Source organism: Oryza sativa, chromosome 5 (assembly GCF_034140825.1).
Source record: "Oryza sativa Japonica Group chromosome 5, ASM3414082v1".
Taxonomy (NCBI): Eukaryota; Viridiplantae; Streptophyta; class Magnoliopsida; order Poales; family Poaceae; genus Oryza; species Oryza sativa.
In genome coordinates, this window is record NC_089039.1 from 12,824,527 (window position 1) to 12,896,615 (window position 72,089).

General features: G+C 46.4%; 2 protein-coding genes and 2 non-coding genes across 4 annotated transcripts; 2 read left to right on the top strand and 2 right to left on the bottom strand.

Annotated features, from left to right (window-relative positions):
- Positions 1 to 19,898: 19,898 nt before the first annotated feature.
- On the bottom strand, positions 19,899 to 22,196 carry LOC136356633 (uncharacterized). The gene is made up of 4 exons (XM_066310880.1): positions 21,624 to 22,196; positions 21,314 to 21,545; positions 20,819 to 21,088; positions 19,899 to 20,725 (listed from the first exon to the last, which is right to left on the bottom strand). Exons 1-4 carry the CDS (start codon positions 22,194 to 22,196, stop codon positions 19,899 to 19,901), a joined length of 1,902 nt encoding a protein of 633 aa, XP_066166977.1.
- Positions 21,724 to 21,830, top strand: LOC112939129 (small nucleolar RNA R71). The gene has a single exon (XR_003242671.1). It is a non-coding gene; the product is annotated as a small nucleolar RNA R71 (small nucleolar RNA).
- Positions 22,197 to 35,571: 13,375 nt separating the features above from the next.
- LOC112937219 (small nucleolar RNA R71) lies at positions 35,572 to 35,678 on the bottom strand. Its single transcript, XR_003239734.2, has one exon. It is a non-coding gene; the product is annotated as a small nucleolar RNA R71 (small nucleolar RNA).
- A 916-nt stretch (positions 35,679 to 36,594) lies between these two features.
- LOC136356634 (uncharacterized) lies at positions 36,595 to 37,344 on the top strand. The gene has a single exon (XM_066310881.1). It carries the CDS (start codon positions 36,595 to 36,597, stop codon positions 37,342 to 37,344), a length of 750 nt encoding a protein of 249 aa, XP_066166978.1.
- The last annotated feature ends 34,745 nt before the right edge of the window (positions 37,345 to 72,089 follow it).

Consider the following 72,089-nt stretch of genomic DNA (forward strand, 5'->3'; position numbering starts at 1 on the left):
TTGCATTTATTCTGCACTTGTGGGTGTGTCTTGTTGAGTACGGTGGTTGTACTCAGTCTTGCTCAATTTTTCCCAACCCCAGAAGAGGAGTTCCAGGAGGATGAAGGCTTTGGTGTCTAGCTCGTGCCTGCCGTCAAGTGCCTGTGGTCGTCGCCCTAGTCTTCCGCTGTTTCTCGTTTGTCTCTGTGTGTGCTGGGCCTCCGCTGCCCATGTAATAAATTAACTATTTACGCTTCCGCTTGTTATACTCTGAATTGTATCAACTTTTGGTGTACCTTGCCTCCTGGGACAAGGATTAATGCACGCACGTAAGGAACGCCCGTTGGGTTATTTCCGGTCGTGACAATCGCCATCTCGCGCCCCGCGCCGCGCCACTGCCGCTTGCCGCGCCCCGCGCCGCGCCGCTGCCGCCTGCCGCGCTGCGCGCCGTCGCCATCGCCGTCGCATCGCCGCGCGCCGTCGCCATCGCACACGCGTCGCCGTCGCTATCGCGTCGCCATGCGCCCCGCGCCGCGCCGCGCGCCGCCGCTGCCGCTCGCCCGTCGCGTCGCTCGCGCCACGCAGCCGTCGCATCGCCTCGCGCCGCGCGCCCCCACCTCGCGCCCCGCGCCGCCGTCGCGTCTCCCCTCTCCCCTCTCCCCCTTATCTCTTCCCCTCTCCTATATAAACCCCACTATTCCCACTCTTTCCCTCCATCCTCACCTCCTCTCCTCTACCCACTCCACCACGCCGCCGCCTCCACGCCGCCGCGTCGTCGCATAGAGCCGCCGCGCCGCCGCCACGCCTTGGCCGTGCCGCGTTCCCCGCCGCCGTCACAGTCGCCGTGCTGCATCCTGCATCGCGGTCTTTGGCAGGTCTCGGTGGTGACGTGTCTGAAAGCTGTAGTCCAACTCGGAAGGGACTCGGGGGCGAACCTCGACCCGAGCCTCCCAAACTGAGCCACACTGTCTCACTCGGTATGACGGGAACCCAGAGTATCGCAGACGCCTCAACATCCGATGCAGCTCAATGACATACCCCTCTGATTGAGGTAAGCTCAACTCCCAGGTAGCGGGTGAATCCGGATCTGCCATCTAATTTTAGGAAAAACCCAAAGTCAGTTGAGAGTAAAACTTGTTTTGTAAAGAAAATAGTTAAGAGTAAGATGAAAATTGTACCGAGTTTTGTAAACATAGCGTTTTTATTTTTGAAAGTATTACTAAATGGGAATTTCTCCCTTGGCCAACTTAGAAAAGGGGTGGGTGCCTTTTGGTCTTTTCCTACAGTCGTATGGCTCTGATACCAGCTCTGTGGACCCCCGTTTTTATAATAGGAATCAATCGTGTAAACAGTACCATTTCCCTGGATCAAGTAGTCTGGTACACACGAATTCATAGCTGAAATACCAAGTGCACATACACGAGTGTCTAATACGAATTATTACATCATAAGCCCGCAGGCATAGTCTTAAATCATCGGACCGAGCGGTCCGGAATACATCCAAAAGCAGAAATAGATAAGGCAGCGGAATTCAGGCAACGGCATGCCATTGCCACAGGCAACGACCGTACTAAGACCTACTGAGCGCCATCGTCTTCATCTCCCTCCTGGTAGTAGGCATAGGGATCCTCCGAGGCTTCATCTTCCGCTTCTGATTAATTTTATATTTGCAAGGGTGAGTACCAACCGTACTCAGCAAGCCACCACAACAACAATGCATATGATAGAGGGTATTTCAAGGAATGGCTTCAGGTTCTTCTGCATAAAGCTAATTTTACAATTCTTTTCACAAGCCTAAAACCTAGCATAGACTGATCAAATTTTAGTACCAGTGTTCACTTTAAACAACGACGGTTCTGTCCACCATCCATTGTGATCCCAAGGATAGCTTCCCGCTATTGAATCGTCATGGTTTTCTAAGGATGTCCACCTTCCCTCCTCTCGGGAAGTGGCTCCATCAGCATAAAATTCATCATGCAATATCCCATCCCACACCAGTTAAAGAATTTAGAGTCTAGCCAAGTGTAATACATGTCCTGATGTTCAATAACCGCGAGCACGGCCATTCGAATAGATTTGGTTTACTCACACTACAGTGGATGTACACTTTACCCGCACTCCGCGACTGCCCAACACATGAGCCTTGTCCCAACACATGAGACGCGTCACGACAAAGCTTTTCGATAACCTCGCATTGGCAGTACCCGCTCCATGAACTTAAATCCTCTTGCACTCTAGGCATCCATGTTTCTAGCAGTGAGAGGAGTTCTGGCACTCCCGGGAAAGAGAAGTCTCACACACATATTAAATTATGGTTCAAGTTAAGTTCTCTCTCTCACATACTCATGGCAGTCCTACCAATGGCGACACCGATGTAGGGCACGCTTCTCGGCCCTACCTCAACGGCTGTCCCATCGTAGCGCACCTGCCTCACTCAGGGGTGAACCATCTATGCAGGGATACTGCCTCCGCTCGGCTATCTAATCCGCTAGGTCTATACCCATTCGAGAAGTACGGTTGTACGGGGGTCGTTTCATGCTTAACTTCATGGCTCGGTCCTTAATTGACTGGGGACGGTACTAGCCTTTTCCAGATACCACCCAAATCATCCGTCCGCCCCAGTCGAAAACAGTTGTTTTTGCTTTATTTTCCTTTCACAAATCATGTTATCAATTTCATGGCAATGTGGCGCTCATGTCTCCACATGCCGCATCTCAATTACCTTCCCAAAGGTAATTGCCCAAGCATTTAGCATTTGATAAATACGAGTACACATGATCCTAGAGTAGCATTTCTAAGCAATTGTCATAATTGACTAGGGACTCATACGTAAACATGGTTACGAAGGAATAAGGGATAAACAATAATCAAGGCATGGCATAATCACAAGTAGGATGTTCATCATTGCATGCAATTTTATTTGTAAACAAAATAATTTCGCAATTGGGATCAACATGTTCAAGGAATAGTGATGACTTGCCTCGCTCAATGTCTTGCGGGTCTTGATCTTCGCATGGATCCGCAACTCTCTCGGGCTCTATAGTTACGTGCAAAAATTGATTTGAATTCGGTTAGAATTCAAATAAAAATCCAAATAAATCCAAATGAAAGTCGAATGCGAAAGTCGATTCCTTTTTATTTACTATCTGCGAACTACGGCAAACCCAATTTCGATTTAAACTATTTTGCGGGTATAATTATTTTGTTGTCATAAGTTTTTAATTTACTCTCCCCGAGCATTATATCCATATAATAGGTTAGAAATTTCTATTACGAGCTAAATATCGGACGAAATCCTAGAAATATTATACAATTTAATTTAGTCTATGACTAAACGATTAAATATAATACATGGCTAAGATTCCTAGTAATTAAATCCGAATTTCTACCGTGAACCGATGACTTATAGAGATTACCAAAAATAATCTATAATAATCTATAAGAATTCATCTAATTGTTTAGTTATTAATTATATCTAAATTACTACCAATTTTAATCTAATCTGATCAAGAAACATATTTTTATAATTAACTCGGAATTTCGACCGAAATACTATTACGCTCGAGGAATTTCCAAAAATAATCTATGATTAACCCCGACCATTTTTATTTCCTAAATCCTCCTAATTTCTCCCCCAATTTCCCTTCTATTTTCTCCTTTTCTTCTTTTCTATTTTCCCTCTTTTTCTCTCCTCTTTTTCTTTTTCTCTCTTTTCTCTCCCTCTCTTTCTTTTTCTCCCCTTTTTCTCTCCCTCTCTTTGTCTTCTCTGCCGGCCTCTCTTTTCTTTTTCTTTTTTTTTTCTTCTCTTCTCTCCTCCCGGCTCCTTTCTTTCTTCCTTTCTCTTCCTCTATTCTCTTTCGGCTCCTTCTCCTCCTCTCTCTCGTCCTGCCTACCGCGACCGGCTGAGGAAAGGAAAAAAGGCGGCGGCGGCACGGCTTACCGGCGGCAACGGCAATGGCGGCGGCGCACGGTGGCTGCGACGGCGGCGGCGCACGGCGACTGCGACGGCGGCGGGGAACGCGGCACGGCCAAGGCGCGGCGCGGCGCGGCGGTGTCGTGCCGGCGGCGCGGCGGCTCTATGCGACGACGCGGCGGCGTGGAGGCGGCGGCGTGGTGGAGTGGGTAGAGGAGAGGAGGTGAGGATGGAGGGAAAGAGTGGGAATAGTGGGGTTTATATAGGAGAGGGGAAGAGATAAGGGGGAGAGGGGAGAGGGGAGACGCGGCGGCGGCGCAGGGCACGAGGTGGGGGCGCGCGGCGCGAGGCGACGCGACGGCTGCGTGGCGCGAGCGACGCGACGGGCGAGCGGCAGCGGCGGCGCGCGGCGCGGTGCGGGGCGCATGGCGACGCGATAGCGACGGCGACGCGCGTGCGATGGCGACGACGCGCGGCGCGGCAGGCGGTAGCGGCGCGGCGCGGGGCGCGAGGCGCGGCAAGCGGCAGTGGCGCGGCGCGGGGCGCGAGATGGCGATGGGACGCACGCGCGGCGCGAGGCGGAACGCGACGGCGACGGCGCGGCAGCGGCGATGAGATGGCGATGGCGACAGGCGGCGAGGCGATGGAACGGGCGGCGCGGCACGGTAGCAGCGGCGGCACGGGGCTCGGGGGAGCGGCGCGGCACGGGGCGCGAGGCGATGACGGCGACGGCTCGGCAGCACGCGCGGCCTAGGGGTGGTGATGTCGGCGCGGGCTCGGGGCGGCTCGGCGACGTCGGCGCGGCGGCAGGCGGCGGCGGCACGCGCGGTGATGGCGACGGCAGAGGGGAGGCGGAGCGGCGCGCGCCGCGCGGGGCGCGAGGGCACGCGGCAGAGGAGGGGCTAGGGCTAGGGAACGCGATCGAACACCTAGGGGGCAATGAATAGTGCCATTTTCTAATTAACCCGATTTTAGTGTATTTTCCATATAAATTTGATTCCACAATTCCTAATTTTGCATATATGCATTTTACTCAATATTTGTGTTATCTTAACTAATGAATTCACCCTAGATTAATATTACTCATATTTTATTTTTATATAATTTATTTGAGTTTTAATTAGGGTTAATTCTTATTCCATCGTATTTAAATTTAATTGATCCAAATATGGTCGCGATAATATTTTATTTATTTCTATCCCCACCTAATCTTTATTTTAATTTGTATTTATTTTACCAATTTGTTTTTAAGGTTTATTCCTAATTAACTATTCTTTACTCACGATTAATAATCTTCGAGATCAAATCCAGATAAAATAGACGAATAAGATCGGCATGATGCAGTTAGTTTAAAAAGTTTTTGAAAATCCGTATTTTTAGAGTTTTGATTTTGTCGGTCGAATTTTCAGGGTGTTACACTGGTGGAGCCGATTTAACAATTGTTGCTGCTATTTTTTTCTTCACAGCAGTTTTCTTCTTCTGGAACCATAAAGTCTATGGGTAATTAGCCGAAGAGTGAGGTAATTTCAGAAGAAGTCAGAGAGAGGTACTTACTCTTGTAAAATGAACGGGGGCAGAAGGAGTTGGAGGCGTTTGCGTGGGTGAAGCCGATGGTGTTCTTTCTGTGTCACTCATTTCAGCTACAGCTTGGTCAACATCTTCACCAATTTCCTCTTCATCTAAAGCTTGTTCAATAGATGGATCCAAGGCGGGCAGATCATCAGTCGACATATTAGTTGGTTGTGGTTGAGTTTTCTTGAATTTGATCTTTTTCTTTGGATCCAAGGCTAAGGTACTCATGGCTAATGATCTGGTTTTCCTTTTCTTGCCTGCATCGGCTGGTTCCCTAGTTAGGCCGTGAAGGAGAGTTGAAGTCTTGGGGGCATGGTAGCCGATGAAATGGGGAGATAATCCACCTCCATTCAGAATTAGACCTGAAGCATATTCAATGTTCTTGCCACTGTTACTTTGATGAGGAGGGGAGGACTCTGTTGTCTGCAAAACAGGAGCAAGAAGTTAGTCAAGTAATGAATCGGCTAACTGGTTATGCAATTTAGTAATGACAAAGTTTACCTGGGGCATGACGTCAGGGAATAGATCTGTCATATACATTGAAGCTGATTGGTGCAATAGATGCAGCTTCCATTCATCCCACCATCTGTCAAAGCTTTTGCTTCTAAATCCTGCCAACTCAATATTATCAATGTTGCCCAGAGGGGGTCCTTGTAGGTTAAGTAGCCGATCCATCATTAGAGTGGAAGTGATTTGTCCTCGGCACTGAAATTTGTCGGCAAAGAATAAGCCGATTGGGAGCTGGCCCAATCCAAGTTGTCTAGCCAAGTTCATTGGGAGATAAAACTCGTAGGAGATTTGGATGTTTCTTCCTTGGTGAATGCCGACAGGGAGGATGCATGGGCTGATTGCAGCTATAAGAATTTCTCTAGATTTTTGGAATTTTTCATGGTTAATGTCTTGAAATCTAAAGTCTGATGGAAGTTCAAGGTCTGCGGAGTCTTCGTAGGGAAACCAAATTCGTGCATCTTTCTTAAAACCTTCGTAGAAACTGCAGAACCAGTCCTTGAGTAGCTTAGCCGATAGCTTCGCTCCAACATCGGTTGGTGTGGATGCATATTCTCCATATGACATGCATCTGCGATGGGTGCGCTCTTCTCCGTCATCTTCCACAATTGGCTCTGGCAATGGGAATTCAGCTTTTGTCACAGAGGGCCGATTGACAACCTTCATGACTATCAGGTTTAACCAAGTTTGAAGCAGCCACCATGGTCCACCTGCTCCAACTATTGAGCCGACAGCTATTTTAGCCGATGCATTGTTCAACATCTGGTACAGATAGCCGAGAAGGATTTTGCCCAAAGGAAATTCTTTCTTTGATTCTAAGGCTTTGGCTACAAATTGCCAGTTGGTTGTAGGGCCACAACTGGATCCATAGAAGAGGAACTTTTCCAGCCACATGAGCAAGAAAGCTACATGCTCTCGAGGGGTAACAGACCCTTGGCCCATATATGCTGCCACATAGCCAGACCTGCCACCTATGCTTTTGGTCTTGAAGTCGAATTGGTTCTTGGTGTTCATGCTCATAGGGTTAGCCGATGAAGTTACATCTAATCCAGTAATCATGGTGATGTCGATTAAAGTTGGAGTCATTGGCCCTTGGTTGAATAAGAAAGCATTGATGGTGTTGGACCAAAAGTAGGTGGCGGCAGCCATCAGAGGTTCATCCTTAGCAGAATTGGCTATGGTGAGAGCGAGTGCTTGGCCGATACCAATTTCATCCCAGTGAACTTTCTTACTAGCCGATACGCGTTGGTACCAGGTGGTCCAGCTCTTATCAGCAGTAGGTTTTATGAGAGATGGCCAAGACTTGAAGGTATTCGTCCAGTGACCCAGGTTAGGGTTGGCTAGTCTAAAGGGGATCCGGTTAGTTTCACCGATAATGAAATCAGTGGGGTCGAGATTGCCGATTGGGCCAAGAAAATAGTGGTTTGTGTGTGAAAGGCTGGGAATCGCGACTAGGTTGGAAAGGTGCTGCAAATCCAAAGGAATTGAGAAGCAGAAAACATGAGGAGAAAAGGAGAAGTTGATTTCATGCGAGGAAAAGGGATCTAGCTTGTGATGACTTACTTCAGCGTACTCGGCCGATGGCGCAGTAGAAGGGCTGGTGGAAGACGACATCGCCGCGGGTGGAGATTTGGTCGGGAACGAAATCGCTTGGGGATCGCCTTGTGCGTCGGGGAGATCGCCGGAGAGAGAGAGAGAGAGGGCAAAGTTGGTTTCAGTGGCGAAAACGAAGGAGGACGGTGTGAGATTTCTTGAGGGTAACGGTTAGTATTTAAAGTACAGCAGTAACGGTCGGAAAACGGCAAAGTGCGAAACTTGCTCGGAGTCGATTTACAGCAAATCCTTAATATTATCAAATATTCCGGACTTGGGGGGCATGTGTTAACAACCAAATTTGGTAATATCGGCATCGGGAAAGAAGATTAGATCGAAGCAAAGTCGGAGGTGGAGATCGAGTTCGGAAACAGAGAAGGAATCGGCTGGAGTCCAGATCGGCTACGATTAGGATCGGCTGGGTCTGAGTCGGGCTAGGTAAGCCGATGCAACCGATTCCGACAATGCAACTTGATGTATGACATCGGGTTGAATTGAGGTGCTTCAAGGTGATTGCCGCACATGGATAGAGTCCTGAGAAGGCAATTGTATCTATTAATTAGGATGTTTTATGTAATTTCCTTAGAGATATGCTTGGGCAAAAGTCTGCCGCAAAGACTTATGGTATCTTAGAGTTTGTTAGAGATAGTTGTCGTGTTCGTTATGGACATATCTTGTAATTTTCGGGTATAAATAGACCCGAGCCCTATGTAACTTTTAACACACACGTTCAATACAATCTCGTCGCATCGCCACCTTTTTTGCTTTAGTTTTATTTCGATGAGTTCTTGCTTTCGGGTTGAGCTGCATCGGTTTCGATCTTCAACAAGAGGTAAAACTTGTTATGGCAGCTTGCGTTCTCAGGATTAGTGCTTCCATCTTTATGACACTCTAATCTTATTTATGTAATTCGTCGAGTTATCATATATCCTACATAATCCTTGGCAATATCGATATCCAATCTACAATCGGCTAACATCCGTCAATAGAAGGCAGCCGATTAGGTTAAATACCGATGTTGACTTAGATTATATAGGATATCTACCACTCTATGACACATCCAACGGCTTGATTGTCTAGATATTGTCCTTCTTTTCATACTTATAGCTGCATCAGTTAAGTTTGACCTTATGAGTCGTGATTAGAATCTCAATCTGTAGCCCGCTTCTTGGTTGCTGATTTGGGTAGTATCGGAGTTTCAGCCGATCTTACCTGATTTAACTACTTTTTATCCTATATGCTTGATTGACATGTTAAATCTGCCCTTTAACTTAAGATCTTGCTGCATTTAAGTATATTAGGCTTGTGTTTAGTATATTCTACTTGCTTTAATATCTTAATATAGAGTAGTATCGGAGTATTAGCCGATACATGCTAGATCTATCTGATCGGCTATGCTATGAACGTTTATAGTCTCATTATTAATATATATTTTGATATATATATATATATATGCTATGCGGTGAAGGTCGCCGCGTTGTTCCATATGCTTCAGATCATTACGTGCTTCCAGTGTATCTTTCGCTTTTCCATATACACCTAGGAAGCCAGGAAGGTTTATGCAAAGGTTCTCAGTGAGGTGCATCACGTCGATTGCATGGCAGACGTCCAAGAATTCCCAATAGGGTAACTCCCAAAATATAGAGTTCTTTTTCCAGATCGTTGCGTGACCATCTTCGCTCTCTATAGGCTGGCTTCCAGGCCTCTTTCCAAACACTACTTTAAGATCTTTAACCATAGCAAACACTGTTTTCCCGCTGCGATGTTTAGGCTTCGTACGGTGGTCCATCTTATGTTCAAAGTGCTTGCCTTTCTTCCGTACCGGGTGGTTTGCAGCAAGGAATCGACGATGACCCATGTACACAACCTTCCTACAGTGCTTAAGATACGTACTTTCTGTTTCATCCATACAGTGAGTGCAAGTCTTGTAACCCTTGTTGGCTGCCTTGAAAGGTTGCTAAGTACAGGCCAATCATTGATGGTTACGAACAGCAGCGCTCGTAGGTTAAACTCCTCCTATTTGTCCTCGTCCCACACGGGGACACCTTCCTTTTTCCACAACAGTTTAAGATCTTCGACCAGTGGTCTTAGGTACACATCGATGTCGTTACCAGGTTGCTTGGGGCCTTGAATAACAATCGGCATCATTATGTACTTCCTCTTCATGCATAGCCAAGGGGGGAGGTTGTAGATACACATCGTAACAGGCCAAGTGCTATGGCCGCTGCTCATCTCTCCAAAAGGATTCATGCCATCCGTACTTAAACCAAACCGTATGCTTCGTGCGTCCTTTCCAAAGTCTTTAAATTTTTTGTCGATGTTTCGCCACTGCGAACCACGGTGGGGTGTCTTAGCATCCCATCCTGTTGACGCTCTTTAGCGTGCCAACGCATCATTCTAGCATTCCCCTTGTTCCTGAACAAATGCCTTAGCCGTGGTATTATAGGGAAATACCACATCACCTTAGCAGGAATTCTCTTCTTTGTTGGCTGCCCGTCAACTTCACCTGGATCCTCTCGTCTAATCTTGTAACGTAGTGCTTTACAAACAGGGCATGCTTCTAAGTTCTCGTACTCCTCACCGCGATATAGGATACAATCATTCGGACATGCGTGAATCTTCTGAACTTCCAGTTCTAGAGGCAGACAATCTTCTTAGCCTCATACGTTGTCTCGGGCAATTTGTTTCCCTCCGGAAGAATGTTATTGACGAGTTTCAATAAATCGCCAAATGCCTTGTCACTAACACCATTTTTTGCCTTCCATTGCAAGAACTCCAAAGTGGTATCCAACTTTTTATGCCCCTGCTCGCAACCTGGGTACAACGACGTTCTGTGGTCCTCTAACATCCGCTCCAATTTATGGGCCTCCTTTTAACTTTTATAGTCCTCCTTTGCATCCTGCAACATCCGACCAAGATCATCCGCTGCGTCATTATCGCCAGCATCCCTATCCACCTCACCCGTTTGATTTCCTTCAAATCCAGCGTACTGAGCCCAGTCGGGAATGTTCTCGTCCTCCGCTTCATCTTCTTCCATTTCAACCCCTTGCTCACCGTGGGATATCCAACAATTATAGCTTGGCATGAACCCTGACTAAAACAAGTGGAAAGGAATAGTCCTGGATGCAGAATACTCCTTCTAGTTCTTACACTTATTGCATGGACAACAAATAAAACCGTTACGCTTGTTAGCTTCGGCCACTCTCAAAAAATAATGCACGCACTCGATAAATTCTTTGGACCTCCGGTCAGCGTACATCCATTGCTGATCCATCTACATGAAATGAAAAATAATTGTACATAAATAAATTTTCGTACAATAATGACAGTCAAACAGTTCTAAACTAATATTAATGTTGTACTTCTCTTAATTTTCAATTTAGTTTGTTTTCTATTTTTTAAGATTAATTTTCATCATATTTTAAACTATGAGAATAAAATTTCTATATATTCTTCTTCCCCACATGATGTGCACTAGGGTTCCCGATCTTCCGAAAGGTTCTGATAAACAACGATTTGGGCGGAGTCGCGACAAAAATCGATCCGAATTCTTGAACGTGTACGCTCTTGAGCCCCGCAATTGCAGCACCACGTCTCCTCTGGTTATCACCCGTGCCGAAACGCAGATGACCTCGCCGAGAAGGCTAATCCCTGTTTGCCAATCGAATAACACAAACAAGAACGAGATAGAAAACAACCAAAATTGCAGATGAATGATTAAGCTCACGAGTTGGGGTCTTACAAACCGATCTAGAGGCGAAACTGTTCTCGACAGATTAATCTAAGCAAAACCCAAAAACCTAAAGATGGCGGCGGGTACTGATATATAGAGTTTAGGGTCGTGCAACCCCCTCTCGACGCAACCCTAATGGGTTCCAACACGATACATGGGCCAAAGGCCCAATTATGGTGACGCAGCACCGGAACAGATTCTAGACGTCAACTTGTTCGGTCAATTCCCATTGACTCGGAACGAATTTGGACGTGGGACCAAAATATTGGAAAGTTTATCTTATTAGCTTTCCATCCATATAAAGAACGCCCCAATTGGAGCACGTATGCGACCTGAGCGCCCATTTTAGTGCAGACTGGTCCTGGACTCCGAATTGCACCCAACGTCGACTTGGTTTGGGCCTCCTCCTTGACTTGGACGTCCTCGATGATCCTCCATAGCTCTAAGTCCTTCTCCAAGTGTCTCCTTGTCGCCTCCATTGTTCCTAATCACAATATAGTCATTAGGTAGCAATCTATTCTCGAATTCATACAAAGAAGAACATAGGAACGAACTCACCTCTAAATTTAATTGTCGCGCACGAGCTCTTGTTATCGGTCCTTGAATGACCGTTGCAGGATTGTTGTGTGTATCCGAGTTAGTGATGTCCGCATCATCCTCCCCATCTTGAATTGAAGTCGTCCTCGACTCAAGCTCATCCTCTTCTCCCAAGTATGGCTTCAAATCTGAAATGTTAAACGTGGGACTAACCCTAAACTCGGGAGGCAACTCAAGTTTATATGCATTATCAATCTTCTCAACAATTTTAAAAGGACCATCGGCACGAGGCATCAACTTAGACTTTCTCAATTCTGGAAATCTATCCTTTCTCAAGTGCAACCAAACTAAATCACCCGGTTCAAGCTTAACCTCTTGCCTACCTTTACTACCAGCAATTCTATACTTTTCAGTCATCTTTTCAATGTTGAGCTTAGATGACTTATGCATTTTCAAAATAAATTCAGCGCGTGCCTTACATCATTATGAACCCTCTCACTAGTAGGTAAAGGCAAAATATCAATTGGAGCACGAGGGTTGAAACCATACACTACCTGAAAAGGACTTACCTTGGTAGTAGAATGTGTTGCCCGATTGTATGCAAACTCCACATGAGGCAAACATTCTTCCCACATCTTCAAATTTTTCTTCAAAATAGCCCTCAACATGGTACCCAAAGTGCGGTTGACTACCTCTGTTTGTCCATCTGTTTGTGGGTGACATATTGTAGAAAACAATAGCTTTGTACCCAACTTGTTCCATAGCGTGCGCCAGAAATGACTTAAGAATTTTGCATCACGATCTGAAACAATAGTAGAAGGCATACCATGCAAGCGAACAATCTCATGGAAAAACAGATCAGCAATATGAACAACATCATCACTTTTATGATATGGTATGAAATGTGCCATCTTAGAAAAACGATCCACTACCACAAAAATGCTATCCCTCCCTCTCTTAGTTCTAGGCAATCCCAAAACAAAGTCCATAGAAATATCTGCCCAAGGAATAGAAGGTACAAGAAGAGGCATATACAAACCATGTGGATTCAAACGAGACTTAGCTTTCTGACAAGTGGTGCAACATGCCACGAACCTCTCAACATCCTTTCTCATCCTTGGCCAAAAGAAATGCATGGCCAAAACATCTTCCGTCTTCTTAGCTCCAAAATGTCCCATCAACCCTCCTCCATGCGCTTCCTGTATCAACAAAAGATGAACGGAACCAACTGGAATGCTTAGATGGTTAGATCTATAAACAAATCCACCATTGATCACAAATTTGTTCCAAGTACGTCCCTCTTTGCAATTTAACATCACTTCATTAAAAATCAGGATCAAGCGCATATTGTTCTTTAATTGATTCAAGTCCAAAAATCTGACAATCAAGTTGGGACAAGAAAGTATAGCGCCTAGACAAAGCATCTGCAATCACATTATCTTTCCCTTTCTTGTGTTTGATAACATAAGGAAAAGATTCAATAAATTCAACCCATTTTGCCTGTCTACGATTCAAATTATTTTGAGAGCGTAGATATTTAAGCGATTCGTGATCGGAGTGAATAACAAATTCTTTAGGCCACAAATAATGATGCCACGTCTCTAAGGAACGTACAAGAGCATACAATTCCTTATCATACGTGGAATAATTCAAAACAGGACCATGCAACTTCTCGCTAAAGTATGCAACAGGCTTACCATCTTGCATCAACACACCTCCAATGCCAACTCCACTAGCATCACATTCTAACTCAAAAGTCTTACCAAAGTTTGGAAGTTGTAGCAATGGTGCGTGTGTAAGCTTGTCCTTCAAAGTGTCAAACGACTTCTCCTGTGTCTTTCCCCAATGGAAGACCACCCCTTTCTTCGTCAACTCGTTCAATGGTGCAGCAAAGGTACTGAAATCTTTGGCGAAACAGCGATAGAATCCTGCAAGACCAAGAAAGCTCCTCACCTGTGTGATGGTTTGGGGAACCGGCCAACTCTTTATGGCTTCAATTTTCGACTCATCCACCTCAATTCCCTGTGGAGTAACCACATATCCAAGAAAAGAGACTCGTTCCGTGCAAAAGATGCACTTTTCAAGGTTAGCAAACAAACGTGCATCGCGTAGAGCATTAAAAACAGCACGTAAATGATCCATGTGTTCATCCAAAGACTTGCTGTAAATCAATATGTCATCAAAGTAAACTACCACAAATCGTCCAATAAAAGGCCTTAAAACCTGATTCATTAAGCACATGAAAGTACTAGGTGCATTAGTCAAACCCAAAGGCATTACTAACCACTCATACAAACCAAATTTAGTTTCCATTCATCTCCAAGTTTCATTCTAATTTGGCGATAGCCACTACGCAAGTCAATCTTTGTGAAAATTATAGAGCCACACAACTCATCAAGCATGTCGTCTAACCTAGGAATAGGATGACGATATCGGATAGTAATATTATTAATGGCTCTACAATCAACACACATTTGCCAAGAACCATCTTTCTTAGGAACCAAAATTACAGGAACTACACAGGGACTAAGGCTTTGACGTACATACCCGCGGTCCAAAAGGTCTTGAACTTGCCGCTGAATTTCCTTAGTCTCCTCTGGGTTGGTTCGATAAGCAGCACGGTTTGACAATGATGCCCCTGGGATCAAATCAATTTGATGCGCTATCCCTCTCATGGGTGGCAATCCTGGGGGTATCTCAGCTAGAAAGACATCCTCATAAGGTTAGTAACAACAGGAGGTATCGAACTAGCAATATCATCTAAAGAAACCAAGGCTTGTTTGCATATCAAGAAATAGCACATGTCATCATCTGAAATTTCAGCAATGTCACATTTCATTGCAAGCATAACACCACTCTTCAACTTAATTCCCTCAACCTTAGAACTAGGTGAAAGCTTATCCTTTTTAGGTGGAAAAACAGATTTAGCCACTTGCTGATTTTCAGATTCATCAAGTTTCAAACTAGCAGCTCGCTCTTTATCAGCTTCTACAATTTCAGCAGGGGTCAAAGGTAGCAAAATAATTTTCTTCCCATTATGCACAAAAGTGTATTTATTACTCCTACCATGGTGTGTAGCATCATTATCATGTTCCCAAGGATGGCCCAGCAAAAGTGAACAAGCTTGCATAGGAACCACATCACAATCAACAGAATCTGCATATGAGCCAATGGAGAACGAAACCCTACAAAACTGTGTTACCTTTGCTCTTCCGGAATCGTTTAACCACTGAATATGGTAAGGGTGTGGATGTGTACGTGTAGTCAAGCCAAGCTTCTTGACCAAATCAGAACTCACCAAGTTGTTGCAGCTACCTCCATCAATGATCACACGTGCACGACGGTTGTTGATGACGAAGAAAATCTGAAACAAATTATGGCGTTGCAACCTGTCATGCTGCTGTACCTGCGTGCTGAGCACCCGCTGCACAATGATGGTCCTGTAGTCCATTGTATCATCACGACCAAAGACTTCGCCATCCTCATCCTCAACTTCTTATTCCCCCTCTTCCTCTTCCACGTCGGAGGTGGTGATGTAGCCATCTTCTGTAGCAACATAGGCCCGTTGACTAGGGCAATCTTTCTGCACATGCCCAAACCCTTGGCAACGGTGGCACTGAATGCGTCCTGTAGAGGCGATAGATGAGGCACTCTTGGCGGGTACTTGCGAGGAACCTTTACCTGACTCCGCTGGTCGTGGTGGAGATGGTTTTGGTGCCGCAGAAGCTCCGGATGTAGCTGGTCGCTTGCTCGCTGGCTGGGAGGACACCCGAAAAGAGACGGCCTTGGGCAGTCCCACAGATGGCGTCTTGCGCGGAGTGTATGTGCTTGCCTTGCTCTTGCCTTGATGGTCGCGCCCCTGTAATTCCTTCTCTGCAAGCATAGCAAACCAAAACAACTGGTTGACAGAGTTAAATTCCTTAGAATCAACAATGTCCTCAAACTAGAATAAAAATGACAAATAGCATCCTCGACCCCCTCCACTATGCCACAGCGTCTCACACCCTTTTTTAGCTCACCATAGTAATCCTGTACAGATTTATCCCCTTGTTCCAAACGCATCAGTTTCTTGCGTAAATCTCTATGATAAGATGGAGGAACAAACCTATCGCGCATAGCTACCTTAAGTTCTTCCCCAGTAGTAGGTAGTACCCCCTCATCAGATAACCCAGCCCACCACATAATAGCAAAATCCTTGAACTCATGACTGGCTTGTCTAACTCTATGTTGCTCGGGTACAAGGTGGGCATTAAACTTTTGTTCTACTGTCATCTCCCAATCAAGGTATTTCTCAGCATCATAATATCCCGAAAAAGATGGTATTTTAAACTTAACCTTAGCACAAGGATCATCGGGCACACGATTATTATTATTACCTTGTTGGTGATGAGTGCCACCCATACCTGTGTGGTTTGTGCATAGGCGACGTCGTAGCCGTGCTTGCCTTGTAGCCGGTGCATCGCCACTGGAATCATACACCGTGTCTTCCGGATGAGCATCGTCGTCACCACTCGCCACTGGAATCATACACCGTGTCTCCAACGCGGCGACCCGATCAGTTAGCGTGGATATCCGCTTGTCCAACCTCTCCATGTGGTTCAGGAAGCCGATTTTAATGAAGGCATCTTGGACAGACTTTGCAACGGCCTCCGTGATGTCCTTTTGAGTATTTTCTTGGAGAGTTCGTAGTTGCTCTTGGCTGACATAGTCAGCGAAATTCTGGGGACTCTTCTCACCTTCGTTACCTGACATTGAAACACCAAAACAGAAACAAAACGGTGAAGGTTATCCCTAATAAACTACTACGCAGGTGTAGTGGTGCCTCTCAACGATTCTCAGCAATATGGAGTTCCTAACCAAGCTCTTATAAGGTTCTTACCAGCAAAGCAAAGGATACCTGGAAGGCGTAGTCAGCGATTGCAGGGATCAAGAACCTGTGCTGTCCAGAAGTAATATGTGGAGCTAGGAAGGCCAAATATATGTATATGAGTGGTACACAATCCAATGACAGATAGTAATGCTGAATAAAAATCCCAAGTCACTTGCCCTTAGTTGCTAGTCTACTCGTGTCCTAGTCAGTAGTGGTAACAATTATGGCTCAAGAAAAAAAATGACACTAGTAAGCAACAAAGAAGGACTTGCAGGCAAGCTTCGGCGAGTTTCAGCAAAAACTACAAAACCGAACTGGCAGATAAGCTCAACGGAGCGTGTCGTGAGCTCAATGCACTAGTGGAAATCAACTTTTCTTTTTTTTCTTTTATTTTTTTGATACTTTTTTCTTTTTCCAGAACACGAAAATAGGCACACCTCCAAGTTACAGCTCAATCGGAGTAGATATGTGGCCTATGGATTTTTCTGAAACCACTATAAACAAGGTGCAGGAACTTGTGAGCTCGAACAGACAATTTTGCAAGTCAAATTTCGGAATTTTGGATTCGCCAAACCCGCTGAAGTTAAATTTTGCCTGATTCCGAGTCCGTATGCAAAAGTTATGGCAGTTTTAAGTTTCGGCTTCCAGCTAGGTTTTCCAGAGGGGATATAACCTAGTCTATTATGCGGTGGAATTGGGATATGGTGGCAGCGGAGTTGTAGGGTGTTCTGGTGATACGTGGTGATCTGGATGGGTGTTTATGATGGCGGAAACGGCTCTCAAAGGATGAACCCTAACACATGGTGAAAGGTAGCGGCTAGGGTTACAAAGGACAAACACACGACTAGACTAAAACACGCACTAGACCAGCAACAGGAACTTAAACTAGGACTCAAACTCAACACTACGGACTCTGAAAATGAATCATGCAAAGGCTAAACACGGTCTAGGTTAAGGTAACTAACAACTAAATTTTTTTTTGGCTTTTCTGTAGACTCTAGGATAATTGCGAAAAACAAAAACTAATCTAGGGCAAAGAAACTAAGCGAACCTGATGGTGAACCTGGAGCTCTGATACCACTTGATGTGCACTAGGGTTCCCGATCTTCCGAAAGGTTCTGATAAACAACGATTTGGGCGGAGTCGCGACACAAATCGATCCGACTTCTTGAATGCGTACGCTCTTGAGCCCTGCAATCGCAGCACCACGTCTCCTCTGGTTATCACCCGTGCTGAAACGCGGATGACCTCACCGAGAAGGCTAATCCCTATTTGCCAATCAAAGAACACAAACAAGAACGAGATAGAAAACAACCAAAATTGCAGACGAATGATTAAGCTCACGAGTTGGGGTCTTACAAACCGATCTAGCGGCGAAACTGTTCTCGACAGATTAATCTAAGCAAAACCCAAAAACCTAAAGATGGCGGCGGGTACTGATATATAGAGTTTAGGGTCATGCAACCCCCTCTCGACGCAACCCTAAAGGGTTCCAACACGATACACGGGCCAAAGGCCCAAATACAGTGACGCAGCACTAAAAAAAATGTGTGAAACATAGCTCCAAAAGTAATATAACAACAAAGAACATTGGAAGATGAAGTTACTAACATTTTAGACACCTCCGATTTGTATATAATCACTAAAAGAATTTCACAAGAAATTTTGGCATGACCTCCCCTCTTTCAGTGTGAAATTTTGAAGCTTGCTCTCCGGCTGGAGGAGGAAGAAGGCATATATAAAGTGGGGGATCTTTAGTCATGGTTGGTGTTACCAATCGGAGCTAAAGATCGCCGTGATCTTTAGTCCCGGTTGGTAACACCAACAGGGACTAAAGATCCCGGGGGCCCTGACAACGTCTGACATCTCTACAACCGGGACTAAAGATCATCTTTAGTCCCGGTTTTAAATGGATCCGGGACTATTGTGGATTTTGGCCAACCGACCAAAGATGGTTTCTCCACCAGTGTGCACTCAATAGGAGTAGAAAATCTTATTCTTTCTAACCATTACCTTATCATACATTTCACAGGAGCAACCTAGATTTTTCTAACCATGGCAAACATGATAATTAATTCATCCCCCCTAATGGGTCTAAGATCACTTCTAGGGAACAAAGTCATAGTAATCCATTTGTGCATGAGCCTAAGTGTAGGGTTATGGATATCATTCGTCCTAGATTTCTTGCAAATTGGAGCACCAGAAATGTCTTCCCAAAACCTATTTTTCTCGAACCCATAAATTCCTTTCTGGAGATCGATTTTACAGAAATCGTGAAAACCAAGAAGTGTACTCAATCCTTTCCATGTAAGTGTATATTCCTTATGGAAAAAGCGAAAGGAAATTCCATCTTCTATTTCTTTCAAAGTGCACAGAAATTGCAAAGTAAACAAATGAGAACCAGGCTCATCTACCACAGCAAATCTCTGCCAACCAACAGCTTTCCAAATAGCACAAAAGCCAACATCTATACTTATCTTTTTCAGCAGCTCCGGAGAGTACTCTCGCGTGTGAGCATACTCCCGGTCACTCAGCTTGTAGTAGGCTTGTCTTTCCCGATCATCGACAAGGTCAAGGTCGGCATCGTTCAGGATATGTTGCGGAGCGTCGGCATCCTCCATCGAGACATCAGCTGATGGACGAGCACTAGACTCGTCATGATGACTTGACGAAGAGCTGAACCCTTTGAACAGACGAGACGGTCGCCTCCTCATTCTGCACAATGGAGTAAGAACGGACTAACTCGGCGGGGGTTAGAATAGCAAGAGTTTCACCTGTCGGTTAGTTTCTCGAAAGCAACTTGTATATATGCAACTAAGTATTTGAATTTGAGGCAAACTATCAAAGCTTGAATGAATTTGAGAGCAAACTTTGGAGAGGGAATGAAAATGTGATGAAATGAGGTGGAATCCCCTCTCTCGGCCGGCTGGCTTTTATAGGGTACCCACAACGGTCAGTGTGGTCGTGGCACAATGTATTTTCGTTGAAAACTTTATTTTGGTTTGCTCTGAAAAAATTTATTTGAAGAATTTCCTCAAAATTCAAAAATCCTTAATGCAACTTCGAAATTCAAACATGTGTTGATGCAAAAATTTAAATTGTTGAAAACAAATATGCGGATACATACCAATTTACCTATTGGCGAAGGTCGCGTCATATTAGGTCCGACGTGCAAGACCGTATCTCCTTTCAGTTCAATTTGCGGAATTTCCACCTATCTCCGGAAGTGATGGAGCAGGCGTCTTTGGCTTTTCCTTCCACACCTTCTTTGGTTTTGGTGCGGAAGACGGCTTCCTCTGAGTCGGCTGCTCTAGCTTCTTGGCCGGTACGTTTGATTTTACCGGCTTCTTCCAATAGCGGTTCCTGGGCATTGTTGTTTCCTTCTCCAGGAAATTCTGCATGAACTTCACTAGGCTGTCCGTCTTGGGTGGCTCCACTTCGACTACTTGAATGTTCTGCGGGTTTGGCCCGTACTTGATTCTGACCATGGAGCATTGTTCAGTCCTCAGCTGAAACTCAAACTTCTCTTTCTTCCTGTTAATATGGAAACGGATACTTCCCGTCCCCACATCAATGTTGGCTCCTGCAGTACTAAGGAACGGATGCCCCAAGATGAGTGGCGTTTCTTTTCTTGTGTCCATGTCCAGCACGACGAAATCAACCGGGATGAAGAAATCCCGTATCTTGACTAGCACATCCTCCTCTATCCCCGCCGGGTAACGGACTGACGAGTCAGCCAGTTGTAGGCGCATTGGTGTTGATGCCAACACTGTGAAGTTGAGCTTGTCAAAGACGTCTTTCGGCATGACGCTGACATTGGCTCCAAGATCACACAGAGCTTGGTCGAATTGTTGTGCCCCGATCGAGCAGGTGATCGTGGGACACCTCGGATCCTTCTTATTTTCTAGGAGATTGCGGAGTATGATGTTGCTGCATTGCTCCGTCAGCTTGACCACCTCCATTGTTGGGAGCAGTCTCTTGTTGTTGAGGATATCCTTGAGATAATGGGCATATGTTGGCACTTGCATAGCATCCAACAATGGCACGTTGATATGAATCTTCTGGATTACTTTAACAAAACGAGCAAACTACTCGTCCACTGACGGTTTCCTACTCCGTTGAGGAAACGGCAGCAATCGTGTGTCGCGGTACTCCTGCGGCACAACCTTCTCTGGCTGAACCTCTTTGTCAGCCAAATCACTAGATGGTGCTTCCCAGGCGATCCCGTTAGTTCCCGCAGGGTTAGGATACGGCGGATCATGAATGGACTTACCTCCCCTCGTTGTGATCGCCTTGACATTTTCAATGGAGGAATCGGGCTGCCCCGGAATCCTCCAAGATTCATTTGCAGGGATTAAGGCGGCCAATTGAGCTAACTGAGTTTCTATCATTTTATTGAAGCTCAGCTGATTTTGAAATGCAGAAGCAAAGCCATCTAGCTTAACATTATTGTTCTCTAAGACCTTGTCATTGGCAACTAGCTTTTCGCTTAAAGCATTAGTGGTTTTAGCTTGCGCAAAGACAAGATCCTTCAAGGATGGCTGGTTAGAAAAGTTACTGTTATTGTTACCTCCTTGATAGTATGGGCGTGGCTGGTTCCACCCCTAACCTCCTTGTGGACAATACCCGTTGTTGTTATTGCCCATGTACATCGCCTCTTCACGGGTTTCCAGGCAGTCATTCCCTGAATGACCCGTGCTGTCGCAGACTTCACACGTGACGTGTGAGTCTAAGGCCTTGACGGTGCCTTGTGGCCATTTGTCATGGTTGTCTAATTTCTTCATGAGGAGGTCCAGCTTGGCAGCGAGCATTTCCGTCTCCTTGACGGTGTGCATACCTCGCTAACGGGTTTGGAGTCGTTCGTCGCTCCAACCCATATTGGAGACCATCTTCTCTATTAAATCAACGGCTCCTCGAACCGTCTTAGAGAAGAACGCTCCTCCAGCTGTCGTGTCCAGGTGGTCACGGGACATGGGAGTGAGCCCATTATAGAAATTCTGCAGGATCAGCCAGTCGTCCATCCTATGATGAGGGCAAGCGGCCACGTATTCCTGAAGTCGTTCCCATGCTTCAGGAATGGAATCGTCCCTTGTCTGCTGGAAACTCGAAATTCTTCCCCGAAGAGCGTTGGTTTTGCCCATCGGGAAGAACTTTGAGAGGAATGCCGTGGAGCATTTGTCCCAGGTGTTGATCATAGCACAGTTGGCATAAAACCACTGCTTCGCTTTCCCGAGGAGGGAAAACGGAATCAGCCGCAGCCTGACAGCGTCCGGACAGACACCCTTCATGGTGTACGTGCTGCAAATCTCCAAGAACTGCTGTAGATGAGCATTGGCATCCTCATTAGGCTTGCGGCAGAATGGGCTAGCCTGCGCCATCGTGATAACGCTGGACTTCAGATCGAAATCCATGTCTCCCACGTTGATTTGCGGCTCAATGGCCACATTGTCAGCAGAAGGAGCAGCGAATTCACGGAGGGTCTTGTCAGCCATAGTCTTGAAGGTCGGTGGCGCTGGAACGGCGGGTTTCTTTGTTGGTAGAGTTTTCTGTGGAGCGACGACTCGCAGCTTAACACTCCGGAAGAAAGCTTCTGGATTTTCCTTAAAGTTTTTCGGCAAGTTGAAACCAGTCATGCACTACCCTGTTTCCACGCAAAAGTGAAAACAACCATGGTTATAATGCAAAGGGCAGTGATTATACTGAGGTAAATATAAAGTATTAGTTCTGGTAATCTCTATTATGAATCTTTCCTGGCAACAACGCCAGAAATGTTTGTTGGTATTTATTAACAGCATTATAGAAATATAATTCCCAGCAATGGCGCAGAAATATTCTTGGTATATTATGGTTACAGAGTTCATCCGCAAGCGCACGGATATACCATTGTAGCATTTCACCCAAGAGTATTCCAAGGGTATCGTATTTATTTAATCCCGTGGGAAGATCATGGTAGAGAGAACTTAACTAATACTTTATATAATACTTGTAATAATCATAATCTTAGTAGGGGTTAATATAATTCAAGGGTAGAATGACATACAAGTAGGGAGCTACTCATTCTCATACTAAAATATATAAGCTAAGTGGAAAGAAAAGAGAAAGATAATCTATTCCTATACTTCTAGTATACATAGTCTACATACATCATAGTTATCTGATATACTAGCTAATACCCTCTATCCGATGCCCTCCTGGTACTTCAAGAAGCCACCCCTGACTACCGAGTTCCTTAAGACAACGCATCATGACAATACAACCGGGGCTAAATATGGAGGAGTACACTCCCCAGGAAATTAACCTAGGATTATATACACGCGCAGAGGAATAGCCGTACTGAGCTATCACCATCAGCGGCCCACCTCTCATCCGCAGCATATAACCCCAAATAATGATATCCTGTAATGTAGACACCACGCCTAAACTACCAGATACTACTCTAATATCATCGTCATGACATGGAGTAATTGCATACACAAACATTATACCTGCACCAAAGCATCTCCCAGATAAGCTAGCAGTATATTCAGTATAACATGAACATAATGTAAAATTGGCATTCGTATACTCGGAAAGTATTTCAATACCATAAATATATAAAGAAGAGTATTCTAAATAAAGTACAAAGCTTACAAAAGAGAAAAGGAAAGCTACTAGAGCCATACCCGAACTCTTCTGAAGGCTTCCGGACTCCGATTTCTACTCTATTCCTATTCCACTAGCTTGATAACACTAAACTAACTTGAGAGAATATGAGAAAACTTTGCTTGAGTTGTGTGAAGAGGGCAGTTGGAAATGTCCTAACTGCCCTGCAACCGTCTTTGGGGATGAATCCTGGACGTCCATGCAAAACCCCAGGATGGACGGTGCTGATGGGGGTTCGGCCGAACCAGGGGCTAGGTCAAACCAGCCCATCCTCGGCTGGCGGCCTCCTCCACTGCTTCTCTCTGTAGACTTGTGAATTTTGGCCCAATTCATCATGTCAATTCTAAGTACTTGGCCCATTTTTGACCCAAAAACAATGAGGGAGGCCCCCATGGTAAGATTTTAATTAATAACCAAAATTATTTACAGAGAGGGAAGAAAAGGGAGGGACAAGAGATAAAAGAAAGCAAAAACAGAAGATTACAAATGATCAATCCATGATTGCACTATGGGGCGATCGCTTTCCCTGAACCTAATTAAATGTAAGTTCAGATCCAATTTGAGATTGGCCAGTCAATTAGTCACAGAGGGCTGAATCCCTTCAAAAATCAGACCATTTCTCTCCTTCCAGATGTTCCAAGCCGCTAGAAGAAACAATTCCATGAAACCTTGTTGGGAGAAAGAGGAGTGTTGAGTATGCATCATTTGATTAAATTCCAAAGAAGTGTTCCAGTACCATCCCAACTTATTCCAACACCCTTTACTGAAGTCGCAGTCAAAGAACAAATGCTCCCTGGTTTCTCTAGCGTTCTCCTGACACGAAGAACAAGAAATCTATGCGCCCAAGGGAGCACAATGTTTTCTATCCAACAAGTCTCTAGTGTTCACTCTGTCCATGAGAAGCAACCAACCAAAAACCTTAATTTTCATGTTGACTTTGCTTTGCTAGATCCATTTAGAGGTCACAGGTGGAGTTAGAGACCACAACGAGAGCTTGTAAAATCTCTTAGAGGTGTAGATTCATGAACCCCAAATGAACTGCCAAGAGTCATTGATATCTGAAAGTGTAACCGACTAAATTTCACTTAGCATCGAATTATACTCTTGGTAAGCTTGTTGAGAGAGCGGCAGGTGAAATTGATCTTGTGGATCTCTTGCTAGATGTTGGGCCACCGAGTCGTCCTTGTGCTTATCAGACGAGAATAGCCTTGGATATTTAGAGGAGAACACTCCACTCTCCCATTGGTCGTCCCAAAAAAGTAAATCATTTCCCGATCCCAGAACGGGCTTAGCAATTCCTCTGAACAAAACATCATATTGAAAAATGTCTCTCCACCAAAAAGAACCACAACTTTTCGCAGATTGAGGGACAACATTTGGATAGTATGTGGACCAAATCAACTTCACCCAAGGGATATCTGCTCTGCAGTAGAATTTGTGGAGGTGCTTTATCAGGAGAGCCCTATTCTAAATTCTTAAATCAATGACTCCTAGTCCACCCTTTTCTTTTGGCCTACACACTTTAGGCCATGCTACTAGTGATTTCTTGGTGTAATTTAGGTCATTCCCTCTCCATAGGCAATGTCTTTTGGCTCTATCAATAGTGTCAACAACTGAAATCGGCAAAGAAAGGGAGCACATGTAGCAGGTTGGGAGAGAGGACAGGACAGAATTCACCAGAGTAAGCCTATCACCATAAGAGAGGAAGGAGGAGCTTGCTGTGAATCTTCTCTCAATCTTGTCAGTGAGCGGCGAGAAATCAGCCACTTTTGGCTTAGTGGTGCCAAGAGGTAAATCCAAATAAGTAAAAGGAAGAGAACCCAGAGAACAACCAAAGGTTGAAGCGAGCAACGACGCTTTCTCCTCTGACAGGTTTAAAGGGATCATACATGATTTAGAGTAATTCACTCGAAGCCCTGAAGAGGTTGCAAATGAGTTTAGAAGAGCCTTTAGTGCAAAGAGTTGCGGAGCAAAGGCTTCTAGTAAGACAAGCATCACCGCGAGCTGGGATGGGCAAGTTCAGAACACCTCTTTGGTGAGCTTTATTGATGATAGACTGAAGCAAATCAACACCCAAAACAAAGAGCAGAGGTGATAAAGGATCACCCTGTCTGACTCCTCTCTTGCATCTGAAGAACTTCCCTGGAACTACGTTAAGAAGAACTGCAGTTGAGGCAGAGGAAAAGATTGCTTTCATCCAATCATTCCATTTGGTCGGGAAACCCATTGTTGTCATAACCTTTAAAATGACCTCATGCTCAATAGTATCAAATGACTTTTCAAAATCTAGTTTTAGCAACACTATTTCCCTTCTTGAGTGTTTACATTGATGAATGTATTCAAACGCCTAGGCTAAGCAATCCTGAATCGATTTTCCTTTGATAAACCCATATTGGCCCATTCATACATAAGTCTGATTCACGACATCGTCCGATTGATTTATGGTCTGAGTTGATGTCAATTCTCCTCCATTTTATGGTTATTCTCTATAAAATGTTAGTAAACCAAATACTAGTGGAATATTATTATTCTAACATAGATATGCATTGCAAGCATAACTAGTTCTCCTCTATCTTGGTAATATTGACTGTCGAAACTGATCGCTAACGACCATCAATAATGGGCACTATTGGTACTTCTTAACGATCACAGATAGAATCCGCAAACGCATGGATATACCGATGTAGCACTTCCCCTACAGAGTATTCGAAGGGTATCGAATCCAAGGGAACGTTGTGTATATCTCTTCCGCCGGTTCATCCTAGGACACCAAGCAAAGGTGGGCAAGGATAGAGAGGATTTCCTAGTGAGAAACAGTGTCTAGGGAAAGCTTAATTTTAATCCTAACGCAATACTTCAACCACTGGCAACCCGCTGTTCCCAGATGTTGCTCTACTACGTACCCGGACAGGGAGGACTTAGGGTGTGTTTGGTTGCTTACATTTTCCTAGCCAGGCTCATCTCTCTCGTCCTGGTTGAGTCTAGCCTGGATGAAGAGATACACAAGCAACTGTTTGGTTGGTTACATCGGTTTAGCCCGGATGGGACGAGATTTTGTTTGGTTGAGTGCATGAGAGATATGGTTTGGAAAAGATTTTGTTTGGTTGGTTGGATAGATTTGAGTCTGGTTAGCTCTTCATTTAGTTGGGTGACGTTACCTACAAAAATTTCAAATCTAGACAATAGGTATAAACAATTTTTCACATACAAAGATAATATTGGTATTAAAAATCACCCGGCATTCTCTACACCAAAAGTGAAATTTCTTGAGTTCTCAAAAATAAAAAGTCACCAAAACTTCCTCCATCATTTGACAGCAAAGTGCTGGAAAAAAAAAGAAGAAAAAGAGAGAAGCGTTTGTCCTTCTCCTTGTCGTCCAGGAGAGGAGTTCTTGCCTCATCGCCGCCAGCCGTTCCCGGCTCCTCTGTCGCCAACTAGTACCTTGCTCCTCCGTTGCTAGCCTCTCATCCGGATCTGCCATGCGCGCTACTCCGCTCTTCTCTCAGTAGAAAATAGAAAAGAGAAAAAAAAATAAAATCCTCTCAATCTCATCGTTGACTAGCTTCACCGGCGCTCCTAGCTGCTCCTAGCTACTCAACGCCACCATGGTCGCCGGATCTAGTGGCCTGGCGGTCGCAGAAGGCAGTTGTGGCGACAGAAAAGAGAGGTAGCACCGGCAATGGCGAGGAAGCCGACGGCGGCGCATCAATGCGATGGAAATGGCAAGGGATGTAATAGCGGCAGTAGCTTCTCCACCGGGGTCGGCCGCCAGTCCACCACTGGAGAAGACGCCGAACGAGCGGTCACCGCAGGGGATTTGGTGGCGGCGGCGGCTAGGGAGAGAGGGGAAGAGAAGAGCAGTTGAGAATGGAAAGATGAAAATGAGAGGGAGGAGGTGAGCGGATGCTAGACCCCTGCCACGTGCATGCACACACTGATGCAACGCTTGCACCCACGCTACATCCACCTTGCATCGAGTGAACCTGGCTGAGGAGCGAAGAAATTGGCCGTTTCTCTCGGTCCTAGCTTAGAAGCTACTTTTGCATGAACTCAGCCAGGCTCCGGAGGGCATGCAGTTAACCAAACATGCGGACGTATGCATCTCCCATGCGAGCCAGGGTAGATCCAGGCAACCAAACAGCCCCTTAAGTGCTCTTGAGGGATGTCACCACCTCTACACCCACCTCAAACATACTGTGGGATACGCAGCAATTACAGGATAACAATTACCTAAACACCACGTCTAAGCAATTAATATCTACTTTAGTGTTTATAACTCACTAAGCAATCACTATATTTTAGTTGATTATAGTGAACAATAATCCCATATGCTGATTAGGAACTAACCAAGAAGTAATTCTCACAAGATAAATCTAAATTACTCAGGAAGATAATTCTATTGATATCAGAGTAATAAACAAAATAAAATAAACAGGAGAGGATTACCGACAGCTCCGGAATTCCACCGACTTCTTCTACTCTACTCTCTTCCTAATTCTAGTGTACAAATAATACAATATAGCCTTTTATAATTCAGATCAAGCTTGGAAGTGTGTGAAGAAGTAAAGAAAGTGAAGTCTATTTATAGGACAGATATGATGGTTCGAATGATGCAAATTGCCTGAACTACCCCTCAATCGTCATCAGGAGAGCATCCGGAGCGTCCATACCAAAACCTGGATCCAACGACGATCACCAGGGTCCGAACCTGGGCTAGGCCAGATAGCCTCCAAACCTAGTCTGGGCCTCCTCCTTGTCCTGCCTTATTCAATTCCTCAAATTTTGGGCTGATTCTCTAGAGTCTACAACCCATCTTTGATATGGCTAGTTTCTTTCTCCACTTTTAGTCTGGATTTCCTCCCGTTCTGGGTTTATCATCTGCATACAAATATACACCAACACTTATGGAATATGTGAGATTTAACACCTATCACTATGTTGGATGTTTTATTATCTAGACTTTATACAGATGTTGGCGGTATAAATTTAGCACTTAACAGCCGCCAACAAGCACCTATGAGGTGTAGCCCCTGACTTTCTGTTTAGTTGGGTGACCAACTAAACAGTAAGCAAGAAACAAAATAAATTACTCGAACGAAAATACCATATAAAAGGTGACATAGTCGCCCGGCGGTGGTGGAGGTAGTCGACGTGGAGATGTAGCCCCCAGTTGACGGCGGGGAGGATGTCGATGGTGAATACGAGGTCGCATATCAGCGACGGCAGAGTTGCCAAACCATGAAGGCGAGACCGTCAGTCAGCAGAGCATGGCGGCACACCCCTGTGGAAGGTTCGACGAATTGATAGACAACAGAGTGTACATCTCCTGTGTTGCCAGCGATTGATAGACAACCATGAACTCTTGTGTTGCTAGCAATTTGCATGTATGCATGTGTAGACAACAGAGTGCACATCTCCTCTCACGTGGCTTCCTCCCGGTGATGTCGATGATTGAAGCCATCTCCTCCTGAAGATTAGATCTAGTGCCCCCATCCCTGGTGCGCCAACTGTCAATTCTAGTAATCGACAATCAGAGTACAGAATGGCGGCCCCTGGGGCAGCCATCCAGCTACGCCATGTCGGATAGGAACAGTGCGCGTGGTGGCAATTTTGCGAAAAAGCCCTTTGGTTTGTTCGTAATTCGATCTAGGTCCCTTGAGAATAGTACACCTGAGACAATATCTTACGTGTAGGCCCTTCTGAAAGCTGGATATTCCGTGCGAATGAGAGAAAAATCATGAATTAGGGTTGCGCTGTAAAAAGTGGAAGCCGAGGGGGTTTTTCGAAAAACGACGCCACTAAATCAATCACCCCCAAACCCTAGCCGCCGTCGCCTGCATTCCCTTTTCCCTCTTTTCCGACCCCCTTTCTCTCTCCCTCGACTACCCGTCGTCGCCGCCATTGGTCCACCGTCCGCCCTCCGCCGCCTCTTTTGCCCGTTTGTCGACTGCCACCGCCCTCAACTCTGCCTCCGCCTTGCGCCACCCCTTTCGCCTCCGCTGTTAGGACTGAACCTAGAAATGAAGTTGTAGAGGAGCTGAAACTCTGAATATCTGAATTTCTGAACATTTGAGTTAACTGAAGAATCAGGGAAGAGAAGCAGTCTTGCAGGCCCATTATGAAGGTCTAACGCCTGTAAAGCTAAGCAAACCGGTATCTTGAATTCTTAGCCGTTGGGTATTTTCGGGGACCAATGTTTCGGTCACCCATTTGTCTTTTTCCTCTTTTGAGCTGGCAGTAGCATGTGAGTTTCGGTCACCCATTTCGGGAGAAGAAGAGAATCATCAAACCCTCAATTATTTGTCTTAGCTAGTCGATTAGAGCTAGGAACCCTAGTTTAGGTCCTTGCGGTGCACACATATTGTTCTCGTTTTCCTATTGGGCTCTAGATTGTTAACTCTGAATATTAGGGGTCTAACATAGGTATCAGAGCTCAGCTCATTCCTTGGCTCTCGGATTTGGAAGGTGCAGGTTGGTGGCGATCCTCGGATTTGCTGCCTTAAAATCCTGATGCTGGAAGAAATCAATCCGGAGGTGACGGCGAGTCTCAATCTTTGGTGAAGGGTTGGCAGGAGACTGTAAAATCCCAGATCCAAATCCTTGAGGCAGGCAGCGGTAGACTAAATCTTGCAGAGCTGATACAGGGAGGGAGAAATCCTGAACTGCTTCTGCAGATTAGGGGAAGTGTAAGGTAAGAAAAACTCGATCTCACAGATCAATGGTGGATATCGAGGAGATGAACGAGGTGCGCATGGAGTTGGCTGGGATGAAGAAAGACATAGCTGATCTGAAAACTCTGAAGTCTGAGGTGAGGGAGGTCAGAAATCTTTTGCAGGAACTTTGCAAGCAGAAAGGAGTCATGTGAAATCATTGTTATGATTAATATTTGTTATGAACAATTGGCTGTGCAAATGATTTAATCAAAGAGTTGGTTTGAGAGTATGTGTGAATGTTGGTGTGAGTGCGTGTGGCTAATGTGGGTCAGGTTGTGATGTCTGTGCCCAGAAACGGTTGTTTTGTCTGATTATGTGCAGGTGACTTAAGGTCAGCCTTGGTCAATGGTGAGGACCGGGACTATGTTCAGGGAGGAACAGAGGTCTAGTGCGGTCGGGATACCATGTGAAAAGGTGACTAGAGTTAGGATTCTTGGGGGTCAACTTCAGTCAACGGTGGGGATCGGGACTAGACTCAGGGAGGAGTTGAGGTCCAGACGGTCAAGGATACCGGGTGACGAAGTTGGATACGAGATGGCATATGGTGGATAGACACCGTGTGGGAGAGATCTTCGCAACGGGCTTCACGAGGTGTGCGTGCAAGCGTCGGTGTTCGCGAAGGAGTTCTAGAGGAGAGTATGTGGTGCTACAGTACGGCGAGGTACTGTAGCATGCATATGTGTGCGTACTGTGTCCGGGTGGTGAGCAGTATGCATATGTATGGTGATGATCGATTCATGCATGTATATGCATGCATGTGCAGTCGGCATGCAGGCAGCAGTGGCTTCGGTTGGACAGAAGGCTGGGCAGGCGCGCGTGTGGCTTGCGGGAGCCGGTCCAGGCCGTGCGGCGCGAGGAGACCGAGTGCGAGCTGGCGAAGGATCGGTACGAAGGAGTTCGACCCGAAGCAGGATTTTCCATGGCGGGTGTGGCTGTGGTTTTGGAGAAAAAGGAAATTAAGGAATTGAGTTCTATTGGAAATAGGAGTTCTACACCTACTTTGAGTAGGGTGTTTTTGTGGTATAAATAAAGAGGGAGTGTGAGGCTTCCCGGTATCGGTTTTAGAGAGACTAGAGTTGAGAGAAAGTTAGGGTTTCGAGTTTAGTTCGACATTTTGGTGAGGAGTGCTGTTGGTGCACTTTGTAAACACTAGTTGATGCAATAAAGTTGAAAAATTTCAATCCACATCTTCGAGTTTGTCATCTACTGGTGTTTCTGGGTCCCGACGGTCTAACCGCAGGTGTGCGTGCGGTCTGACCGGTGGGATAGCGGTGGTCTAACCGCTGGTGTCAGGGCAGTCTGACCGGCGAGGCGTTGGCAGTCTGACCGGCGGTAGGAGGGCGGTTCGACCGGCGGCAACTGGACTCCGTCATCGACTTCGTTCGAGGGTAATCTTTAATTCCGCAAAAGATTTTGGGTTTTTGGTTTTCCCTACCATTCACCCCCCTCTGGTAGGTTTGTTTGGTCTTGTGCTATCCTACAAGTTGAAGGTGGAGAAGCAGAAGCAAGGGGAGGAAATACCACTGGGAATCCGGAAGAAAGTGCTACTGGTGGAGCAAGGACCAGTAAACAAGGAGAGTTAAGGGGAGGTATGCCCAAGTCTGATTTTCCAACCTCTTCAATGTTTGAGATTGTTCCACCATTTCCATCTGTTCCACCATGGAGCACAAATGTGTCTTGCTCTATGCCTTATAATCAGCCAAGACAACACTGGGCCGGACCACAACCTTCAATTGCACCATACACAATTCCACAGGGGAATGCAGCAACTCATGACCTTCGCAATGGTGGCTTCCAGTTCAACATGACTAGGATTCCGCAGTTTGAACCAAGATCTGAGATTTTTACTAACCAATTCCAAGAAAATTCAAGGGTGAGAATTTTTGATGAACCAAGAAATCAGTACCTGGGTCAGCATGTAGATGGAAATCATTATGCTGAAGCAGTCCTCAAGGGTCCTAGATTGGAGATACCTTTGTTCTGCAGTGATGATCTAGTGGATTGGCTGAAACAGTGTGAGAAGTTTTTTGAGTTAACTGTCTCTGGCTCACTTTCAAGGAAGGGCTGCCAAGTGGTTCAGAGGTATTGGTCTACCATGGCAGGTAATATCCTGGCCTCAGTGGTGTGCTATGATCTGCACTAAGTTTTCTACAGCTAATGTTCATGAAGCAGTAGAATTGTTTCAAAATGTTAAGCAGTATGGAATGACTGTGGAGCAATATATAGATAAGTTTGAGGAGTACGTTGACATGGTGAGAAGGGACCACCCCTACTTACGAGAGCAATACATCACAAGTTGTTTCATATGAGGTCTTAGGGGAGATATAAAACATGATGTTTGTGGGCAAAAACCTCAGGGGTTGTTGGAATCTCATTGGTATGCTAAGACATATGAGAAGTCTGTAGCTGCCAAAAGAGTGGCTTATGGAGTTAACAGAAATTGGAATCAAAATCTTAACATAGGGGGACATGGAAGAGTACAAGGGCAAAGGAACCAGCCCAGGAATGATGGTGAAAAGGAGGAGGAAAAGAAGTGTTGGTTCTGTAAGGAACCATGGTTTCCAAGACACCAATGCAAGGTTAAGCAGGCTCTACATATGCTGTTAATGGAGGGAGATGAGGAAGAGAATGCAACAGAAGAAAACTCTGAACCAGAGAAAACTAAAGAGGAAATCGGAGAAGAAGAAGTTGACTTACCTGAAGAGCAGGGGAAGGCAGAAGAGTTAATGTATGTATCTCTGAATGCTGTTCATGATACCACTAGACCTGACACTTTCTCTGTGATTATTCAGATCAATGGTAACAAAGCAGTGGAGTTAATTGATAGTGGGAGCACTAGTACCTTCATGGACATGGATTTTGCAGTTAAAATCCAATGCCCTTTGATGACCTCGAAGATCAAAAGAGCAGTAGTAGCTGGAGGGGGTGAGCTAAAGTCTAAAGTTCAAGTCCTACCTATGACATATGAGATACACGGGGAGTAGTTTACTAATCCATTCAATCTGATATCCTTGAAGGGGTATGACATCATACTGGGGGCTAATTGGATCTATCAACACAGTCCTATAACTCTTGATTTGAAGCAGATAAAACTGGACATCACAGTGGGCACAAGGAAGGTGGTCTTGCAGGGCTTTACTAAGCCAGGAAAACACATTCTTATCAATAGTAAAAGAATGGGAAGAGCATTGAGAAAAGGGGCAATGGGGTGTGTATTCCAAATTTGTGAGGCATCTGTGGATGAAGAAGGGCCTGTTCCTTTGGAGTTTCAAAAGGTACTCAAACAGTTTCCCTCAGTCTTACAAGAACCAAACGGATTACCACCTAGAAGATCATGTGATCATGTTATCACCTTGAAGGCTGGAACCACACCACTGTTGACGGTCGTTATCAATCAGTTTCTACCGTCAATATTACCAAAATACAGGAGAACTAGTGATGCTTGCAATGCATATATCTATTAGAATAATAAACTTCCACTAGTATTAGGTATACTAACCTCTTGCAGGGAATGACACTAAAGTGGAGGAGAATCGACATCAACTCAGACAATAAATCAATCGGACGATGTCGAGAATAGACTTGTGTATGAATGGGCCAAGAACTCAGGATTGACACGATGAATTGGGCCAAAATTCACAAGTCTATGGAGAAGAACAATGGAGAAGGCCGCCAACCGAAATTGGGTTGGATTGGGCCGGCCCCAGGTTCGGCCGAACCTCCCTCGCCTTTGTTGGATCCAGGTTTTGGCTGGACGGTTGAGATGAAGCCCCAATGACGGTTGGAGGGTATTACCGACCATTCCAACCGTCACAACCATCATAGTTCAGCTATAAAAGGACTTCACCTTCTCACTTCACTCACACACCTCAAGCAATAGCTCTCTCATTTCTCTCAAGTTTAGTTTAGTAGTATCTAGCTGGTGGAATAGGAATAGAGTAGAAATCAGGAGTCCGGAAGCCTTCGAAAGAGTTCGGGTATGGCTCTAGTAGCTTTTCTCTTCTCTTTTGTAAGCTTTGTACTTTTATTTGAATACTCTTCTAAATACAATTATGGTATTGAAATACTTTCCGAGTATATGAATGCCTACTTTACATTATGTTCTTGTTATTCTAAATATACGGCTAGCTTATCTGGGAGATGCTTTGGTGCGGGTATAATGTTGGCTTATGTAATTACTCTATGTCATGACGATGATATTAGAGTAGTATCTGGTAGTTTAGGCATAGTGTCTAGATTACGGGGTATCATTTTTGGGGTTATATATTGCGGATGAGAAGTGGGCTGCTGATGGTGACAGCTCAGTACGGGTATTCCGCCGCACCGCTATATAATCCTAAGTTAATTCCCTGGGGAGGGTATTCCTCCGTATTTAGCTCCGGTTGTATGGTCATGATGGGCTGTCATAAGGAACTCGGCAGTCAGGGGTGACTTCTCGAAGTACCAGGAGGGCATCGGATAGAGGGTATTAGCAAGTATATCAGTTATCTAGAATGTATGTATACTATGTATATTAGAAGTATAGGAATAGATTTTCTTTCTCTTTTCTTTCCACTTAGCTTAGATGATTTATTATGAGAATGAGTAGTACTACTTGTGTGTCACCCTACGCTTGGATTATCTTAACCCCTGCTTAGAATATGATTATCACAAGTAATATATAAATTATTAGTTGAGTTCTCTCTACATGATCTTCCCACGGGATAAAATAAATACGATACCCTTGGAATACTATCGGGTGAAATGCTACAATGGTATATCCGTGCGCTTGCGGATAAACTATGTAACCATAATATACCAGAAGTATTTCTGCGCCATTGCTGGGAATTATATTTCTAGTAATGTCGTTAAGAAATACCAACAAGCATTTCTAGCGCCGTTGCCGAGGAAGATTCATAATAGAGATTACTTGAACTAATACTTTATATTTACCGCTGTATAATCATTTTCTTTTGCAGGCTAACCTTGGTTGTTTTCACTGTTTGCTGTGGAAACAGGGTAGTGCATGACTGGTTTCAACCTGCCGGAAAACTTCAAAGAAAATCCAGAAGCTTTTTTCCGGAGCGTCAGGCCGTGAGTCGTTGCTCCGCATAAAACTCTACCGACAGAGAAACCAGCTGTACCAGCGCCACCGACCTTCAAGACTATGGCCAGCAAGACTCTTCGCGAGTTTGCTGCTCTCTCTGCTGGCAATGTGGCCATTGGGCCGCAGGTCAACATAGGGGACGTGGATTTCGACTAGAAGTCCAGCCTCATCACGATGGCGCAGGTTAGTCCGTTCTGTGGCAAGCCTAATGAGGATGCCAATGCTCATCTACAGCAGTTCCTGGAGATCTGTAGCACGTACACCATTAAGGGCGTTAGTCCCGACGCCGTCAGGCTGCGACTGTTTCCGTTCTCCCTTCTCAGGAGAGCGAAGCAGTGGTTTTATGCCAACCGTGTTGCTGTCAACACCTGGGACAAATGCTCTACGGCATTCCTCTCGAAATTCTTCCCGATGGGCAATACCAATGCCCTTCATGGAAGGATTTCCAGTTTCCAACATACAAGGGACGAGTCTATTCCGGAAGCATAGGAATGTCTGCAGGAATACGTGGCCGCCTATCCTTATCATGGGATGGACGACTGGCTGATCCTGCATAACTTTTATAATGGACTCACCCCGATGTCCCGCGATCACCTGGACACGGCAGCTGGAGGAACCTTCTTCTCTAAAACGGTTCAAGGAGCCGTTGATTTAATAAAGAAGATGGTCTCCAATATGGGTTGGAGCGAGGAACGACTCCAGACCCATCAGCGAGGCATGCACACCGTCAAGGAGACGGAATTACTTGCTGCCAAGCTGGACCTCCTCATGAAATGCTTGGACGACCACGAGAAACGGCCACAAGGCACCGTCAAGGCCTTGGACTCTCACATCACGTGTGAGATCTGCGGCGGCACAGGTCATTCTTGAAATGACTGCCCAGAAACCCGTGATGAGGCGATGTATATGGGCAACAACAACGTGTACCGTCCACAACGAGGTCAGGGGTGGAACCAACCACGCCCATATTATCAAGGAGGTAACAATAAGGGTAACTTTTCTAACCAGCCCTCCTTGAAGGATCTTGTTTTTGCTCAAGCTAAAACCACTGATGCATTAAGCAAAAAGCCTGCGGCCAATGACAAGGTCCTAGAAAATATTAATGTCAAGTTAGATGGCTTCACTTCTGCTTTTCAAAACCAGCTGAGCTTTAATAAAATGATAGAAACCCAGCTAGCTCAGTTGGCATCCTTAGTCCATGCAAATGAAACTGGGAGGATCCCGGGGCAACCCGACTCCTCCATTGAAAATGTCAAGGCGATCACGACGAGGGGAGGTAAGTCCACTCGTGATCCGCCATATCCTAACCCTGCAGGAACTAATGAGATATCAAAAGGAGCGCCATCTAGCGACTCGGCTGACAAAGAGGTTCATCCAGAGAAGACCGTGCCGTAGGAGTACTGCGACACACAGTTGCTGCCATTTCCCCAACGGAGTAGGAAACCATCAATGGACGAGCAATTCGCTCGTTTTGTTGAAGTCATCCAGAAGATCCACATCAACGTGCCGTTGTTGGACGCCATGCAAGTGCCAACATACGCCCGTTATCTCAAGGACATACTCAACAACAAGAGATCGCTCCCAACAACGGAGGTGGTCAAACTGACGAAACAATGCAGCAACCTGATACTTCACAAGCTCCCGGAGAAGAAGAAAGATTCGAGGTGTCCTACAATCACCTGCTCGATCGGGGCACAACAATTCGACCAGGCCTTGTGCGACCTTGGAGCCAGTGTCAGCGTCATGCCAAAAGACGTCATTGACAAACTCAATTTCATGGTGTTGGCACCGACACTGATGCGCCTCCAACTGGCTGATTCATCAGTCCGTTACCCGGCAGGGATAGCGGAAGATGTGCCAGTCAAGATACAGGATTTCTTCATCCCGGTTGATTTTGTGGTGCTAGACATGGACACGGGGAAGGAGACACCGCTCATCCTAGGGCGTCCGTTCCTTAGCACCGCAGGAGCCAACATTGACGTGGGAACGGGGAGCATCCGTTTCCATATCAACGGGAAGGAGGAAAAGTTTGAGTTTCAACCGAGGACGGAACAATGCTCCATGGTCAGAATCAAGTACGGGCTAAACCCGCAGAACATTCAAATGGTCGAAGTGGAGCCACCCAAAACGAACAGCCTGGTGAAATTCATGCAGAACTTCCTAGAGAAGGAAACAACGATGCCCAGGAACCGTTATTGAAAAACGCCAGTAAAATCACCCGTACCTGCCAAAAAGCTAGAGCAGCCGGCTTAGAGGAAGCCGCCATCTGCACCAATATCAAAGAAGGTGTGGAAGGAAAAGCCAAAGATGCCCGCTCCATCACTTCCTGTCGTAGGCTCTCCGGACCTTCCATTATAATTGAAAGATGAAGTGAATAATTCAAGTCATCAAACAAGCATAATGAAACATCCGACGCCACGAGAGAGGAATATTGGAGACATTGCTGGGCCCTTAGCCTGCCAGTCAACTTCAGCCTGAGATGTGCCCGTCAAACCACTCGAAGGTGGCGACCAGATGTGTTACACATTCAGGAGACTTGACAAAAATGGCTAAAGATCTACAGCCTCTCAAATATCCCTAACTCATACTCATGTGAATCTAGTTCCCAAGAAGTGCACTAGATTCACACATTCATCTTAAGCATGAATATACATAGCAAGATACATCAAAAGCAATTAAAATTTAGATTACAACTACTAATAGATACATGGCCGACCGGCCAAATATAACTATATCAGAGAACAACGGAAGCTTGACTACCCAATCCTCAAGCATACCGACTAGGGGTTTACCCCATTAAGTTCAAATCCTAGAAGAAGTAGTCGAAACCAGCATCACTCAAATCTACTAAGCCTATTCCTGCAAAACATAAATTAAACAACATATGGCAAGATTCAATACATTAATCAAATTAATGTACTAGCAAGAGCACTATCAAACCTACATACATGAAAGCTCTAAGTCAAAGGAAGGCTATTTGTAGTCTCAATTTTAAGCATAAAGCAAATTTTAGTTCACAAACCATTTGCAACGTAATTTAAGAAAAACATTTTAGCAATATGTAAAGCATATTAATCATGGCATGATATCAACATAAATAGATAGACATCATTCCCTTACGACACAACGGGAAGTAAGGCAATCACATCACATATACCAATCTCATCATCTTCTCAAATCATTTAGTTTCAAAAACATTTAGAACTCATAGCACATCATCATGTCGCTCATGACCGTGAGCACGGCTGATCGATTAGTTTTTAGAACTCTGCAGAGTTTGTACAGCTTTACCCTCATAATATGAACACTCTAGTTTGTTTTGAGTTTGCAAGACTCCACCACACTCTTCATGTTGAATGTGGTCTAGAGGTTATAACGAGGCTTTTACATTAAGTATTGTCTAACCTTGCATGAGCACGATACGTGTTTCTCCATCTTAAGCCATACACGTTATATGACCTAGAACCATTAAGTGTCGGGCCCATGCTTTAAACTTAACGCCGTGGTAGCGGACACAACGGGAACCCACCAACGTGGCACAATATCGTTGTATTGGACACACTTAGACGCCCATGCCGTGAGGCGGAACAATACACTCGTCCCCTCTTGGAAATCACACACTTAGGAATAGTACAATCGTCCTATGGTTCAACATACACATGGGTAGTTCCTCTAGGTAGCCCACAGTACACTCGTGGCCCCTACCTATACTACAACGGCCTCCCAAATGCAAAGTTAGACAAGTGCTTAACTTAATAGGCCAAGATCCCCCCATAAAGACACATGTGGATGTACGGTAAACATAATGGTTGATATGATGTTCGGTCCTTAATCGACTCAGGCGAACACTCCCCCTATCGATATGCAACTACTACCATATGCATACCACTTGCCGCCCAAGTCTAAAATTACATTTTATCTCATTTTATTTTACAAATAATCAGAGAATCACATCTGAACATAATGTTTAAAAAGGAGTTCCAAATAGTATATCAAGTGACTCATAACCATGTTTTTGTTTATCACAACGCAAGGCTAAGCATTTGCACTTTATAAAAGCATAGTATAGTCATATGAGCACAATAAAAGTACTCTAATTAATCCTAAGGTTCAAAACAGTAAGGGGTGATTTTCAAAAGGGAATTCATGCATCTTTTAAAGGTACAACTACAATCTATAGTTTTGAAATTACCAATAGTTAGAAATACGCGTGCAACTTTACAATCAAAACATTTAGCCCGAAAACATAGGATTCAATATGTTCACTGGAAGGGCAACACTTGCCTTGATTGATATAGGACCTTCTTGAGATCAGCTATAAGACCAATCATCTCACCGATAACGATTTTGCCGTCTAAAAGAAATAACAGTAACGATAAATGCCAAAACATGTAAAAATCTAAAATGATGTAAAATGCATGAGTTTACTAGTGTGGTTAGGTACTCTTCTAAGATGAAATTAGGTGAAAGAATTTATATTTTATCACTTTGCATTAGAGAGTTATAAATTTTCAAAGTTTAATACTAGCTCTAGATTAATTAACCTCTAACAGTCCTTAGGTGCATTTTAGGTCTAAGTTTTGTGAAATGTTGGCTTGCTGCAGTGAAGGGAATGCTCACAGGAGTTCAACAAAATTGGTTTCATAATTTTTAAAGTTAGCATGATTTTATTATGAATTTTACAAGCTAGGACATATGCTATAATCTTTATTAGTTATTTCGAATTTTAGATATGTTTTGAGTACTGTATGTGTCATATTTTATTTTATAAAAACTAAGTGCATGATTTTGCCAATCTAACAGAACTGGAATCACCTCATTTGGAGTTGAAATAAATCACCGATGGGTTTTATAGTTTCTAGTTTACCCTATATTAGTTATTTTACCAATTAAATAGTTGGTGATGATTTTAGTACATAAAGTATCAAGTTTTAGTTCATATAAATTAAGTGTATGATTTTTTGAGCACACTGGAATTTGGTTCACTCCAAATTAATTTAAGATGAATTTTATATGAATTTTCTAAGTTGAAGATTGCTCTATGTTCATTATTTTTTATGTGAATTATTAGAGCTACTTCTTCTACTGCAAGTGCCAAGTTTTATGATTCCATATTAAGACTCATAACTTGGTGATTCTACAGAAATTTAGTTCATCCATATTGGAGCTAAAATGAATTTTATATGCAATTTACAAGTTAACCTATTTTTCTGTAGATTAGATATTCACTAAAGCATTTTCCTTATATTTTCTAGATTTTAAACACATAGGCCCACTGGTCAGTGAGAGATATTTTGCAGAAAGGTACCTTGAGGTTCTAGGAATAGGTCCCGAGGTCCCTATCACGTTTTAATTGAATCTTCATTAAGAGTTCTTGAGTTTTAATCTATTTACATGCATCTCCTTGGGTCCACATGTCATTCTAAGGTTGTTTGTAGTTACAACCTTACCAGATCTAAACATTCACTAATGAAAGTCCTTAGTACCTAATCCAACTGGACCCACATGTCAGCTAGCCTGAGAGGAGGACAGAGCAGCGGCTTCACGGCGTCGCCGGCGGTGAACGGTGGCAGATTTCACGATGCGACCAAAACAGAAAATGCAGAGTGGAACATGGCGAAGCTAATGGTGGTACTTTCGCGGGCTGCGATGGTCGGTGTCAGCGTTGGCGGCAGCGCGAGCGGCAGTGAGCTTCGGCATGCATGTGCATGTCGAGCTCCAGCTTGTTTCGGTGTGAATGAGTGTATGCATGTGCCTCTACGGGGTTGCTGGAAGCTTACTGTGGGTTGGACATGCGCCGGTAACGCTTTAATGGCGACGACGGCGTGAAGAATGTGTTGGCAACTTTTTTAACAAGTTGACAAGCACGATCGTAGCACCTTAAGCCTTGCGGTGATTCTAGAGTCGCCAACCACCTCGATCTAGCAAAGAGCTAAACCTAGATGGGTTTTGATAACTAAACCGGCTAGCGGAGCCGATTTCTAGATAACTACCCGTCTCGTGGGCAAAACGGAAGGTTTTCAGGACAAACCTACAAAGGGGTGTCGCACTCTTGCAGCGGCGGCGGACGGTTTACGGCGTAAACCGACAAAGATGGACAAACTAAGAGAAAACTAAAAGCAATATGAAAAACGATTCAATTGATTGATAGTAGATTGGTTTTTTACAATGAACCGGCCATGTCCCTTATATAGGGGTTGGTCTTGCCCTCTACAGGCCCTCCTCCACGTCTAACTCGGGGTAGAAACCAAAGGAAACCCGAAACATGCCTTCCCGAGTAAGGAAACTTCGAGACCCGACGAAATAGAGTCGGACTCGGGCCTGCCGGTCAGACCGGCCACACACCGCCGGTCTGACCGGCCCTCAACCGGCGGTCTGACCGCCCAACACACGGCGGTCAGACCGGCCCACTCGGAGGAAACCGATAGACTTCCAAATTTTGGCAATCTTTACTATTTTAATCCTAGGTGCCAAATTTGGGTGTAAATACATGCCCCCCTGCCTTTTTGATGAACAACGTAAATCTAAAAGCATAGAACATGTTTTTGGTCTTAGGACGATAACGTAATTACCGGCCATAGTACCTCCTAAGCGTCTTGCCAAACACTCGGGAAGTATTTCTTCAAGTATTTCCCGTTGATTGCTCGCTGAAAACGCTCCCCTTGAAGTGTCTCCAAAAAGTATGTGTTCCCTCGAACAATGCCGCACACTCGATAAGGACCCTCCCAACTAGGAGACCACTTACCGAACTCCTTGGATCAAGTACCCAAAGGCAAAATTGTCTTCCAAACTAAGTTTCCAACTTGAAACAATTTTGCTTTCACCCTCTTGTTGTACACCTTGGCCACCCTCTTCTTCTCTTTCTCTATCTCTTCCAATGCCTTTAAGCGCTTGTCGATGACTTCATCCCATTTCCATTCTGGTACCTTTAGAGGTTGGAGGTGTCCGGCCGGTCGTTGCTGCTCCGCTTTAACACGCTGACACACATCACAAAGGGCCACGAACTCTGCGATTTCCCGCTTCATACTAACCCACCAATATTTCTCTTTCAAGTCTAAGTACATCTTCGTACTGCTTGGGTGGATGGAATAAGGACTTTCATGAGCTTCCTAAAGTATCAACTATTTAAGTTCCTTGTCGCCCGGAACGCATACACGATTTCTGTTCCATAAGGTTCCGTGTTCATCTTCCGTGAAGCCTGCGGCTTTACCCTGCTTCATATTCTTGAGGATCCCATGCATATCCGGATCATTCTTCTGAGCCTCGCGTATTTGGTCAAGCAAGGTGGGCTTTGCTTCTAGTGCAGCCAAGAATCCATGGCTAACGACACTTAGGTTGCTTCCAACTGTTGATTAAGTTCCGGTGGAATGCCACGGACGCAAAGAGTACTGCAATGGCCTTTTCGACTCAGCGCGTCGGCCACCACGTTGGCCTTATCAGGGTGATAGTGGATTCCCACATCATAATCTTTGATGAGCTCTAACCATCTTCTCTTCCGAAGATTCAGATCCGACTGGGTGAAGATATATTCCAAACTCTTATGATTGGTGTATATTTCGTAGCGATTTCCAATGAGATAATGCCGCCAGATCTTCAGAGCATGAACCACAGCGGCCAACTCCAAGTCATGGATAGGATAGTTACCTTCATAGGGTCATCGCTGGCGTGAAGCATAAGCTACCACATGACCTTCTTGCATTAACACACACCCCAATCCTTGGCGCGAAGCGTCACAGTACACCAGGAAATCCTTGCGAGTATCCAGTAAGATTAACACTGGCGAGGAAACCAACTTTTCCTTGAGAGTTTGAAATGCTCTCTCACACTACGGACTCCACACAAATTTTTGTTCCTTCTTCAGCAACTGCGTCATGGGCCTGGCAATTTTGGACAAATTCTCGATGAACCTCCGATAGTACCCTGCCAAACCCAAGAAACTACGGACCTGGGTGACCGTCTTGGGTTGCTGTCAACCGATGACGGCTGTTACTATTTCAAGATCCACAGCAACTCCTTTAGCAGATATCACATGCCCTAAGAACTTGACTTCGGACAACCAGAATTCACACTTACTGAGCTTGCCATACAACTGATGTTCCCGGAGCTTTCCTAACACCAGACGGAGATGCTGCTGATGTTCTTCCTCTGACTGTGAGTACACCAGTATGTCATCAATAAAGACCACAACGAACTTATCCAAGTATTCCATGAACACCTTGTTCATTAAATTCATGAAGAAGGCAGGAGCGTTGGTCAGACCGAATGACATCACCGTGAATTCATACAGCCCGTACCGCGTGGTGAATGCGGTCTTAGGGATATCTTCTTCACGGATACGCAACTGGTGATATCCGAAACGAAGATCAATCTTGGAAAAGACAGTGGCACCTTTAAGCTGATCGAACAGATCATCGATCCGGGGAAGAGGGTACTTGTTTTTGATAGTGACTTCATTAAGAGCTCGGTAGTCAACGCACATCCTATTTGTCATGTCTTTCTTTTCTACAAAAATCACGGGAGCACCCCAGGGGGAAGTGCTCGGCCGTATATACCCCTTCTCTTTCAACTCTTCCAACTGCTTCTTGACTTCTGCCAATTCATTTGCTGCCATACGGTAGGGTCGCTTGTACATGGGAGTGGTTCCTAGAGCAAGATCTATCCTGAACTCAATCTCCCGCTTGGCGGCATACCGGGTAGCTCTTCTGGAAACACATCACCGAACTCGTTGGCGACGAGTATTTCTGACAGTCCTAGCTGACGAAGTATTGAGCCGGTGGGAGTTGGGTGCGCAAAGAAGACAACCCGTAGATCAGGCTTCCGGTACATAGTGACAGTACGCCTTGCACAATCCACTACTCCTTAGAATTAGGTCAACCAATTCATCCCGAGGATCACATCCAAGTCCTTGGTGTCAAGAAGGATCAGATTCGAGGGGAAAGGAATTCCCTAGTTCTCTATAGGTACGGCCGGACTATAATACTTTGCTGCATAGCCCCTCTAGGGGTGGTGAAGAGCAGAGAGCTCCTAAGCTTTGTGTCACGCCCAGAAATTCACGAACCGGAATTTCTAAGCTGAATGTGCATTGAACCCCTATCCAGGACCAGCCAGGGTACACAAACGACAATTGTTGACATACAGATCCACGTCTTACAAAAATATAAAAGATTACAAATGCAGCGGAAAAGATAAAAGCGAGCTAAGCCTAAAGACTTGACTCCTGCAGCGGAAGATTCCATTCCACAGGCATCCTTGATGGTAGCGACGAAACCAACTTCTTCGAGACATCTCCAACTAAGAAGGACTTCAACTCTGGTGTGGGGGAAAAGAGAGCAAGACTGAGTACTACCCACTGTACTCAGCAAGTCATACCAGAAGAGAAGGTATGATGCAGGATATATCCAAGGGAGGCTAAAGGTTCTTTTGCATAAAGCTAGCATTTAAAAGCAGTAAAACAGTTGCAGTAATTAATCAATATTAACCAATCACTGTCCAACGCTACACCATGTTGCAACAGGCCCAACCAACCACCTAAACTACACCAGTTCAATAGCTAACTAGGGGTGAGACTAATCATGGTGAATCTGGTCGACCGCCCATAACCGTGGGCACGGCTATTCGAATAGTTTTACTCTGATCAGAGGTGTACAACTGTACCCACAAGACACAGCCCCATGACACGTTTCTGTGCACCGACATGCCACCATGACATACTGGAAAGAGGCCGTGACAGGACCCTTCGCATAACCCCCTCTAACCGATTGCACCACACCTCAGGGTTCGCCCCCGTCCCCAGCAGGCAACGGGCAGCCCCCCTCTCATGCCGCGGTGAATCCGGAAGACGATCAACCGGACACCCCGGCCGACCCAACTCCATCACGCCCACCCTCACCTGGGTACGTCGGCTAGAGAAAAGCTACACTACAAGCCCAGCCGTTGCCCATGCTGGCTTGTGGTAAGTACGATAAGTTCTTCCAGGGCATCCCGTAAACCGGTCCTTAATCACCATGGGCACGACTAGCAAAACCATGCACCCGCAGCCCACCATGCAGTGTATTTTAATTAACTATCACCATTGCGGTGGCTCTATTCCAAAGCTATGCCAATAACCAAAGTCTATGCATAAATGTGATTCCCCCTTTGTGTACTAGTTGAACTAAGCATGGCTAAGCATTTCCTAAACCAACATCTAGTCATTTTAAAACCCAAGTTATCAACGGCATAAGGTAAACAATATATGGCTGAGTAGAAGGACCCATCCCACATGATATTGTAAAACAATGCAACATTTAATAGAAATGTGGGACATTTGTAAATTGGGTACAATATGATCAATTGTAATGCATGACTTGCCTTGCTCTCTCACTGATGAGACCACAGCAACGTCTTCGAGAAACTGCGGATCGACGAAACGGCCGAAATCTACAGGACAAACAAAGCACACAAGCAAAACATGCTATAAGTCAACTGAAACAGGAAACAATACCATTTTTATTGGATTCTATGCATTTTTATGAATTTACTGAGACTTGAATGGACTTAATCGGCGCTCGGATGAATTAGATATGATTTTTAGAAGATTATCTGTGTTTTCACTAATAAAGAAAAAACCTTAATTTATTTATTGCGCAATATGTCCCAGGGCTGACGTCATCAAGGAGGGAGCGGCGCCGACAGGAGGGACCCACGGGTCAGTGACTCAAGGGGAGAGAGAGAGGGGCGGCTGACAGGCGGGCCCCACCGGCCGCGGCTCCAAAAAGGAAGGGGTGGCGTCTGCCGGGCTCGGCTCGGCTCCAAGCCGGCCGGCCGGCTATGGCGAGCGGCGGCGGCGCATGGTCGCCGGCGGCGGCGTCGGCCGAAGGCAACGGCGCGCGCGTGGTGGATAGCAGCGGACACGGGAGGGAGAGAAAGAGGGAGGAGAGAAATAGTGGAACCTCAACGGAGCACGGGGAGAAACGGGCTCCGACGACGGAACTCGACGGATGGGAGGTGGACGAGGTGGACCTCGGCCACGCAAACCCGACGGTGGTGGTGGCGCGGTGCGGCGGCGGCCCTAGCGGCGGCTAGAGGCGGCCGGAGTAGTGTAAGAGGCGGCGGCGGGTGGGTGCACGGTGCGAGAGCGGTGGAGAGCTCAGGAGAGGCCAGCGAGTAAGGAAAACGAGAGAGGGGGTTGCGGGGAAGCTTTATAGGGGCTCGGGAGGGGCGGACATGGCCGGGAACCCCCCCACCCCGATTTGGCCGGTGACGTAGGGTAGTGGGGAGAGAGAGTTGGGGGGGATTCAAATCGAATCCCGCCCTTGCGGGGCGCACGCGTGCGGGAGAGGAGAGGGAAGCGGGCGGCGATGTGAGCGCGGCGACGTGGGCGTGGGGTGGGGCACGGATGCGGAATGGAGGAGGTGGGGCGCCGGCGGTTGGAGCTTCGGCTCCAACAGCTAGAGGAGGAAGACGACCAACAGGTGGGCCCCACCTGTTGGCGCCCGAAGGAGGGAGGGAGGGAGGGAGGACTTCGGGGAGGGGAGGAGAAGGAATGGGCCGGCAGCCCATGATGAAAGGAGAGGGAGGAAAGAGGATGAAAAAGAAGGGAAAAGGATAAAGGGGATTTTCTTGGGATTAAATATTGCACTTTGATGAATTTTATTTGGTTAAAATTCCACTAAAAATCCTGTTAATGTATTGTGACATGGGTAACTCAAGAAAAATTCCCCATGCCGATTCCGATTATTATTTGCATTTATTAATTTGAGGAATTCATCTCTAGGTTAATTCAACAATTTCTTCAGGTGATTTATTTAACAAATTTTAAAGCTAAAAAGGGGAACTTCAGGGCGTGACACTTTGCTACCCCCAGCTGATTTCTCCCCTTGAATTGCACAGATATAAATGAGTGGGAAGCTCCAGAGTCAAACAAAATGGTAGCGGGGATGGAATGAATGAAGAACGTACCGATGATGACATCTGGAGTTGTCAGCACATCCTCTGTAGTAACGTGGTTCACACGACCCCGAGTTGCATCCTTTCCACCATTGTTGGGGTGGGGAGGCGCTTGGCCTTGCTGACGCCTCGGCTTCGGGCATTTATCCGTGAAGTGCCCAGGCTCGAAACAGTTGAAGCACAGACGCGGCTGACCTTGAACATCCCTGCGTCCTTGACTAGGCTGCACGGCCGGTGCAGGGGAACGGGGTGCACGGTTCCCTTGCTGATTCTGCTGCTGCTGTGGCTGTGGGACGCGTACCACAAATTGAGGTCATGGCGCGGGGCGAGGCTGCTGCTGCTGCTGCTGCTGTGAGGAGGATCCCCCTGGATAGGGATTGGTGTAGCGGATCCTTTGGTTAGCCCCCTATTGATTACGGAAATTCGCCAAGCGACGTTTGTGTGACTCCAGTTCCTTGTGCTTGGCCTCCAGGCGGATGCTCTTGTCCACCAGGCGCTGGAAATCAGGGTAATCCCCGGAGACCAGACGCACAGAAAGTTCAAGGTCCATTCCTGCCAGAAACTTCTTCTGCTTTTCTTCATCTTCATGAACATCCTCCGGGGCGTACCGGGCCAGGTTATTGAACTCATGCAAATACTCCATAACAGAGCGGTTGCCTTGCTTCAACTCCTGAAATTCCCTCTTCTTAAGGGCCATGACTCCAGCTGGCACGTGGGTCCTCCGGAAAGCGGCGGTGAAGCGGGCCCAGGTGATTGGCTGTCCTTCTGGCTACGTAGCCTGGAAGTGGTCCCACCATAGCGATGCGGGCCCCTGCAGCTGATGGGTTGCGAAGATGACTTTCTCCTCAACATTGCACTGGACGGTGTCCAACTTTTTCCCAACGGCGTGCAACCAGTCCAAGGCATCCACGGGGTTGTTGGAGCTAGAGAAGGTAGGCGGGCGGATGCGGTGGAACTCGGCAAGCTTGGAGTGCTGTGGGGGTGGTGGTGGTGGTGGCGCATTGGGTTGCGGCGGATTCTGGATGTGGTGGAGGAAAGCAGCCATCATGTTGGCCTGCTGGGCGAGGATTTGGGTGAGGATGGGGTTTGTGTAAGGTGGCGGTGGTGGTGGCGGAGGGGGAGGTGGAGATGGAGGTGGGCTGCCATGGTTGTTGTGGTTGCTGCCTTCGGGGTGACTGCCCTCACCGGTAGCAGCGCTTTTCCTGGTTGTCACCATCTAAAGATTCCACACAGAACCAGCAAACAGAAAGAGCTGACGATTAAAACTAACCACCCACGACTACCATAATTCTTGAATTTATTTCTGCTACTAAATTGGTTCATTAAGGTTCAAATTGCTTAAGCGAACTAAATAAAGACAGGCTCCGACACAGTTATCACACACTAGTATAACCATGCCCCACACGACTCTGCAAGAAAACAAACGAAAAGAACACACGCGCGGGCCTACTAGCTGCTCGTCTACTTCTACGACGGGCCGGGGCAGAAGGTGAGCAACAGCACATCCTCTGTGCTGCCAACGCCAGAGGCTCCCTCCTCCTGAGGAACCAAGGGCGCGGGCTCGGCGCAAGGAGTCTCCACGAAGCAGGTCCACGCCAAGGACTAACGAACAAGCTCAGGCCTGGAGGTACTCTTGCGGGCGGTGATCTTCTGACTGCGGCAGACACGGCGGCGCTTGGGGTGGCAGACCTGTCCTTGAGCAATCTTGAGCTAACATAGCTGCGCTTCCACGGCGTCCAAGTCCTTCTTCAGCTACAAATTCTCCTGACGCAGCTCCAGGACCTTCATGTTCTTCTCGACCAACCCACGGCGCACCATATGATGGAAGTCGATATGGGCTGTGTCGTACGCCTCCACCATGAGCGCCAGATGCATGATGGTAGCGTCATCCTCCGAGCTAGCATCCCTGAAGGCGGCGTAGTCACGGGCTCCTCCACGACGAGGGTGGTAGCGGTAGGGCGAGTGCTGCAACTCGTCCGTCTGGATAGCGCTGGTGAAGAGTGCCGGTGGCGAGGAGCGCGGCGTTCTGGCAAGCGGCAGGGAAGGAGTCTCCACCCGCAGTGACTGCCAGCGAAGTCCTCTCGGGAGAGCCGGTGAGGATCACCGTAGTGACCTCCCAAGCGGCACCGGGCTCTGCATCGTCATCATCCTGCTCCGGAAGCTTCTTGCCTTGGTAGTCCACTCCATGCGAATATCCCAGGACAACGCACATGCCCCACAGTTCCAAAGCGAATCCAGTCAGATCCAGACCACGACGGTTGAGGTTGTCGGCCATATATAAACAAAGGCAAAAGAAAAATTTTAGAGATCAGCTTCTGAGGAGAAATGAAGCAGCAAGACAAAGAGAGACTAAAGGATTTTCGCAAATAAGGGGTGATTTTTATTTTCAAAATACTACTAATGCTTAGGTTCTAAGGCTCGTCCTAGGGTCAAGGAGGCTCTGATACCAACTTGTCATGACCGGAATTAACCCAACGGGCATTCCATATGTGCGTGTATTATTCCTTGTCCCAGGAGGCAAGGTACACCAAAAGTTGATACAATTCAGAGTTTAACAAGCGGAAACGTAAATAGTTAATTTATTACATGGGCGACGAAGGCCCAGCACACACGAAGATAAACGGAAAACAGCGGAAGACTAGGGGGACGACCACAGGCACTTGACGGCAGGCACGAGCTAGACACCAAAGCCTTCATCCTCTAGGAACACCTCTTCTAGGTTGGGGAAACATTGAGCAAGATTGAGTACAACCACCGTACTCAGCAAGACACACCCACGAATACAGAATAAATGCAAAGAAGTACAAGGGAGTTATAATAAAGGGGTTAGGGTTTGCAGTAAACAGCATTTACAAGACTTTTAGTTGCTCAGGGCCATTTTGTAAAGACGATCTTAGAGCTACACAGTGTTATTAATCAAGGCCGTGAACCCGCACGAACCTGCCTTAACCCAAGGCCTGCGATGATTCAGACCGAATAGGCAACCCGACCTGGGTCCCAGCTCGTCCCAAGCCAACCCAGGCCAACCATTCCACGTTTTAGTTGTTAAGAAAGTTTTAAGAATTAAACCACTAACTTGGGTACATTGCTAGGCTTGCCCATAACCGAGGGCACAGCTATTCGAATAGATTTACTCTGATCAGAGGTGTACATCTTTACCCACAAGACACGTCTTCCTCACGTTTAACCACGCGCCACATGCCACCACGGCATACGGACGGAAGACATGACATAGTTCCCAACCTATCCTAGCCATAAACAAGAGTACCGACCCAACCCTGGCTACGGCCAGGATTCCCGAGACAGGTAACCAAGGTTGAGCCCCTAGCAGCAGGACACCAGCCCTGTGCCATGACATCTCGACTACCGGGCCGCGGCTCGTGTAGCATTCATTTGTCCTAGAGATGTCCATCGAGCCCCGACTTCGTTCATCCCTATCCGTGTACTTTTGCCCATGACCAGACTGAGCCACAAACTAAGCCTTACCCACTAGACATGTGGAAGTACGGTAGTGCTTTGCAACAGAGGCCCGAAGACCGGTCGTTATAGTGGCCGAGGTGGTACTATCAAAACCATGCACCTCAAGCCCAGCCTAAAACAATTTTGGGAGTTTTGAAAGGAGGAGAAGGGGTGTGTCCATTTCCACATAATCCAACCATTCCATAATGTCCAAATGATATGAGCATTCCCAAAGTCTAAAGTTATAAAACCACCTAATGTTGCCTAATTAATCAGCGAAGCATCTAGCTAAATTCATACTAGTGGAACCATGAATAGAGTACCCACTAGTTGGGGTTTTGTTTATCCTAAGGTGAACAAGGTAATAATAACAATAGCAATAATAATAAGGTCATAACAAATGTAAATAGGCATGGCTAAATAAAACAGTGATAACGCGGGAATTTAAATAAAGCGATAATGCAATAATTTAAACCAAAATAGTTTTATAAACTGGGATTCAATATGCTCAAGGATGATATGACTTGCCTTGCTCACTTTCCCAAACGTCGGCTTCAACCTCCACGTAGAGCGGATCTTCTGAAGCAGCAGCGTCTACACGACCAACGGAAAGAAAAAAGGCTTTTACTCTAATAAACTCCATATAACAAACAGAAACAAAGCTAAAAAATGGGGCCTTGACTTCTTTAGGAAAAATTAGAGACTTCAACGGTCCAATTCCGAGTTCAAACGACCAAGTTATGGCCATTTGAAGTTTATATGTTGTTTAAGTGAATATTTGCGAATTTATTCATTTAAATTTTTAGTTAAAATCGATTTATTGCGTCAGCCGAGGGGAGGGGGCGAGCGGGCTGGGTCCATGGGAGTGGTGGGCTCCACATGGCAACACCTCGGTCCACGGTGGACCGGGTGCACCCGCGGCTCACCAGCCGGCGCCGTGGGCCCCACGCGTCAGCCGCACCCGAGGGCACGGGTGGCTGACGGCCGGGCCCCACGCGGCGGCCACACGGCGCGCCCGGAGGTGGCCACGTCGGCGCGGCCGACGGGAGGCGGCGCCCGCGCCCCGATGGTCGCCGCCGGTGACCACCGGCGCGGCAGAGCGGCGGCCGAGAGAGGGGAGGGAAGGGGGAAAGGAGGCGGCAGTCCAATGCTCACCCCGAGGCGATGGTGGCGACGGAGGAGGCGGCCGGAGCGGAAGTAGGCGGTGGTGCGGCTCGGGTCCAGGGGGTCGGCGGTGTTCCGGCGGTCGGCGACCGAAACGGAGGGGTGGACGAGGTCAGCGCCAAGGAAGGAGGAGGTCCGGGGCGACGACAGCGGCGAACCGGAGCTCGGCAGTGGCGGCGGAGAGAGAGGAGAGCGGCGCGGGCTCGATTCCGGTGGGGAGAGAGGGCGGCGAGTGGCGGAAACGGTGGTGGGAGCTCGGGGAGGGTTTATATAGGGTTGGGTGTGAGAGAGGGCAGCCGGAGGAGGGGGAAACGGGCGCGGGAGACCCGGCCGCCATTAATGGCGCCGGCGAGGTTAGGGGAGAGTTTCCAAACGAATCCGAGGGAGAGAGAGAGGGAAAAATGGGGGGAAAGGGAGAGGGAATCGGGGGAATATTTCCCCCATTCAATTTTGAACGGGAGCGGCGGAGCGCAGCGGATTTGGCGGCGGCGGCGGCGCTAGGCGCGGGCAAAGGGAGCGGCACATGCGGCGGGAGGAAGGAGATGACGGGTGGGCCCCACCCGTCAGCGAGGGTGACGGGCGGGCCCTCCCGTCAGCGGCGCACGCGCGCGGAGGGAGGGGACGCCGAGTAGGCCGCTTGGAGAGGAAAGAGAGGGGGAGGGAATTGGGCCGAATTCGGCCCAAGAGAGAGGGGGAGGGTTTTAGGGTTTTCTTTTTATAAAACATTTTCAACTTTGTTTATTTCTTGATAATTATTATTTGTGCTCTGAAAATTCCACTAAAATTTATTTACACATTTTAGGCTTTTAGGAAATATACAAAAATCCTGCAAGCCTTATTTGACTTTTAACTTTGCACATTTTAATTTTTAGAGGCTTTCACTAGGATTTTAATTATTCTAGGCATAATTTAAAGGATATATTTTAGGGTCGTTTTGGGACGTGACAGCTATCATGATTAAACCATATACATTTTGGTTGCTTGTCATTCCATTGAACTTTGTCAAACTCTTTTGACTTGTGTAGATACTTCTCATGCTCTATGATCAAGATCATACATACACATATATGCACATGCTAAACTCCTACACTAGGAGCTAAGCAATATTCCATTCCATTTCCATATTACCACCAAAATAAATTCTCCATACTTTCATGTGTTTTCTTCTCTAAAAAAATCCTTTTGAAAAAAAAAGGAGGGAAAGGCATGGTTATGAAAAATATAAAAAAAGTACAATTATGCTCCATCAAGCATGAGCATGATGTTAAAAAAAATGTAGCTATGCCCTCTCCTAATCAATAAAAGAAGGATTTTGGGAGAAGAAAGTAAGGACAAAGGAGAAAAATTTTTCTTTTATTTTTCCTCATATACCATTTCTACCATATACCACATACACATTTTGCACGATCTTGATCTTGAGTATGTTTTGTTATCTGCTTTAGTCTAAGTTTTTGACTTAGTAATAAATGTGAATGCAAGTATGCCATGTTTGATCCCTACCGAGCTCCACATATCAAACCTTAAAGTAGGAATCAAAAAGGCAACAATTTGGTGAGGAATTCAAATTGATACACTTGGAGAGACTGAGTGAATCTTTTGAGGAACTTGGCTTTCTTTTGCAAAATCATTTGAAAACTTCCGGAATAAGAGTCGAATAAAGATTTGGTGATTGATACTTTAAATTGTTGTTCTATCTTTCAACCGCCCAAGGCAAGGAGAAGCATGTCTCGTGGGAATCAGGGGTAAGGGTAAGCCACCATGCCAAAGATTATTTAATCTGAGAGAGAGTACATATACCTTGCACCTGTATCTTTGAGATATGCAGCATAGTAGCAACTCCTGATCAACAACCAAGTCTTTGTTTCCTTTCTTCCTTCACTCGGGACGAGCAAAGGTTCAAGCTTGGGGGGTTTTGTTGATAGTCATTATCAATCAGTTTCGACCATCAATATTACCAAAATAGAGGAGAACTAGTGATGCTTGCAATGCATATATCCGTTAGAATAATAAACTTCCACTAGTATTAGGTATACTAACCTCTTGCAGGGAATGACACTAAAGTGGAGGAGAATCGACATCAACTCAGACGGTAAATCAATCGGACGATGTCGAGAACCAGACTTGTGTATGAATGGGCCAAGAACTCAGGATTGACACGATGAGTTGGGCCAAAATTCACAAGTCTGCGAAGAAAAACAACGGAGAAGGCCGCCAGCCGAAATTGGGCTGGATTGGGCCGGCCCCAGGTTCGGCCGAACCTCCCTCGCCTCCATTGGATCCAGGTTTTGGCTGGACGGTTGAGATGAAGCCCCAATGACGGTTGGAGGGTATTACCGACCATTCCAACCGTCACAACCGTCATAGTTCAGCTATAAAAGGACTTCACCTTCTCACTTCACTCACACACCTCAAGCAATAGCTCTCTCATTTCTCTCTAGTTTAGTAGTATCTAGCTGGTGGAATAGAAATAGAATAGGAGTCAGGAGCCTGGAAGCCTTCGGAAGAGTTCGGGTATGGCTCTAGTAGCTTTTCTCTTCTATTTTGTAAGCTTTGTACTTTTATTAGAATACTCTTCTAAATACATTTATGGTATTGAAATACTTTCCGAGTATATGAATGCCTACTTTACATTATGTTCTTGTTGTACTAAATATACGGCTAGATTATCTGGGAGATGCTTTGGTGCGGGTATAATGTTTGCTTATGCAATTACTCTATGTTATGACGATGATATTAGAATAGTCTCTGGTAGTTTAGGCGTGGTGTCTAGATTACGGAATATCATTATTTGGGGTTATATATTGCGGATGAGAGGTGGGCCGCTAATGGGACAGCTCAGTACGGGTATTCCTCCGCGCCGGTATATAATCCTAAGTTAATTCCTTGGGGAAGGTATTCCTCCGTATTTAGCCCCGGTTGTATGGTCATGATGGGCTGTCATAAGGAACTCGGCAGTCAGGGGTAGCTTCTCGAACTACAAGGAGAGCATTGGATAGAGGGTATTAGCAAGTATATCAGCTAACTAGAATGTATGTATACTATTTATATTAGAAGTATAGGAATAGATTTTCTTTCTTTTTTCTTTCCACTTAGCTTAGATGATTTATTATGAGAATGAGTAGTACTGCTTGTGTGTCACTCTACCCTTGGATTATCTTAACCCCTGCTTAGTATATGATTATCACAAGTAATATATAAATTATTAGTTGAGTTCTCTCTACATGATCTTCCCACGGGATAAAATAAATACGATACCCTTGGAATACTCTCAGGTGAAATGCTACAATGGTATATCCGTGCGCTTGCGGATAAACTCTGTAACCATAATATACCAGAAGTATTTCTGCGCCATTGATGGGAATTATATTTCTAGTAATGTCGTTAAGAAATACCAACAACCACCAAACTTGAGACCATATAGAGTACCTCACTATCAAAAGGCAGCTATGGAAAATATAATCACTGATCTAGTTGAGTCGAAAGAGATACAAGAAAGTGAGAGCCCTTATGCCTCACTAGCTGTCATGGTAAGGAAGAAAGATGGCTCCTGGAGATTATGTGTCGACTACAGAGAGCTCAATTCACAGACAGTCAAAAACAAATTCCCTATGCCAATCATTGAGGATCTGTTGGATGAGCTTCACGGGGCTAGAATATTTTCTAAGCTAGACCTGAGGTTAGGCTACCATTAAATTAGGATGGCTGAGCAAGATGTTCACAAGACAGCCTTCAGAACTCACATGGGCCATTATGAATACCAAGTTATGCCCTTTGGGCTGACTAATGCCCCAGCAACCTTTCAGTCACTTATGAACCAAGTGCTCAAACCATTTTCGAGGAAATTTGAATTAGTGTTCTTTGACGATATACTGATTTATAGTCGGAGCAAAGAAGAACATTTGGATCATTTGAAGCTAGTCCTACAAGTCTTGAAGGAGAATGATCTGGTTATCAGGTTGAAGAAATGTGCTTTTGGGCTATCTGAAGTTTCATACCTGGGGCATGTTATTTTACAGAATTGGGTAGCCACAGATCCCAAGAAGGTGGATAAGATCTCAAGGTGGCCTATTCCAACTGATGTTACAGAGCTCAGAAAATTTCTTGGGATGATAGGTTACTGTAGAAGATTTATAAAAGGGTATGGGGTGATATGCAGACCAATGCATGACATGCTTCAGAAACAAGGATTTCAGTGGGGTCCAGAGCAGACTGCTGCCTTTAATGAATTAAAAAGTAAAATGTGCACAAGCCTAGTTTTGGCCATGCCTGACTTTAGCAAGGAGTTTTTGTTGAAGCTGACGCATGTGGTTCAGGCATAGGTGTTGTCCTGATGCAATCTGGCAGACCAATAGCATTCCTAAGCAAGTCTTTAGGACCCAAAGCTGATGGGCAATCGGTGTATGAGAAGGAAGCAATTGCAATTTTAGAAGCAATTAAGAAATGGAGACATTACATTCTCGGTGGGAAGCTGGTAATTAGGACTGATCAACAAAGTTTGAAGTTCATGATGAACCAAAGATTGGTAGAGGGAATCCAACACAAATTAATGTTGAAACTGATGGAATATGATTACTCTGTTGAGTATAAGCAGGGCAAGCAAAATTATGTAGCAGATGCACTATCAAGGATGCCCATAATCCAAGAGAAAGAGGAGGAATCTTGTCAAGCCATCACCATAGTAGTTCCTGACTGGATTGAGGACATCAAAAGGAGCTATGATGATGATGTCCAGGCTCACAAATTGCTAAGTTTGGTGGGAACTGAAGCTGATCCAAATGGGGAATATAGACAAGAATCTGGATTGCTGAAGTACAAAGGGAGGATATATGTTGGCCAGGGCACTAACATCAGAACCGAACTGTTGAGGGCATGTCATGCATCCTCTTTTGGTGGTCACTCTAGTATGAGAGCAACTTACCACAGAATCAAACTGTTGTTTTACTGGCCAAGACTTAAGAAAGAAGTAGAAAACTTTGTCAGGGAATGCCCAACCTGTCAAGTAACAAAAGGGGAGAATGTGCACATTCCAGGTTTGTTGGAACCTTTGGAAATACCTGATATGGCATGGTCACATATTACAATGGATTTTATTGAGGGACTTCCAATGTCCAGGGGTAAAGATGTGATATTTGTTGTAGTGGATAGGCTGACCAAGTATGCTCACTTCCTTGCACTATCCCATCCTTATGCAGTGGAGCAGGTGGTGGAGGATTTTATGGACAACATACACAAGTTGCATGGAATGCCTAATGCAATAATTACTGACAGGGATAGGATCTTCACCAGTGGGTTATTCCACAAAATTTTCAAAGCAAAGAAAGTACAACTGAGGTTTAGTACTGCTTATCACTCTCAAACCGACGGCCAAACTGAGAGAGTGAATCAATGCCTAGAGTCATACTTGAGGAATATGACGTTCCAAGAAACCAAAAATTGCTCTCCTTGGCTGGCACTGGCTGAGTGGTGGTACAATACCACCTATCACACAGCAATCCAGATGACTCCATTTAAGGCCTAGTATGGTTACTCACCAACTCAAATAAATGAATTTTCTATACCTTGCAATGTGTCAGCTGAGGGAAGAATGACTTTGGAGGAGAAAGAAGCTATTTTGCAGAAGTTAAAGGGGAGCATGGAGTTGGCTCAAAAAAGGATGAAATACTTTGCCGGCAAGAACAGAACTGAAAGAGTTTTTGAAACTGGAGACATGGTTTACCTTAAGTTACAACCATATCGTCAAACTGCCCTTAGGATCAGAGGTTCTCTGAAACTAAGATCAAAATATTATGGACCATTCAAGATTATTCAAAAAGTAGGGAAAGTTGCATATAAATTGCAACTACCAGCTTGTCGGAGATATGGGCCCTCGCGCCGCTTCGCCCCGAGGCCCTCGCCCAGCTGCCATGTGGCGGGGGGAGTAAGCGGGGAGGGGGCCCAGGCTGAACCACTTTTAATGCGCGCAGCGCCCCAACTGCCCCTTGCCGCATTTAATGCGGTAGGGGCAGACGTGCGGCACGCCCGACTGGCTCGGTCAGTCAGGAATGACCGGTCTGTGACCGGCCTGTCGCCGGTCACGTCTGACTGGATGAGCCCCCGTGCCCCCACGTCGCATCTGTCTCCGGTGGAGTGGAGGTAGGTATGACCCGTCCCATTGGAGGGGTCATTCGAAGCTCTCTCCATGAGAGGGCGGCCACCACAAGTCTTCAGTTCTTCACCCATTAATGAGGGAATGACAGGGCTGCCCCCCGTGTCAGACGGGGGACGGCGCTGGGTCCCACCGCTGGGCAAGCTGTGGTTTGGCTTCCAGGCGAAGGCACGGATCATGTTCCGATCAAGGTAGGGTGGGCCCCTACTATATAGAAGAGTAGATAGAGGCGGTGCATGTAGTATCCCCTTGAGCTATAAAAGGAGGACCTCGCCCACCGAGAAAGGGGACGACTCCGAGAAAACTTGAGCTCTAGAAGAAGAGAATAATGAACGCCCCCCCGAAGTGGAGAAACCCTTGTAACTCTCAATCTAAATCCCACACATAGGAGTAGGGTATTACGCTTCATAGCGGCCCGAACCTGTATAATCTTGAGGTGTACACGCTTCCTAGCAGCCTACAGGGCGGATACGTGATTTCTAGAGGCGAGCTCTTTCCCCCGGCTGAACTCACAAAAGGGGGATCCCACGATCCCCCGCTAGAGAGGATCACTCCTCGACAGCTGGCGCGCCTCGAGGCCAGAGGAACCGTTGCTGCTCTACTTGGCCTCGACCCCCCACGCGGTGAGCGCCGCCCTTGTAGTTGAGCGCAACGAGGGTGAGCTTCGGGCACCCGGCCATGAGAAGGGACCAGGGGCCCCCTTGACTGGTGACGACCCCTCGTCCCCCAATGGCCCGGTGCCCGAAGCCCCCAACCCCCGGGAGGGCCCCGAGGCCCCCGCGGGAGGAAGAGAGGCCCTGGTGGGTGGCCACGAGGCCTATAATCCTGAGATGGCCCGGGATCCCTCCCGAGGCCCCTGAGCATGGGCGCCTCGGGCCAGCTGCCCCTGACAACAAGGACCGGCCCCACCGAAAGGTGCAGCGGTCCGTCTACTTTGTCAGTGAGGCACTCCGAGACGTGAAAACCCGACACCCACAGGCACAGAAGATGCTTTACGCAGTCTTAATGGCCTCAAGGAAATTGCGCCACTACTTCCTAAGCGCATCGGGTTTCCGTCGTGACGTCTTACACGCCAAGGTGCCGCGAAGACTCCGTGGAATCTGATCGGCTGGCTCTCGGTCGATCCGATCGCTCGGATTTTGACCCCTGCGAGGGATCGGACGCCAAGACCCCCTGGGAGGGAATTTCACTACAGGAGATCCCCGATCAAGTTAAAAAAAAAACCAAAACAACAAAGCAGGAGACCGAGATGGATGGAGAGCACCAGATTGGTTGCTGGCAAACGTACCTGCGTGGGGAACACTTGAAGGTCCACTTCGGGGGCTCGATGAAACTCCCCCGGCACGGCTCTGTTTGCCCTATCTTCCAGAGCCGCTTCTTCTTCCGCTCGATCTCGGACACAGCGGGCGCTTGTGGCCCGCCGGTGGTCGGTCCGTCGTTCACTCGGCGCCCCCACCATGCGGGGGAGAAGGCGTTCGGGATTCGGACATCTTTCGCTTCCCTTTCAGGTCACTGGCCGAATCTCCACCGGGCCCACGGCTTGGACCGGGCGCCCTGGAGCCGCCGCCCCCGCCGGAGCCGCCGATCCAACCGCCACCTGTGGTTGCGCTGCTGCTGCCGGCGCTGCTGCCGCCACCACCAGCGCCACTCCGGCGGGACCGACCCCTGCCGGCGCCGACGACCGACATCACAGCTAGGATACTCTCCCGGTCGCGGTCACTGCAGAGGGGGAGGATCCCATCTGGAATCAGCGTTTGCTCGGTGGTGTCCAGACCCAGCACCCGCCGGATCACCGTCTTCGCGTCCTCCTCGCCCCAGTCCCAACGCACACCCACGTGGGTGCGCATGGGATCGTTGGGCCCAGTGTACTCCAACGCGCCACGGGACCGCTCCTGGAGAGGTGCGATTCAGTGACGGAAGTAATCGCCGAAGACCATCGCCCCCGTTAGGCCCTGGTTTCGCAGGCCCATGAGGCGGTCCTGCACTGCGTCGTACTCCTCGCCCAACTCTGAAACCGCCAACCATGCGGCGGACTGCTGGGGGGGAGGTAGGGAGCCGAAGTCGCGGGTGGTCCGGCAGTGCGGTGTAGAACCAATCCTTCTTCCAGTCCTCCCACTTCTTGTGGAGGTGGCTCTCGATGTATTGCCCCGCCATCCCTAGCCGGGGCTGGAGGTAGCATCCTCCCACCACCGCGCCCTGCTGCAATTGTGGGACGAAGAAGTGCTGGAACAGCCGCATCGTCGGCCGCACCCCGACAAACATCTCGCACAAGTGCGCGAAGATGGCCAGCGTCATCACGGCGTTGGGTGCGAGATGCAAGGCATGGATTTCGTAGAAATCCAAAACCTCGTGGAAGAACCTAGAGAATGGCGGGATCAACCCCACCATGGCGAAGGACAGGAGGTGCACGGATCGCTCTGGGTACCGCGGCCGCGGCCGCGACTCCCCCGCCCTCACGGCGGCGTCCTCCGGCATGATCTTGCAGGGGAGACTAAGGTGCCTATCCGCCGTGATGCGCGATGCTGGGAGCACAGCGTCGCCAGTGTCTTGGGCCATGATGACCGGCGGTGAAACGATGAGGGGCTTGCTGTGCGGAGTAGCGTGGAGTGGCAAGAGTGTTAGGGCTTAGGGAGCGAGTGTGCGGGCGAGCAGTTGGCGAATGGAAGGAGGCGAAGTCCCCGCCTCCATATCCTTTTATCCCTGCCTCTCCCGTGCTCGCCTCCTCGTTTCACGCCCCCACAGTTGCCCCCACGATTCATGCGCCTGCGGTTGCCTCATGTTTTCCCGCGTCCACTCATCACGTCACCCACTGAATCCGCGCCCCGCGTTTAGTGCGCCTGTCAGCGGCAGGCTCGGCGCAGGGCATGCGATGTTCACGGGCGCAAGCTAGGCGGGCCCACCGTCGGTACTATCTCGTGCATGGCGAGCGAGGGAGTCGAGGCGTGGTCCGACCGACCCCCCGATTTTCGCACCCTAAGCTACCCAATCATCAGCGCGGTTAGTGGTGGTTAAATCGCCATTATTGCTAATGCGCCAACCTGGCCGCTCGGCGACATCCGTTTAGGTTCCTCGCCGGGCCCACAACCCTAGCTTGGGAAGTCGTGAGGCGTCACGTCAGACTGTCCTCAGGAGGCCAATGTCCGATGAGGCGCCGGGGGCTACTATCGGAGATATGGGCCCAGGGGTATGCGTAGTGAAGGGAATTCATCTTCCCATCCTGTCGCGTGGCCCTACAGCCTGGCCCTACCCCTGCACCTCGCGAACCGCAGGAGCGGCCAGGGGGCCTCGGGGTACCACGTCATGCCCCTCGGGCCCTCGCGCCACTTCGCCCCGAGGCCCTCGCCCAGCTACCATGTGGCCGGGGGAGTAAGCGGGGAGGGGGCCTAGGCTGAACCACTTTTAATGCGCGCAGCACCCCAACTGCCCCTTGCCACATTTAATGCGGTAGGGGCAGACGTGCGGCACGCCCGACTGGCTCGGTCAGTCAGGAATGACCGGTTTGTGACCGGCCTGTCGCCGGTCACGTCTGACTGGATGAGCGCCCGTGCCCCCACGTCGCATCTGTCTTCAGCGGAGTGGAGGTAGGTATGACCCGTCCCATCGGAGGGTTCATTTGGAGCTCTCTCCACGAGAGGGCGGCCACCACAAGTCTTCACCCATTAATGAGGGAATGACAGGGCGGCCCCCCGTGTCAGACGGGGGACGGTGCTAGGTCCCACCGCTGGGCAAGCTACGGTTTGGCTTCCAGGCGAAGGCACGGATCATGTTCCGGTCAAGGTAGGGTGGCCCCTACCCTGTAGAAGAGTAGATAGAGGCGGTGCATGTGGTATCCCCTTCAGCTATAAAAGGAGGACGTCGCCCACCGAGAAAGGGGACGACTCTGAGAAAACCTGAGCTCTAGAAGAAGAGAAGAAAGAACACCCCCTGAAGTGGAGAAACCCATGTAACTCTCAATCTAAATCCCACACACAGGAGTAGGGTATTACGCTTCATAGCGGCCCGAACCTGTATAATCTTGAGGTGTACACGCTTCCTAGCAGCCTACAGGGCGGATACGTGATTTCTAGAGGCGAGCTCTTTCACCTGACCGAACTCACAAAAGGGGGATCCCACGATCCCCCGCTAGAGAGGATCACTCCTCGATACAGCTGAAGCTCAGATCCACCCTATTTTCCATGTAAGTCAGCTGAAAAGACACCTTGGGACTCATGCAATTCCTATGGCCAACCTTCCTGCTGCCGGACCTGATGGACAAATTAAAACAGAACCTGTTGCTATTTTGCAAAGAAGAATGGTGCCTAGAAGATGGTAGCAGTAACTCAGTGGTTAGTGTTATGGCAAAACTTGAGCCCAGCAGATGCAACTTGGGAAGATGCGACGGTGATTCAGGGTATGTATCTAGATTTTCATCCTTGAGGACAAGAATGTTGCCATGGAGGGGGCAATGTCAGGACTGAACTTGGAAATGGAATTGCAGAGGAGCTGAAACTCTGAATATCTGAATTTCTGAACATTTGAGTTAAAAGAATCAGGGAGGAGAAGCAGTCGTGCAGGCCCATTATGAAGATCTAATGCCTATAAAGCTAAGCGAACCGGTATCGTGAAATCTTAGCTGTTGGGTATTTTCGGGGACCACTATTTCGGTCACTCTTTTGTCTTTTTCCTCTTTTGAGCTAGCAGTAGTGTGTGAGTTAAGCCTTTGTCAAATGTATTAAATACTTGATTCCGGAGAAGAAGAGAATTATCAAACCCTCGATTATTTGTCTTAGCTAGTCGATTAGATGGTTCCTAGTTTAGGTCCATGCGGCGCACACATATTGTTCTCGTTTTCCTATCGGGCTCTAGATTGTTAACTCTGAATATTGGGGGTCTGACATCCGCCTCGGGTTGCCATCGGCGTCGCCGTCTCACCGACACCCGCCACCCCCTTCATCAGCCACAGACCACCGGATTCAGCGCCCTTCGCCACCACCGCCATCCAAGAAAGCCCCATCCGCCGCCTCTGTCCCCTCCGCCGTCCGCCACCACCGCCACCGCGCTGCCGATCGCCGCCGCCGGCCGTCGTCGTCCGGATCTGGCCTCCATGTGGTCGGGGGACGCGGATCTGACGCCCCCGACCTTGTGGGGACCGAATCCGACCCTTCATGCGCTGCGCCTCCTTCCTCTCCGCCCTCCTTCCTTCTGATGCTCCGCACGCCGCCTGCTCCTCTCTGCAATGGCCACTGCCTCCCTGCTCTAGCCACCGGCACTCCTGGTGCAGCAGATTGAGGAGCGACTCAAGACGGTGGGCTTTGCGGAGGCATAGATGATGAGAATATAGGCACATAATGATTTAATTTATTCCATAAATAAATCATGACATTGCATATGTAAACTAGATTGAACGCATCATTAGATCTACACATGTAAACTAAGCAGTAAAACATGAACAGATCAAATATGCGCAACATGTTGAACATGTACTGAGGTGGCGGAAAGACCGGTTGCTCGGCAGGAACTACTCGCAGTTGCGAGCATCAACGAAGGCGCGAAGCACGCGAGCAGAGAGGAAGGTGAGCCGTCGCGGACGAACAGGGAGCAGTCGCGCGAAGCGCTTCCCAAAAACCTTATTATCGCCTTCTCCCGGTGCAAGACGTCGAAGGCAGAGTTTCCGGAGACCTGTTCTCCCAGTCGCTGGTGCATGCCGGCGAGCGGGATGGAGTAGTCTACGAGCGACGGCACAGTACAGAGTAGGAGGCAAACCCTAGATTGATTTCGCGTGTGTTGCGTGAAGGCGGCGGCTCGGTTTATATAGAGATAGGTCGCTTGATCAGGGCACCCGCACGATCTCCACTCCGCGTAACCGAACCAGATAAGTCGCGCGTAACTTATCCGAACTCCACGCCGTTTTCACGTACCGGATTTTTCGGAATGTTTCCAACAACAAAACAAATCCGAATTTTCCTGCAGCAAAACAAAACTGCAAAAGGAGGCTGCCATCTGCGCAAGGGTGAGGAGCCAATTTTGCGGACCATTCGACGCGTACGTCCTGCACGCGTGCCGCCTGCCCTGCCCTGCCAGGCCAGGCGAGCGAGCGCGCGCGTGTGTTCCCCCTCTTCTCTCCACCACACATGCTTCAAGTGGCTAGGAGGGCATCCTCCCTTTTAAGGAGGTCCCCCTCTCCTAGAATAAGCAAGGTGGTACTAAACTCCACATGCATGCCATCCCATGAGGTGGGCTTTTGTGATTTTCCAAAGAATTAATCTTCGAATGGGCCTTAGCCCATCTATTAATTCCAACAATCCCCCACCAAATCTCAAAATCCCACTGAGATTTGCCTTTTCCAATGTACTGTTTATATACCAGCGGTTCGATGGAGACCGATTAAGGTTGAACATCCACCTAGAACTCCAAGCTACACTTACTCACAACTTGAACAATGGACTACGCCTTGAATTGCAAGTCTTGTGCAAGCAAGTTTCACTCAGAGTCTTATCTGTTACTAGACCATCTGTAGACTACCCCTCGGGTGGAGCGTATAAGTCATACTCCTAGGTCTTTAGTAAGCTTCCTAGAAGATTCACCCAAAATCTTCATAGACTGCAACCAACAGTCAAGCTTACAAAGGTGAGTTCTTTCAAGAATGCTCTGCAGGACAGCATCTTCGCTAATTAAAGCCAACAGAACTCATTAAGGCATAGCCAACCTGCCTTGCAGCTCACGAGAGTACATGCATCTTCACTTAGAGAGGGTATAGATTGGTACTCTCCTCTAGTTTACTAATGGTTTGTTCTTCCCAGGTTCTAATTCACGGGATCTCCGATTACATAGACTGGGTTACCTCCATAGTATAACTCACATGGGTCTCAAACCCATCTCCTTCGATGCATTGTCTATCACATTTCGTGATAGTCCCTTCGTGAAGGGATCTGCCAAGTTTCTAGCTGTTTGGATGTAATCCAACGTTATAATTCCGGAGTTTCTCAATTTCCTGATAGACTTCAATCGTCTTTTCACATGTCTAGACGATTTCATATTATCCTTAGAACTATTCACTTTGACAATTACCGTTTGATTGTCACAGTTCATAAGGATAGCCGGTACCGGTTTTTCAACAATAGGAAGATCCATTAATAGATCACGCAGCCATTCTGCCTCAACAGTAGCGGTATCCAGTGCCGTCAGTTTTGCTTCCATGGTTGACCTCGTCAAAATGGTCTGTTTGCAAGACCTCCACGAAACAGCACCACCACCCAATGTGAAGACATATCCACTAGTGGCTTTGATCCATATAGATCTCCTCATCCAGCTCTCCATTAAGAAAAGCTGTCTTAACGTCCATTTGATGAACGAGAAGACCATGTGAGGCTGCTAGGGAAAGTAGCACACGAATTGTGGTCAATCTAGCAATAGGTGAGTAAGTGTCAAAGAAATCTTCGCCTTCTTTCTGAGTATAGCCTTTAGCAACAAGCCGAGCCTTGTACTTTTCAATAGTACCGTCAGGCCTAAGCTTCTTCTTGAACACCCACTTGCACCCCACAGATTTACACCCATAGGGTCGCTCTGTCACCTCCCAAGTCCCGTTAGCGATAATAGAATCCATTTCACTACGGATAGCCTCCTTCCAGTAGTTTACATCAAGAGATGCATATGCTTGTGAAATTGACTTAGGAGTGTCATCCACGAGGTACACAGTGAAATCATCACCAAAGGACTTAGCCGTCCTTTGTCTCTTACTCCTTCGAGGAGCTTCACTAACATCCTCCTCAGTGACATGTTCATGTGTATGTTCAGTTTGTTCTGGTAGTGTAATTGAACTGGGAATTACTTCAAAGGGTTGGCTCGAACTACTATGTGTATCCTTCATTGGGAAAAAGCTCTCAAAGAAGGTAGCATCACGAGACTCCATAATTGTACCAACATGCATGTCAGGTACCTCAGATTTAACTATTAAAAATCTATAGGCAATGCTGTGGTGAGCATATCCCAGAAAGACACAGTCCACAGTCTTAGGTCCAAGTTTGCGCTTTTTCGTTATTGGTACATTGACTTTCGCCAAGCACCCCCATGTGCGCAAGTAAGAAAGTGATGGTTTTCTTCCAATCCATATCTCATATGGTGTTTTGTCCTTATTTATGTTAGGAACTCTGTTTAACACATGATTCGAGGTCAACAATGCCTCTCCCCGCCATGCCTTAGGTAGTCCCGCGGTGTCCAACATGGCATTCACCAAGTCAGTCAGTGTGCGGTTCTTCCTTTCAGCAATCCCATTAGACTCGGGAGAACAGGGAGGCGTCCTCTCATGTATAATGCCATGTTCCTCACAGAATAAGTCAAACTTGTTTGAGAAAAACTCTCCACCACGATCAGACCTAAGTCTTTTTATCTTTCTGTCAAGTTGATTTTCAACATCTGCCTTATAAATTTTAAAATAGTCTAGAGCCTCATCTTTCGTTTTCAATAAGTACACATAGCAAAATCTAGTAGCATCATCAATCAACGTCATGAAATATCGTTTTCCACCCTTCGTCAACACCCCATTCATTTCACAAAGATCTGAATGTAGGAGTTCTAGTGGTGCCAAGTTTCTCTCCTCGGCAGCCTTGTGAGGCTTGCGAGGTTGCTTCGATTGCACACAACTATGGCACTTAGAACCTTTGACAATGAAAAACTTAGGAATTAAACACATGCTGGAAAGCCGAGACATCAAGCCAAAATTAATATGACATAAACGTGAGTGCCAAACATTAGCCTCATCATCCACACTGCCACAAATATGGTTCACAGACTTATTGCAGAAATCAAAAAGGGAAAAGCGGAACAGGCCTCCGCACTCATAACCTTTACCAATAAAATATCCATGTTTAGACACGACTACTTTATTAGACTCAAAAACCAACTTAAATCCGTCTCTAGTCAGACGGGAGCCACTAACAAGATTCCTGTCAATAGAAGGGACATGCTGCACGTTCTTCAGCTGCACGATCTTTCCCGAAGTAAACTTCAGATCTACCGTGCCAACACCATGAACAGAAGCATGTGACCCATTCCCCATTAGGACGGTGAAACCCCGTGCGACCTGATAAGAAGAAAACAATAAGATGTCAGCACAAACATGTACATTGGCCCTAGTATCAACCCACCAATTAGTAGACTGATTAACTGAAAAAACAGTAGGTAAATTACCATACCCGCTTCCATCTCCAGTGTTGCCAATGGTCACATTAGCAGACTTAGAAGTCTGCCCTGCAGGTGCCTTCATCCCCTTGCGCTGTAGACACTTCCTAGCTAGATGACCAGGTTGCCCACACACAAAGCAAGTCCTCTCATCCTGGTTAGGATTGTTGTTGTTCTTCTTCTGCTTCTTGAAGTTGGTGGTCTGTTGAGCTTTGTATTTCCCCTTACTCTTGTTCTGGGCCTTGTGCACAACATTGGCACTGGACTGCCCACCATCGCCCTTAGACGCGGCATCTTTTTCCCGAGCTTTCTCCTCAACATCAAGAGACGCTATCAACCCCTTAACGGAGTATTCATGTCTCTTGTGTTCGAGTGCAGTACCGAAACCTCTCCAAGATGGAGGTAGTTTCGCAATAATGCACCCGACCACAAATTTGTCGGGTAAGACAAACTTAAGGAGTTCGAGTTCCTTAGCCATGGTTTGTATCTCATGAGCCTATTCGACTACAGAACGGTTGTCAGCCATTTTGTAGTCATGAAACTGCTCCATGATATACAGATCATTGCTAGCATCAGTAGCACCGAATTTAGTATTCAGTGCATCCCACAACTCCTTAGCGTCGGTCATATGCATATACACCTCGACCAGACGATCGCCAAGCACGCTAAGAATGCATCCCACAAAAAGAATAGTGGCCTCATCGAATTCTTTCTGCTGATCAGCATTAAGAACGCCCATAGACTTGCCAGTACTCACCCACATACATGCCATCCCATGAGGTGGGTTTTTATGATTTTCCAAAGAATTAATCTTTGAATGGGCCTTAGCCCATCTATTAATTCCACTGACGTCAGCAAACAAGCTCTAGATACCGCGGCGGCTGCGTCTTCAAGGCGACGATGTAAATTAAACGATGATTTTTTGCCGCGCCAATGTTTCGTCTTCCTTGCTTGGCTTCTCTTCCCTTCTCATCCCTTTTTTTTTTTTCCTGTTCAGGCTTTGAAGCCAGCGGAGGAGCTGGATGGCCGCCTGCACCTACCGGCGGCGGTGGCAGCGGTGGCATCGAGGAGCCGCATCTACTTGAAGCCTACTTGAAGCCGCATCTAACATTATGGTCTTGAACTTTTTTAAACCTCTCGTTTAGTTTTAATATTTGACAAGAAAATTGACATTTCCTTTTGATGTATGGATTGCCATTCTTGACAGTGTGAACGTGGGTGGTGGCAGAGGTGTTTCCATGCATAGAACATTTCGTATTGCCAGTAGGAACGGTATGTCAAAAAAATTACTCGATTTACTTTTTGTGCTATTGCTCAGTGGACAAGTGCAGGACTGATATTGCCTGATTTACCTTGTATTAGAAAATACTTTCTGGATTATCTCTTGTGTTTGGTAATAATTGTTCATCGAGCAGGACTTCACTCAATTCAGTGTATTGCTTTTGCTGCAATCAGTTTCATCTAGATGGTCTTATCTTACTTCATTATGTTCTCCATTTGATAGATATATAGAAGCAAAAAGAAGTAGAGTTGCTCGCAAATTAGCATCATCATAGGAAGAAGATCCTGATATGAAGGCAGTAGGGTACGTACGCTCACCATTCCAATTTTTTTCTGAACATGCAGGGAAATTTTGATTATATTCCTGTGAGAGTGTTCATTCGAAATTAAAACAACCTTTCATTCTCAATCACATTTGATGATTCCCACAAAGAAAAATAATTCTTATATTTTCAAGTGATGTGTCTTGACACAATTAAATATGCTCGTTGTAGGCCTCTTCCTTCTCATCATTGGCACATGGCAACAGCAAATCAGCAGGTACATATGACCAAATCTGAATGGCTATAGACTTATAAATGGTGTAAAATGAATACTGAATTTTATATAACTTACCATGAATATTTTGTTTCAAAAGGCTGCAAAAGCTAATAGATTCAGGAGATGCACATGTGACTAGATTTTTGTGGGGTCACCCAGCTGCTCGAGTCAGTCACTTAACCTGCTATTCTATCTGGTAAGAATTGCATATATTTCATTTCTTATACACTTTACTTTTGGCCCTCATAACATATGTTCCATGTATTTGTGCACTTATTCTTTCTGTAACATGGTCTGCTGGTTGGCTATGGTATATTAATTACTATTGAATATGTACCATTGGGACTAGAAAGTCACTAAAGAAGTAGACAAAGAACTAAAGTTCTAAATTTTACCATTGCTTCTGAATTTCTGGATATGTACAGTTGGACTTGAAAGTCGCTAAGAGCAGGTTTAATAATAGCGCCTGCTGCTAGCGATAATTTTTCCCACGTCAGCTAGAATCAAACTAACAGCTAACATGCACAATAAATAGGCTGTAACATATCTGCTCATCAGTCCACAGGATACTATTTTATTCTTTAATCATCATACCCTCTCTCTTCCTTTACTTTTCTGGGCCAATGACTGTGATTATCAGCCCTTGCAGTGCACAACCCACTTCTCTCGGGTTGTGTGTGCAGCCCGGCGATTGTTTAGTCGCTGGCTTATTCTCTTTTCGCTCTTCTCTCTGCGCTAGCTCAGCGTCCAAGCCAACGTGGCATTTTTATCGCCGGCTTTCGTAGCTTATTGTACCTGCTCTAAGGAGGTAGACACAACAGCAGGTAACATAGATGACCACCCAATAATTCAAATTTCAGTGCTGAATTTCTGAATAAAGTTGTGATTTCAAAGGTCAGTACTACCTTTCTGTTTTTCGTTTAAAACTGAATTCTTACCTTCATTATGAATTTCTGAACATGTACTGTTGAGATTTGAAAGTACAGTGCTGATTTTTTAAATTTTTACCATTATTCTCATTTTCTGAACATGTGCCGTTGGAACCTGGGTTGAGTGCCTCACCATAATCAATGTAATAAATGATACAGTGACTTAAAGTTCAAGATGTCCCTTCATGCTGCTGGTTGGTTGATCCTAAGGCCAGAGAGGCATTTGAAATTTACAGGTTTATCATGTAAATCTTCCATATACCCATGGTGTTAGCAACGTTAAGGCATGTGATTTTACAGCTGTGTTAGCCTCTTGGAATAGATGACCATGGATATTTGTCTTGGATTTAACTTCTGTATGTACATTGGAGGCAACTACATCAATATATATTTTTTAGCTGTCTATGTGTGGTGCTGTGGTAGTGGAATGAACAACAACTGATTCTGACGTGATTGCATCCAATCTTGCATTTTTCAGTTAGCATTTCAAGAATTGAGCTATACAACTTGTAGAGCTGGAACCAAAAATTTTTAAAGCAATGGGATAGATTCCTGGCAACATTTTCAAACTGTCATTTTATATAGACCTAGAATGACAACTTATTGCTTGCAAGCTCTGTTGTACTGCAGTTTTAGATGGAGTTGTCCTAAAAAATTTCTTGCTAATTTTACAAGACTGACCAAACTATTTGATGAAGGTTCATGCAGGCGGCGCGAAGCATATGCCCAAGCTGCAGTGTGCTACCAGCATTGACCGTACGCGGTGCCAGGCCGATGGTCGCCTCAGCTTTCGAGAGGTCCTCAACCTCGCTGGTGAGTCCTACTGCCGTAAGCAACTAAGCAAGAACTACTACTATGTTCACATGTTTGCACCGTGTCCTGAGATGGTTTAGCTTGTGATTGTAGTAACCAGTTAATTCAGTCACATCTCTGTGATTTCCCTCTTCTTTTCTCTTTTTTTTTTTGCCTTGTTTATTTTCAAGCTGAAATATTGCAATTTTCAGACAGGAGAAATCAAGCCAGAGGATGCTCCGTTGAGAACTATTGCATAGAAATTCTAAGAAAGTATGTGATCAACAAATGTAGGGTCTGTATGTTCACTATTGTTTTTCTTTTCTATACATTCTACTTGCTGAAATAGTAATTCTTTCTTATAAACCTTATAACTTGATGTAAACCCTTATAGGTCCTTGGCCAACAGCAGATGCAAATCAGCCCTTGTCACAACAGTTTCAGAATAGGCAAATGCTACCTGGCATGTTCTAGAGTCAACTGAACCAAGGAAATCAGTTAAGAAGTCATGTTGAGCAGTTCATTGGAGCTGCAAATTGTACGATGTTTACCGCTGCACAGGTATCTTCGAACTCACAAAAAGGTTAGATAACATCCTCTTTTTTAATAATTTAGTGTATAAAAAATCAGTCACTAGATGTTTTGGCAATCATGCCAGAGGAATACTCACAAACATGTGCTGATTATAACCAAGTAATGCATTTTTATACACATGCTGATCATAACTCAGAGGAGCAAAATATATTGCCACTGATTATTTATTGTATTGTGGCACTAGGCAGGATTCAGCTTGTGAGTAAAAAAATTGTATAATTACATTTGTACCAAGAAAGCCACGTGTTTATGATAAAAAATTTAGCATGCTGTTAGTCTAGATATGTTTTATATCTCCTAAATTTATGCCTTGTCCAGGGCAAGTTACTGGCTTTATGGTATTGGAGTTGGGGTCACTATACGAGCTCAACAAGAAGTCAGTTGCTGCTTCATCAACGATGGCTTAATCCATAAGGTTTGTAAATGTTAATTTTTTCACAGCATTGTTAGCGAGACATCCACTCCTGTAATCCATGTGTTAGTTTTAGCGGATTGGTTTGATCATAGTGCTATATTTGGACCTGCTTAAAAGACAATGCATTGGAATTATTCCTTCTAAAGCAGGTTTTATATCTCTCTCTTCTCTTGCTGTCCAGAGTGCATGATACAGATATACTTAAACATACATGATAGCATAGGGCTAATAATGTAGACACTATACAAAACCTGCTTTGTGCCTTCACATATACTACCATGTTATGCACTATCAAGTGTTTTCTGTTGTACCTAACAAAGCTTTACATTTATAATTTTACCTTTGACTGATCGCTTTTCAATCTATGTACTTGTTTTTCATGTTGATGAATTGATGATTGAAAGAATAAAGATGAAAAAAAAACGTGAATATTAGGAAAGGACCTAACATCAAATAATTAGAAGGGGTAAGGCTTCGAACCTAGGTTGTCTAGCCCACCACCTTGTGGAGCTAGCTGGAAGACCCCCTGGGCGTTTCTCAA

Excerpts from the sequence above, each read along its gene's own strand:
- LOC136356633 (XM_066310880.1), bottom strand. The coding sequence starts at position 22,196 with ATGGCTGACAAGACCCTCCGTGAATTCGCTGCTCCTTCTGCTGACAAT. Across the intron at positions 21,546-21,623 it reads GAGCGTTCTTCTCTAAGACG|CGAGGTATGCACACCGTCAA; the intron begins GTTCGAGGAGCC and ends CAAACCCGTTAG. Across the intron at positions 20,726-20,818 it reads GCTGCCGTTTCCTCAACGGA|TGCCAACATATGCCCATTAT; the intron begins GTAGGAAACCGT and ends ATGCTATGCAAG.
- LOC136356634 (XM_066310881.1), top strand. The coding sequence starts at position 36,595 with ATGGACGAGCAATTCGCTCGTTTTGTTGAAGTCATCCAGAAGATCCAC.